Consider the following 72089-nt stretch of genomic DNA (forward strand, 5'->3'; position numbering starts at 1 on the left):
CCCATGGCCTCCATCATCTGCTCTTTGTCCCTCCATCCATCTGTTATTGTCGATGGTTCTAGATCGTCTATCAAAGTAGAATCCCAATCTCTCTCTCTCCCACTCTCTGTCCACCATTCTTTTTCCCACCTATCTCTACAACCTTCCCTTCAATATCCAATCTGGGGTTCATTCTGGTTCCAATGTATTGTTCAATTGTTTTTGGTTTCCAGCTTTTACCAGATGATTGCAGGGCTATCCCCACATCTATGAATGAGTGTGTTCTGTAGGTTGGAGTGGGGGATTACATACTTTGCACTCTTACCTTTCGCTAAATCTTCACAAAATATTTTCCACCACAATATCATATTGCTCGGAGGGTGGGTAATGCATGGGATGGTCTTCGTGGAAATGTAGTGTCAGCAGAAACTGTACATCAGTTCAAACTGGAAATGGATGGGTACCTAGAAGCAATGGTTATCGAGGACAGCATGGACAGTCATTGGTAGGATTGTGAAGTAACATAGGCATAGATAGGTGATTGTGAGTCATTCTTGTACCCACAATTGATGTCCCAGTGTCTTGCCCCTCCAACCTCAGAGTGAAAATTAAATGGACTGATAGATTGAATTTATATGTTGTTGGTAAAGTACAGGCATGATTGTATTGGCACATTTGGCCATTCTCATGCTTGAGGATTTGCAAGTAGGTGTGATCTTGAAATGTTTATTGTTCCATGTTGTCTTTACATGAGGTAATGTTCTGCAGCTGTTGCGCTAATTGATGGTTCATCCATATGGCAAAGTTGAAACCTTCACTAAACAAACACAGTTGTTTATGAGGAAGACGAAAGGCACGAGACACAACCCTAAGATATGAATCGATGTACGAATTTAATAATTTGTGATTTACCTCCATATTTACAATTTCCTTATCCAATGGAATGTCAGTATGTGTTAACCCAGTAAAGCTGTACTCCCCCACCTCCCCTAGTCTCGTAATAAACAGGAGATCAGATCTGGTCTCAGGTGACGTTTCACCTGCTTCCCAGCAGGTTTCCTCAGGCAAATAGACCCCGATTCCCAGCACTTGTCTACTCTTATTCTTGATTTCAATTTGTTTCCGTATACATGCAGGTGTGAGAGGTCAAATGAGGAGTGCTTTTGTGTTTCCGTGCATTGAGCATGGCTGTCTTCGTGTCTGGGTTGGACATGGTGATGTGTGAATTGCGTGATTGGTGGAGGTTTCATTGAGTATGGGACATGTGTGAGTGTAGTGTTGGGGATCAAGCGTTGTTTTTTTTCCTCACGTTACCTAGCTGCTGCCTTTGCTTACCTCCCCCACAACCCCCAACCTCCAGACAATTTAGCTCAGTCAAGGTGGCTTCCTCCAAGTCTGGACTTAACAACATGTGACAACTTGCTTTGGGGCATTGTGAAAGAAAATTTCTCATCTCCACCTAACACCAGTTGAAGACCACAAAACAGCTATCAGGGGCTGATTTTATGACCTCCAACCCTCAACATGGAAGAAGATGTCCAGAAGAACATGGAGAAAAATTGAAATTTGTGCGGAAAATGGAGGGAAGCATGCAGATAAATTCTAACTGCGTGCATAGGAACTTTGTGGCCACACTGTAGACTTGGAGAGTGTTACAAGGAAATGGACTTGGAGGGGCAGGGTGAAGCAGAAATGCAAGGACAAGAAAAAAAAAGCTAACCAGTTAATTTTTACATTGTAGCGGCTGCCGCTGAGTTTTCACAATCGCCTTGCACCTATCAAGGACGCGGAGCGATCACCATGCCGGGCTCGTCCAGGACGCCCAGGCTCGCCCTCAACTTGCCAGGCCGCAGCCAGGACGCTGGGCCACGCCCCCTGGCGCCGGGCCTGGGCAAACCCCCTGGCGGAATAGATATATATTGCTGACTGATAAACGGTTTTTCAGAGTGCCTGAGTGTTTGATTTCATTAAAGCAACTCAGATGAATTCTAGCTTTTTGTCGCGTCCATTCTTCCGATCGACGTGGGAGCCCCGGCTCCTTCATTGGTGACCTATCGACATGGACACGGCAGGCGCCCTTAAACTGCCTACCTTCTGGGAGGCTCACGCGGCGGTTTGGTTCGCACAGGCGGAGTCCCTGTTCGCCCTGTGAGGCATCACGGCCGACGACACCCGCTTCCACCATGTGGTAGCTGCGCTCGGGTCGGTTACCGCGGCCCGCGCCCTGAGCCTCCTCGAAAGCCCGCCAGCCGCTGACAAATACGGCGCGATTAAGAAGCTGCTCCTCGATGCTTTCGCCCTCCCATCGGCGGAACGCGCACGGCGCCTGCTCGATCTGCCTGAGCTCGGCGACACGCGCCCTTCCGAGCGCATGGACTACATGCTTTCACTGCTCGGCGAGCACTCTCCGGCATTCCTGTTCCGGGAGCTGTTCTTCCGTCAGCTGCCTAACCCGGTACGCCTCGCCCTGGCAAGCACGACGATCACAGATCCCCGGGCCCTTGCCAGAGAAGCCGACAAGATCTCCGCCGCAGGACAGCGCATCGTAGCGGCGACATGGGACCCACCGCCGTCCGACGCAACACCCAGGGCGCCCGAGCACCCGGCACGGTCGACGGCCGAACTGCCGACGCCATTGGCGGCCGCTCTACCGAGCCGACCACCTCCGGCACGACGACCGAGGCCTCCACCTGACCAAGCGTGGTGTTACTATCATGCCAGGTTCGGACAGAAGGCCCGGACATGCCGACCCCCGTGCACCTTCGGCAGGCCGGGAAACGGCCGGGCCGGCGTTCATTACCAGCCATGAGCGCCGGCCACACGGGCAACTTACTGTTCATCACGGATAAAGCGTCCGGACGGCGCTTCCTGTGCGACACCGGCGCCCAACTGAGCGTCATACCCGCCTCTGACCAGGACAGGCAATCCGCGGTTTGCGGCCCCTCCTTAGTTGCGGCCAACGGATCGACTATCCACACCTTCGGCCCGCGCAACGTCACCCTCTGCTTCGGCGGCCAACGCTTTGCTTGGACGTTTGTAACCGCCAACGTGCCCGTGGCTCTGCTAGGCGCCGACTTCCTCTGCGCACACGGACTGCTGGTGGACGTCCAACGGCGTCGTTTAATCAACGCTGAAACCTTCAGCTCCCTGGTATGCACATTGAGCAGCTCCGCGCCGACCGAGCTGGCATGCGCCGTCCCGGCGGCGAACGAGTTTGCTCGCCTGCTCACGGAGTTCCCGGCCCTCACGCGGCCGACGTTTTCGGCCGTCGCAGTACGGCATGGGATCGAGCACCACATACCAACCACGGGCCCGCCGGTCTACGCCAGGGCCCGCCGCCTCGACCCAGCCAAGCTCGCCGTAGCGAAGGCCGAATTCGACGCGTTGGAGCACCTCGGCATCGTGCGGCGCTCCGATAGCGCGTGGGCCTCGCCACTGCACATCGTGCCAAAGCCGGGGGGTGGATGGCGCCCGTGTGGCGACTACCGCCGTCTCAATGACGCTACCACCCCCGACAGGTACCCGATCCCGCATATCCAAGACTTCTCCGCCCGTCTGGCGGGACGGGTCATTTTTTCGAAAATTGACCTCATACGGGGATATCACCAGGTACCTGTCAGGGCGGCCGACGTCCCTAAAACGGCAGTCATCACGCCGTTCGGCTTATTCGAATTCTTGCGGATGCCGTTTGGTCTCAAGAACGCGGCTCAGGCGTTCCAGCGCTTGATGGACGGCGTGCTGCGTGACCTGCCGTTCCTTTTCGTTTACCTGGACGACATCCTCGTCGCCAGCACGTCCCGGGCCGAGCACCTCCTCCACCTCCGGACACTGTTCGAGCGCCTCAGCGAGCACGGCCTCATCATCAACCCGGCCAAATGCCACTTCGGCACGACGGCCGTTGATTTTTTGGGCCATCACATCACCAAGAACGGGGCCGTGCCGCTGCCAACCAAGGTCGAGGCCATCACCACGTTCCCGCGTCCCCGCACCATAAAGGCCCTGCAGGAATTCCTGGGAATGGTGAATTTTTATCACCGCTTCGTGCCCCGCGCTGCTCAGCTCATGCGGCCCCTCTACGAAGCCCTCCGGGGCATGCCGGCCAAGCACGACATCGCCTGGTCCGCAGCAATGGATGCGGCCTTCCAAGGCTCAAAGCAGGCCCTCGCCGACGCAACACTGCTCGCTCACCCGGTGCTCAACGCTCCCATCGCCCTCACCACGGATGCCTCCGACTACGCGGTGGGCGCCGTACATGAGCAATGGGTGAACGGGGTTTGGCAGCCACTCGCTTTTTTCAGCCGGCAGCTCCGGCCGAACGAGCTCAAATACAGCACGTTTGACCGGGAGCTCCTCGGTCTACACCTGGCCGTCCGCCATTTCCGCCACCTCCTGGAGGGCCGACCTTTCACGGCGTTCGTCGACCACAAGCCGTTGGTTTACGCCATGGCCAAGGTCACGGAGCCATGGTCGGCCCGCCAACAGCGCCACCTCTCCGCCGTGTCGGAGTTTACCACGGACATCCGGCACGTCGCCGGCAAAAACAACGCCGTGGCCGACTGTCTTTCCCGGGCCAGCGCGAACGCGGTCCACCTGGGCGTGGATTTTGCGCTTATGGCGGCGGACCAAACCACCGACACCATGGTGCAAGCCCTCCGGGCGGCGGACACGGGCCTCCGCCTGGCCGACATCCCCTGCGCGGACACTGTCCTGCTCTGCGACGTCTCCCAAGGCCAGCCTCGCCCCATCGTGCCCGTCGCCTGGCAACGCCGCATCTTCGCCTCCCTCCACGGCCTTTCCCACCCGGGCCGGAAAGCTTCCCAGAAGCTGGTGTCGGCGCGTTTCGTCTGGCACGGCCTTCGTCGGGACGTCCGCGATTGGACCAGTGCCTGCACGGCCTGCCAACGGGCCAAGGTCCACCGACACACCCAGGCCCCGCTGGCACCTTTCACCGTGCCCGAACGACGTTTCGACCACGTCAACGTGGATCTGGTGGGCCCCCTCCCCCCGTCACGGGGGTTCACACACCTGCTCACCATGGTGGACAGGACCACCAGGTGGCCGGAGGCCGTTCCCCTCGTCTCCACCACCACCGCCGACGTGGCGCAGGCTTTCATCGCCACCTGGGTCGCCCGCTTCGGCGCACCGGCGGACATCTCGTCAGACCGCGGTCCACAGTTCACCTCCGAGCTGTGGGGCGCGGTCGCCCGCAACCTGGGGATCAAGCTCCACCGTACTACGGCCTACCACCCCCAAGCAAACGGGTTGTGCGAGCGATTCCACCGCTCCATGAAGGCCGCGCTCATGGCCGGCCTTCAAGACGTCGGGTGGGCCGACCGGCTGCCGTGGGTCCTTTTGGGCCTTCGCACGGCCCCCAAGGAGGACCTCCAGGCATCCACCGCCGAGCTTGTCTATGGCCAGGTGCTACGCATCCCGGGCGAATTTGTGCCCGACGCTACCAGTCCCTGGTCCGCAGCTCACCAGCGCTCGGACCTCCAGGAGGCCGCCCGACGGTTTGCCCCCGTGCCAACATCCCACCACGGTGACCCCCAGTCCTACGTCCCCCCAGCACTCCGCACAGCGGAGTATGTTTTTGTGCGTCACGACGCACATCGGTGGCCACTCCAGCCGCCGTACGACGGGCCCTTCCGGGTGCTGCGACGGGACGACAAGTCGTTCGTCATCGACATCGGCGGCAGGTCGGACCAGATTGCTGTGGACCGCCTCAAGCCGGCGCACGTGGACGTCGACCACCCACCACGGGTGGCCCTTCCGCCGCGGCGAGGCCGTCCCCCGTCCACGGTGCCCCCCACTCGACCGCCCACCACCTCACCGGACCCCCTCCCACGACCCGCCAGGGGTCGCTTCGGCCGGGTCATCAGGACCCCCCTCAAATTGACCCTGCCGGTGCAAGTCGATTCTGGGGGGACGTGTGTAGCGGCTGCCGCTGAGTTTTCACAATCGCCTTGCACCTATCAAGGACGCGGAGCGATCACCATGCCGGGCTCGTCCAGGACGCCCAGGCTCGCCCTCAACTTGCCAGGCCGCAGCCAGGACGCTGGGCCACGCCCCCTGGCGCCGGGCCTGGGCAAACCCCCTGGCGGAATAGATATATATTGCTGACTGATAAACGGTTTTTCAGAGTGCCTGAGTGTTTGATTTCATTAAAGCAACTCAGATGAATTCTAGCTTTTTGTCGCGTCCATTCTTCCGATCGACGTGGGAGCCCCGGCTCCTTCAACATCATTATACATATCTGTACCAAGTTTTAATTAGATTCCTTTAGCCGTTATCAAGTTATAGATCTATTACAGACTTTGACCTCTTGACCCCAAAATTTAATCAGTTAATCTGTACATCATGATACATATGTGTACCGAGTTTGAATTCTGTTGGATCTTCACAAAGTATTGTGAAGGCACATCATCACGGCAGATTAGTAAGTAGTATAGTATAGTGCATGCTAAGTAGTATAGGGATAATGGATAAAATTCCTTCGTTTGTCGTCCGCTCTGTCGCCAATCCAGTGTCCATTATGGCAACGCACTCGTATAGACACTTATATAGGTCGCTTAGTGCACACATTAATTAATTCCCCTCCACCACAATGACTTTGGAAGAGAACAGGCAGGAAGCCAGATCGGGGCACCGCCGCATGGGGCCGCAGCCAGCCACACCACCAGCTGTCCTTTAGGTGAAATATCGTTATAATTCTCAAGTTATAAACCTATTACAGACTTTGACCTTTGACCTCTTGACTCCAAATTCTAATCCATTAACTTTTACATAATTATACATACAGTCATGGCCAAAAATATTGGCACCCTTGCACTTTCTTCAAATAACTCACAATTTTCTCTAAAAATAAGATGAAATTGATAAAAGTATTTGGTCTCCACAATTCCTTATTTCACTATTAATATTACAGAACCTTTGTTTTTTATTCAGAACTTAATATATCCTTTTAAATCAGAAAATAAAAAAAATGGCATTGACAAAATTATTGACACCCTGGACTTACTATTTGGTAGCACACCTCTCTCTTCCACCTACTTTGTATTTAATGAGGTATATTACAAGCAGGTTTATGGCACCGCCATGGGTTCCCCGGTATCGGCTGTGATTGCCAACATGGTGATGGAGGATTTGGAGGAACGCACCATTCCAGCCCTGTTAGTGCAACCACGTGTTTGGTTCCGGTACGTGGATGACACATTTGTCATCTGTCATTCTGATGAGGTGGGCATCATCCATGAGACCATAAATAAAACTTTTTCCTCCATTAATTTCACCATTGAAGAGGAGAAAAATGGAGCCCTTCCCTTCCTGGATACACTCGTAGCAAGGGATCCCAAAAGAGCCTTAAAGGTAACGGTGTACAGAAAACCTACACACACTGATCGCTACCTTGATTTCAAGTCTTGCCATCCAATGGAACACAAAAGATCGGTGGTGCACACCCTCTCAAAAAGAGCACGTGATTTACCATCTACCTTTGAAGACAAGATGAGTGAGGTGGACCATCTTCAAAATGTGTTAAGGGCAAATGGCTATCCTGACAGCTTGCTACCCAACAGGAAAACGATAAGGGCTTCCCCACACAACAGGCTGAGACCGCGAGAACAACCAAAGGGTTGGTGTGTTCTCCCTTTTGTACCGGGGGTTTCACAGAGGGTCGGCAGAATTTTTAAATCGGCAGGAGTGAGGGTGAGTTTAACACCGGTTTTCACCCTTCGCCAAGCCCTTATGAGGGTCAAGGACAAGCTTCCGAGAAAGGATAGGTCAGGGGTGGTACACGTGGTGCCCTGTGGTTGTGGAGCTGAGTATGTGGGTGAAACCGGGAGGACCTTAGGTCAACGTATTACTGAACACCAAAAAGCATTTGAATGTAATTATCCCAGCAGATCTGCTATTGCCAAACACGGCCTTAAGGAAGGCCACACACCTTTATGGGACAGGGTTGATATTTTGGGCTCCACACCCAACAGAAACAGAAGACGTGTTTTGGAGGCTTGGCACACAGAAGAAACTGTTACCTCGATCACACAAGAGGTCGTTGACTTACCGGTAGATTTTGACCCACTCTTGTGTAAACGAAGCAGGCATTCCGTACTTTGAACAACGAGTCCACATAATATATCACACAAGGTTTTTATTCGGACAAATTGCCCCCTCCCACCTCCAATCCCTCCAAACCACCCCTCTCCCACACCCACCCTCCACTTCCAACCCCCTCTGGTTCCCCCCCCCCCATTTTATCCCCCCTGAAACCAACCTCCTTCCCGCATTCACCTTTACCGCATAGGGCCACATGTGATGATCTTGATAATGTGACAATTTTATTTAGTCTTAAAATTTTTTGGCTTTAATATATTTACAGTTTTAATTTAATTTACAATTTAATTGTTTGCAAGTTTAACTTTTGATTAAAGGTAATGATTGTTCCGGATTTTCTCAACACTTGCGTTATAATCCAGCATTGCTTACAGGATTATTTTGACCTGTTAATATGCGGTTGATTTTTGAATTTAGTCGGTAACGTCTCCGTTCACGAGAGCGGTGTGATACGGTTTCATTGGCTGTCCAGCATTGCCCACCCCACTTTGCATATACCCCGCCCACTGTGCATGTAAGGGGATGTTGAGATGATTTTATCACTCTTGAGGAAGATTAACGGAGGCGTGTGGCTTCACATGTTGTTAATCGAAACGTTGAGTCATTGTTTGTTCAATTAAAGGTTGGAGATCTTACCATGGAGACATTTGGATATACTCCCAACCGCAAATCTTTGCATATATATATATATATATATATATATATATATATATATATATATATATATATATATATATATATTGTTGCGGATATGAGGACTGTATATTTTTTTGATTGTGTGAATTATTATTATTGGTTATTCTGCGCCTCCTGCCTCCGGAGCTGTGTAAAGATCAAAGGGCATCCCATAATTAGTCCATAAAGCATCCACACCACAGCCAATCATAGAATACCCCTGTTCAATAGTTATATCTTATTCTGTGTTTTAGGGTAAGGCTGTGTCTCCCATTAATAGAAGTACTCCATTGCACCAAGTGAAAGAGATAGATTCCCTTCAATCCCATTCCCAAAACCTCCATTCCCCCTTTTCGTCGATTAGAAACTACCTCCACTCCAATTACCGCCATTGACCACGAGGCAGGGTCGGAGAAGAAAGGCGTGTCTCCACCTCGTCATAGAGGGGAGGAGTGAGCCAGCCCCACTCGACCAACCATGAGACAGGGGTTTGGCTAGAGAGGGCGGAGGAAGAGCGATCGGGGAGGTTCGCAAAGGTTGAGGGGCGGGGCCTATATAACCCAAGGCAGGGCGTGTCCAAAGGAGAGGAGTTTTTACCGGCAGACGAAAGGGAGCCCACGCCGTTGAGACGAGAGGAGGTCCAAGGCAGATGAGCTTTTACAGAGGAGAGACGAGTACAACGGAAAGAGCTGGGTCGTCAGAGCAAGAGCGCGTAGAGAGGTCCATGACAAGAGCTGAGTTGGTCGTCAGGGGTGGTCAGCCATTGCGTTCAGTGGTTGCGTTGAATGGTTGCGTTGGAGAAAGAGTGGTTGGACAAACAAAAGAGAGAGGAGAGAACCCGTCACGCCAGACCCCCCACCAGCGCGTCGGCTCTGACCGTGATCCGACCCGAGATCCGACCCGTGATCCGACCCGTGATCCCGCGCACACGACAGGATCGGAGGCATCAGCGGCCGTCGAGGTCCAGCCCGACGTCCCGTGCGGGATCAAGCTCCAGCCAGCTCCGTGCCGTCCTCCCCCTCCAGCCACACACCTCCTTCCAGCCAATTCACTCTGCAATTCCCCGTGTGAGTCGTCTTTGTTTGTTCTGTCCTGGGTAGGTAATTAAGCTTGTATAAGGAATTCACTGTCACCTGCGTCTCGTGTCGTGTCCCTGTACATAATCGTGACTGCTCCTTCTTGATTATATGTGTAAATAATAAATCCCATTACTCTTCTGTCCGTCTTCTCGTCTTATTCCTTTTCCTCTTTGCATTCGGTCGTTTGAGTTTTCCAGATTGGGCAGCTGCGGTGCGATACGGCCAAAGTTTGGGGTGAATCGGGTGAGTTGGGGAAGAATCGGGGGAACTGTTAGGTCGCGGTCATACCAACCGCTCGGTCAAAAATAACATCTTAACCGCGACAGTAACAATTGGTGTCAGGAGTGTCGGATTCGGACCTGGGACTAAATTTGTTAGGCCCAAATTTTGGAACACCAATTGTGTTATTACCGTAACAATTGGTGTCGAGGAGTGAGATTCAAGGCCCGAACCAAATTAAAAAAAAAAAAACATCTAGGAAAAAATTTGGTCAAAATTATAAAGTACCGAAATTTGATTTTGTTTTAAAGAAAAACCCGAATTTTGAAATCGCGCCATGGCTGGTCAAGGCGATCGAATGCCGGTGGGTGAGCTAGAGGAGGGGTTAGGAGTAACCCAGGATCAGAGGGACGAAGTAGAGGAGAACATTGGCAATATGGTTGAGGGAGTATCAGACGCACAAAATGGCGCTCGCGCGCACGTGGTATCAGACGCACAAAGTGGCAGCTCGCACGAGCGCGGGGTAGCCGCGCCTGCTGCGCAAATAGCGGGAATTGATGTGCGGGACCTCATGGCGCAGATTAATGCAACCATACTAATGGCAAATATGGGGCTAGAAGCAAAAATGGATGCTCAGGGTGAGCGAATGGGACAAATGGGGAACCGGATGGATGCTCAGGGTGAGCGATTGGAGGGCCAAATGGGGGTAATGAGGGACGAGGCGAGGGCTCAGAGTGAGCAATTGGGGGGTAATGGGGGGCGAAATGGGGGGCAAAATTGGAGAAATGGGGGGCGAAATGGGGGAACGGCTAGAAGCTAAATTTGAGGGATTAGACAAGAAATTTGAGGGATTAGACAAGAAATTTGAGGGATTAGACAATGGGTTAGAGGGGGTGAAAAATGGGTTAATGGGGTTAGAAAATAGGATGGAAGACAAATTGCGGGAAATAGGGGAACAATCTGCCAGGGAAATCAAACGAATGGGGAACCAGATAGAGGAGGTGCAAATCGGGTTAGAAAGTAAACTGGAGGCTCAGAGGGATGAATTGGGACAGATGAGGGTGGCATCTACAAAAGAGATGGAGGAGATGAAAGAGGGGATACGACGAGGTGTAAGTGAGGAGGTTTCGGGGCTACGCGAGGAGGTAAAGCGAGGTGAGAAGCGTATGGAGAAAGAGGTGAGGAATAATACGGCGAGGTTACAGGGGGGAATAGAAGATCTGACTGAGGAGCTGGAACAGCTGACAGAGGGACAAACGGAGTTAGTGGAGCAGGTTCAAAGGAACACTGCGGTACTCGGAGGGTTAAAGGCGACACAAAAAGAAATTAAAAATGACTTGATAGCGACACAGAGGCAATGTCAGATGGTACGTGAGGGACTGACAATGAGGGTGGACGAGGTGACAGAGATAATGGAGACAAAGGACCGGCAGGTGAGGATGCACATAGAGACGGTCACGGTAGCCTTAGAGGACGAACTTGAGGAGACGCACCGGGAAATAAAAGAGGTGAAGCAAAAATTAGAGGAAGTGGAAGAAGAGGTGAGTGAAATTAAGAAGAGACGGACAGAAACTAAGAGAGAAATAAAGGAGGAGGTAATGGAATTGGTACAAGGTCGGTGCTCAACTCATGATGTGCTGCTCACTAACCAAATAAAGAGGTTGCAGGTGGCAAAAGAGGTGCGGAGACGAGGTGCCAAGGTGAGTGGCGATATAATCAGAAATGTACATGATGTGAGGAAAGCTTCAGTCGGCTTGGGGATTGGTTTGGATCCGGGTGTTCGTGAAAGGCCGTTGGTGAAGTGTGTGACAGGTCAGGTGTGCGAAAAAAGAGGTGTGCGAGAATGTCCGACCATGGGGTGTGTGAGGAAAAAGTGCGCGCCGACCGGTGAGTGTGCTGTCGAGAGTGAGTCGGTCGTAGCGCGTGTGCGAGGGGGTACATGGAAGCGCGGTGTGGTAAGTGTTACGGAGGAAGTAACGAAAGAGTGTGCGCAAGAGTGTGCGCGAGAAAGGTGTGTAACGGACGGGTGCATGAGGAAAGAGTGTGCTGTCGAGAGTAAGGGTGAGTGCGCTGTCAAGAATGGAGGTGAGAGTAGTGAGAGTGACACGGAGCGTGAGTTGGTTGTGACAGGTGAGCAAGGATGTACACCTGGAATGGAAGGATGCACACCTGGAATGGTAGAGCGTGTGTGGGAATGCACACTTGAGTTGGTCGTGAGGCACGTGGTTGGGTGTGCGAGTGAAAGCACACCTGTGATTGTCACAGAGGAGGTGACCGAGGAAGGGGCGCGAAGAGGTGTGTTGGTGAGGTGTGCGAACAACGAATGTGTGCCAAGGTGTTCGGTGGTCAGGTGTGTGACCAGGTCTGTGAGCGGAATGAGTGTACCGAGGTGTGTAAGGAAAGGTACGAGGAGCATGGGAACAGCTGGAGGTATGAGCAAGAAAGGGGTAGCGTATGCATGTAAGCATGCAGGTGAGGCATCGACGGTAACCGGGTTAGCGGTTAGAGCGACTTTTAGCCGAATCGGGCCCTCGGTGCGTGCCGGGCTTCGCGTGCCACGAGAACCAGCGGGGATCCGAGCCACGGCGGGTTCGAAAGGACCGCCGTACGCGATCCACGCTGGGCCTCGCTTGGAACGGCCGCATCCGTGCTCCACTAGGCGGAGTGGGCAGCCCGATAGGAAGGGTCGTCATGGCGACCACTTTTTATTGAGACGTTCCGGCAGGTCGAGATCGGGCAATTGGATGGCTCCGCGCCGAGGTGGTGCGTGGGATCTCGGCCCGGGTAAGCCCCCGTCCCTGCCCCGAATGCGGGACGTATCCAGCCGCTGGCACAAAACAAGCCGCATTCATTGCTCGGCTGTACGAAGCCGAGCTTTAGAAGGTAATTGGCGCACCGAGAGGATCTAATAAGTAGACGGGTGATGAGGATAGTGTTTTGGCCCCGAAATTAGAAAAAAAGTAAAATTTGATGATGGTACGGTGATTAGCAGTAAATGACAAATTTTTTATTTGTTGGATTTGGACGAGCGAAATTGATAGTAGGACCTCCCCGATGTGGTGGGATGGCAAATCCACCATCCCTCACAGCGGGGGGGGGGGGGGGCAAAGGAGCACTAGGTTTATGGGGTTTATGGCAGTGAAAACTAGCCCGGGTGGGTTAGGATATCGTGTGTAGGGATCTAGCGAAGATGACATTAGGTAACGTTAAGATTAGTTAGTGACTGATACCTGTAGTGGGGGACGCAGGTAGATTAGGTGGATTATAATGACGTGGTATGTGCTTAGGTTAAAGGGAAGACGGGGAGCACTAGGTTAGCAGAGCAACAGGTAGATGAGATGATGCCATGTGTTTGAGGATTGAACAGGTGTGATTGCACAGGTGTGCAACTGAACAGGTGGATGGAGCAGTGTATGAGTGAGTGAAGGTGATTGTGTATTGTGCTGACCAAATGGTCTAGGAAGAGGAGGAGGGTGCAGGTGGCACCAGGTATGATTGCACAGGTGTGCAACGACAGGTGAATGGAGGACAGGTGTATGGAATAAATGGTATGGAGTATTGGAATGGATGGTCGTGGAGTGAGTATGGTGGAAATTGTGGAGTGGAGTGGATGGTGCGAAGGTGTGAATGGGGGAAGAGTGGACCCCCATCACGGATACCCGGGGCGGGTAGTGTGAGTGTTAGGTAGAGGGTACAGGTAAATTGTGGTTGGATATTGGCATCTGTGGTGCGGGTGAAAGAATGGTCTTTGGATGGGTGCCTTAGTGTTGTGGAAATGGCTGGGCATGTAGCCTGTTAGTGTGTGTAGTTGGTTGGGCGCTCCAGCACTGCAAGGATGTCGGCCAGGTGAGGCCGCAGGTGGGCTCTGGGAGCCGGTAGTAGTTGTTGTGGATGGGGCCCGAGGATCCAGAGGACGGACCCGGGTAGCCCAGTGCCAGAGGGCACCGAGTGGGGTGACAGAGCCAGGAGGGGCCTTCCCCAGTTAGTTAGGTTAGGGTGAGGAGCTAGGTAAGCTCGGGTGGCAACTGCAGTGGTGGAGGTGTGCAGGTGGGTAGACCTGCTGGGAGAGCTACACGTCGCAGCCCAGAAATTGTGCGAGGGCACCGGGAGATGAATCGGGGGAGTGAGTCCCCAAATTGAGAAGCACCACAGTTTGGTCAATGGGAATTGGTTTTTAGAACCCATAGTGTAAGTTGGCCAATGGATTGGCAGGGAGAGACCCCAGGTAGTGTAAAGTGTGTTAAGGTCATTTAGAGGATAGTTAGGATTGGAGTCTCCTCGCACCACCATCTGCATCCACTCACCTGAGGTGACAGGTACTCCACACCATGCCATGTTTTGATTATTTTTTACTGTGCAAATGTTTGGATTGTGAGACGCATCATGACGTGGGTGTGACATTGTGCTTTGTTGTTCCATCTCTTCCTCCTTATGAGGATTGATGATGAATTGGGTGATGGCAAATTTTGGTTAGAGGGATTGTGGTGACTAATTTGGTATTGGAGAAATATGGGGAGACGAGACATTAGTGACGAATTTGTAAATGTGTAGATTTTGTACACATTGGGGTAAGGGCAAGGGTAGTGTAGGTGACAGGGGGGTGACATACGGTAGGGACGAGCTTTCTCACTTCGCTCTCCGTACGCATTTCGCCTTGCATTGCCTTATTGACGTGTACCCTTGTGACCTTACCCCTCGCTCATTTCTCTTGTCCCCCTTTTGTCTCCCACATGACCTGTGCGCCATTGGGCGCCGAGGGGAGCGTGCGTGAGTCGGCCATTGTGCGCCCGGAACTCTCAGAACCAGCTGTCTGCATCGATGCACCACATTATGGACCACATGTCTGTGGCCGAGCACCACTTATGGACCCCATGGGTTGGGGCATGGCCCCTCTGCTGGAACCGGCCATGAGGGCCCGAAATCTTGCTGGCGGACCTTGGCCACAGGGCACCGATGCCCCACAGGTGAACCACACGTAGTCGGCCCTGTGGGCAATAAATAAAGAAAAATAAAATGGACACATTGGGTGCAAGTTTTAATACAAATAGGCCGCCAGTAAGCAAAGCAAAGGAATGACAACAACTGGAAGAAATGATAATAGCCAGCAGAGGGAGCCGAAGAGCAAGAGATCACCTGCAGGGTTAGGGGTTGTTTGGTTATTTTTATTATTGAACATTGATGAACTGTGGTGACTGCACCGATTGGTGCTAGGGGGTGTATTGGTGCGTTTGTGGGTGCTTTCATGGTGCATTGATGCAGAGCAGACTGTCTCCCCCCCAGAAAGAACAATCACAGGTCCTGGGTTAGTCTTGTAAATAAAAATAGCGTCATTGTAAATAATGCTCCCCACCGTCAGTGTGTAGTTTGAAGACCATTCCGCAATTCGGTTAACTGTGGGCGTAAGTCTGTTAGGCAGGGTGCAATGGAGCAGAGGGACACATTTATTTATGTTTTAAAAAACTGTCGCACTCAGGGTCAGGTTAAAAGTAGAGGGAACTACACCTATGTGTCACACTAAATAAAAGTTGTAGGCCCGGGAAGTGCCTAAGAGGATGAGGGTGCAGTGTTGCGGATATGAGGACTGTATATTTTTTTGATTGTGTGAATTATTATTATTGGTTATTCTGCGCCTCCTGCCTCCGGAGCTGTGTAAAGATCAAAGGGCATCCCATAATTAGTCCAGAAAGCATCCACACCACAGCCAATCATAGAATACCCCTGTTCAATAGTTATATCTTATTCTGTGTTTTAGGGTAAGGCTGTGTCTCCCATTAATATAAGTACTCCATTGCACCAAGTGAAAGAGATAGATTCCCTTCATTCCCATTCCCAAAACCTCCATTCCCCCTTTTCGTCGATTAGAAACTACCTCCGCTCCAATTACCGCCATTGACCACGAGGCAGGGTCGGAGAAGAAAGGCGTGTCTCCACCTCGTCATAGAGGGGAGGAGTGAGCCAGCCCCACTCGACCAACCATGAGACAGGGTTTGGCTAGAGAGGGCGGAGGAAGAGCGATCGGGGAGGTTCGCAAAGGTTGAGGGGCGGGGCCTATATAACCCAAGGCAGGGCGTGTCCAAAGGAGAGGAGTTTTTACCGGCAGACGAAAGGGAGCCCAAGCCGTTGAGACGAGAGGAGGTCCAAGGCAGATGAGCTTTTACAGAGGAGAGACGAGTACAACGGAAAGAGCTGGGTCGTCAGAGCAAGAGCGCGTAGAGAGGTCCATGACAAGAGCTGAGTTGGTCGTCAGGGGTGGTCAGCCATTGCGTTCAGTGGTTGCGTTCAGTGGTTGCGTTGAGTGGTTGCGTTGGAGAAAGAGTGGTTGGACAAACAAAAGAGAGAGGAGAGAACCCGTCACGCCAGACCCCCCACCAGCGCGTCGGCTCTGACCGTGATCCGACCCGAGATCCGACCCGTGATCCGACCCGTGATCCCGCGCACACGACAGGATCAGAGGCATCAGCGGCCGTCGAGGTCCAGCCCGACGTCCCGTGCGGGATCAAGCTCCAGCCAGCTCCGTGCCATCCTCCCCCTCCAGCCACACACCTCCTTCCAGCCAATCCACTCTGCAATTCCCCGTGTGAGTCGTCTTTGTTTGTTCTGTCCTGGGTAGGTAATTAAGCTTGTATAAGGAATTCACTGTGTCACCTGCGTCTCGTGTCGTGTCCCTGTACATAATCGTGACTGCTCCTTCTTGATTATATGTGTAAATAATAAATCCCATTACTCTTCTGTCCGTCTTCTCGTCTTATTCCTTTTCCTCTTTGCATTCGGTCGTTTTAGAGTTTTCCAGATTGGGCAGCTGCGGTGCGATATGGCCAAAGTTTGGGGTGAATCGGGTGAGTTGGGGAAGAATCTGGGGAACTGTTAGGTCGCGGTCATACCAACCGCTCGGTCAAAAATAACATCTTAACCGCGACAGTAACAATATATATATATACACTGAAATGCAAAAGAAACTTACCACTTGTTTGAAATGTAATAAAATTGTAACAGTTCAAAATAAAACAAACCAACAATTATTGCTAATTGAAACATTGGCATTTTATTGATGACATGTCAAGTTTTTGACCAAGATACACCATCTCATCAGTTTGTTCTACAGTACAGAACAGCACAGGGTGCAATGTCAGTCCCCTTTCAATAGCGTGTGTTGCCACCATTGTTTTGGATACCGACAGTGCATCATCGGCGTATACTGCCTACCAGTCTTTGGATGGATTGCTGCTGGATTCTGTCCCACTCAGTCCTCAATGTCTGAAGCAGCTCTGCCCGTGTCCTGGCCCTGCCAACTACGCGTGCAAGCTCATCCCACAGGTGCTCTATGGGATTCAGGTCAGGGGAGAGCGCAGGCCACTGCATGGTGTTGATGTTCTCGCCTTGGAGAAATGCAGTGGTAAAGCGAGCAGCATGGGGACGAGCGTTGTCATGCTGAAAGGTTCTCAGTTCTGGGTGGTCTAGCAGGAATGGCAGCAGATGAGGTCGCAGGATGTTATCCACATACCGCTGGGCGTTAATATTCCCATCCACAAGCACCAGTGGCGTCCTGTACCGGCCTGATATGGCGGCCCACACCATCACACTTGGGCCACCCCACCTGTTGGCTTGACACACGCAACAATCAGCATATCGCTCGCCAGTTCTTCTCCAGACACGCTCACGCCCATCAGGACTGTCTACACAGAACCTTGACTCACCGCTGAAAGCGACCTCGTTCCACTGCGCCAAGGTCCACCGCTGATGCTGCTGGCACCATCTCTGTCGGTTGCGGCGATGGGCAGCCATCATCACGGGGCCTCTGTATGGTCTTCTGGCAGTCAGATCATAGTCATGCAGTTGTCTTCGTGCAGTATCATTGGAGATCCGTGGGTTTGCACGCCCCGGAGTTTCTGCCGCAGTGCGGGATGCTGGACGGAATCGATCCCGCAGGTCACTTCGGACCATCTGCCTGTCCTGCCTTGCAGTGGTGACTCTTGGCCTCCCTGGTCGAGGTCTGTCATCTGCAGAGTTGTGGAGGGTGTCTCTGTCCACCAGGGCCGATATCGTCTGGTGTGAACAGCCAAGGCGACGTGCCACCTCACGGTAGCTCAGTCCGCCTTGCAGCATACCCAGGGCACGCTGTCGTTGATCCCTTGACAATCGTGGCATGTTGATTGAAATGCCCATTTTGCACTGGCCTTTTTAAAGCCAATATCAAGACATCATGTGCAGCTAATTAAAATCATCCCGTACCCATTGGCTAATCACTGACAGTCAAAACGGCTGTTCAACAGCTGTGCTATGAAGTGACCATTGAAGGTTCAAGTGACCATCCGTGACCGTTTTGTCTGACAGTGAGGACACTATTGTCCACAAATAAGTTCACACATTTACTACACGCAGTGTTATTGTTGATATTTAAAGGTTTCAAAGGTGGTAAGTTTATTTTGCATTTCAGTATATATATATATATATATATATATATATATATATATATATATATATATATATATATATATATATATATATATATATATAGACACACATATATATATAGCACACACACACACACACACACACACACACAGACGCCCCCCCCCCCCCCCCCCACACACACACAGATAGACGGACAGATATATATATATATATATATATATATATATATATATATATATATATATATATATATATATATATATATATATATATATATATATATAGTTGCGGTTTTGCAATAAAGGTTAATTTCCCCTCTTAGTTAGTTACACTACAACATGTAGCCTCACTTACATTCAGTTATTTCTTATTAAATGTAAGCGTAGTCCTTTCCTGTGTTAGTTTTGCGTTGAGTAGGCCAGTGAAAATTAGGTGTCCTTATGGCGCTTTGGTTTGGTATTGGCGCTGAAATACCACGCGGCAGGCCTGAACAAGTCGACTGAGGCCGAAGGAAGGCGGGGCAGAAGGAGGAGGAGTTGACGGTAAGCACGAGCTGCCAATCAGGGCTCGAGGGGAGTGGCTTACCACTGCGGCAGAGGCGGGGTTTGGAACATTCGAGTGAGACTCTGTGGAGGGGCCATATAATCCTGCTCAGAGCCCCCCCGCCTCAGATGGGTCCGAAGTAGATGAGTGGAGGAGACCCCGATGAGTACAGACGAGTTGAGAAAGCGCGTCCGCATTGCCCCGTATTGAGTCGTATCGCCCATGAGCTGAATTATCTCGTTGTATATGAACTTTGCCCTGCTCCCCGCGCTCTGCGCAGTATTAATCGCACGCTGTAAAGAACGCCCCGTGCCGGGCCACAGACACGCGATTTCCTCCTGCCTGCCTTTGCCTGCATACGTGCCGCGAGGATTTCCTCCTGCCTGCTTTCGCCAGGATACGTGCCGTGACCGCCAGAGGGCCACGCCGGGTGAGCTGTTTCCGGAGCGACCGAAGCAGGCGCGTTTGGCACGCGAACATCCTTCCTCCGTCTCCCCGTGTGTGTAAGTGGGCCCATTGTCTGGAATAAGTATAAGATTGACCAAATTCTTCCCTGTGTCCCTTTCCTTCTACCAATCCTTGTAAATAGCGTAAATAAATCTGTTCTTTCTTCCGATTCGACCGTCCTGTCTTTTCCATGATTGGCTTCGCATGGTACGAATAAGAATCACTCTATTCGGGTTCTAATAGAAAGGTAACAGCACGAATCACGTGGTACGCAATCCGCTCGGGCGTACTCAATTAAGCGTGGCTCGTGCGAGACTCGATCCCTGAGTCCGCTGCGGCATGGGTACCAAAGGTACATGCGAATTTGTCCCGAAACCCTTTTCCACGTTTGCCCGGAAGTGGCGACTCGGTCTCGCGGTTTCGAAGACACAAGAAGAAAAAGGGGTTTAATCTCCCCTTTTTAACACGAACGGGATTCGAAGATCCGCAACTACATATATATATATATATATATATATATATATATATATATATATATATATATATATATATATATATATATATATATACAGTAATACCCCGGCCTACGTCATTAATTTGTTCCATAAGCCGACGTAACTCGGTTTTTGACGTAAACCAGGTGTAATGCCTTTTAGCTCTTTCACGAGCCTCGATGTTGTATACAAAAAAACAAAAAAACAAAAGCCTTAAAAATGTCTTAAAATGAAGACAAACACCGTAAAACTAGAGTAAATAACTCGCGAAAGTATATAACTATCGCTAAACCTTAAAGAACACTAAAAACACATTTTAATCACTTTTTAATGAGTAATGAACACAATTAATGAATGCATTTGTTAAAATAATAATAAATAAAATTAATAAGATTATGTTATTCACCTTAAACATGGCGTCTCTTCTGAACACAAACACACATTTTAGCAATCTTAGCCGGCGGCGCTTTTTCAGTGACGTATGCGAGAATACGTTCCCTATCATGAATGATGGTCGATACCGTCGACCGTGGCAGCCCTAAGGCATAGACCTTATCGCGAATCGGTAAATATCAACAGAGGGCGCTCCACCGCAAAGCATGATGGGATCGAAAAGGGGGCAAAGGTAAACACGAACCCAGAAGAGGAAGTGTCTGTCTACGATCGACGCTGTGTTTACGGAAAGGAAGATGGCTAATGTGAAAGAAATTCAGCGTTTTTTGGCATTAAAATCCAGCGATTTAAAGAAATATTTGAGGGAAAGGGGGGTTCCCATTGGAGAAGAGAAACAACCTGCTTATGCAAGAACAGTTCCTGATATGAATGTTGAAACCTCGATTGGCCATACAAATATCGCCGGGCTGGAACTTGTCTACAATGTTCGTCATCTTTACAATTTTTTTGTCAGACATGTTTCCTCCTGTAGGTTTGGAAATGTATGACATTGTTCCGCTAGGTGTAATACGAACACGGCACTTGAGAGTAGGTCTTGACTTATATTGGCTGTACACTTGCGAACAAAACTTGGGAGACGGTGCTTTGTCCGAATCCAAAGCGAAATGCGAGGTCCTCCTCGCAAAGATTAAGCCGAAGCTTCATGAGTGTCATGAGTCGTTGATCCTCTAAAGATTGAGATCGCTTAACTCCGAGTTTTGTAGTATTGTTTATTTGCCAGGTCTTGTCTTCCATTGATAATTTTCCCTTATAATAATGAAGGTTCTGTGCATGAGGGGATACTTCTGCTAATAACCACTTAAACAGGTCATAACTAGGTAAACCTGTATAAATTTTCACAAGTTCATCACAGTTTGCTATGTCCGAAACAGTAAGCTTCTTGTTACATACTGCAATGGCGGCTTTCAGTTTTGCGATGGTGTCCTTGGCTTGCAAATACTGGCTCATGAGCTGATCACAGTTCACAGTTAATTTGTCACAGTAAAAAAGTCCTAAAAGTAGTTTAAAGTGGGAATGATCATGTAGTGTGTCAATGTAAACAAGCAGTCTGTCAAAGTGACAGCGACCGCTGGCGGCGCTATTGCCCCTTTCCGATCCCATGACGCATTGCGGTTCCGATTCGCGATAAGGTCTATGCGCTATCACCGACACTTTTTCACCTTTTTCATACCTTTTAATCAGATTTAACTTATCTTCCATCGTAACCACATTACGCTTGGAAACACGAGCATTATCCTTCTTAGGACCCATGGCTAACACAGACACAGTAAAGGAATACTGTACGTCGCCTCTGTTTTGAATGAGAACGAGCAGCTGCGCATACGTACAGTATACTGTACGTACATTTATATATTTTTTAATGTGCTTTTTATTGTATTTTAAATAGTTTTTTAGCTTCTTTTATTGTTAATTTATGTACTATTTTATTTATTTTAAATATATTTTTAAGGAAAAAACTTTTTTTTTCACGTCCGTAGGAGTGACGTAAAGTCGCACATAGTGACGTTCGCTGAACTGAAATTTACTCTAGAAGAGTGGCGTAAAGTCGGATTTGATGTAGGTCGAAATGGCATAAAACGGGGTATGACTGTATATATATGTATGTGTATGTATGTGTATATATATATATATATATATATATATATATATATATGATTCACCACGCGGTAACCCGGGTTGCCCCGAGATTTTAAATCTATTTTAGGGGGAGTGTAACCCGGGTTAAGAATTAATTAATTATGTAACAACAACAACATGCATTTTAAGGCCATTTTCCCTGCTAGAGCCGGGGTTAGCCTTGTGGTCCCCATGACAATTATGTATGTAATTAATTATAATTATAATTAATAATTAATTATGTAAAATGATTAAAAATCACGGAGCAACCCGGGTTACCGCGTGGTGGATCATATATATATATATATATATATATATATATATATATATATATATATATTACTGGTGACTTCATACCATCAGATATATATATAGAGAGATAGAGAGGTATTTCGATATATATATATATATATATATATATATATCTATCTATAATTCCAGTAATCTCTGTCTGTCTGTCTGTACGTCTGTACGTTTGTCTGTGACCGCTGTTTCTCGACAACCACGGGTCCGATATACTTTTAACTTGCCAGGTATATTGCTGGGGACCCGAGGATGTGCCTTTTCAAGGTTTCATATTAATCGGACAATTACTTACCGAGCTATGTCCAAAAAACGATTCAACCAATCAGAGAGCAGCGAACGATCGCGTGTGCCGAACGTGGCGGGCACACTCTGCCTCGGATGGCACATTTGAGAGCGTATTCATTTATTTCACGTTTGCAAACTATGTTGGCGTTAAACGATGTTTTACAACTAATAAAAACGAATTTGCGATTCATTCGCTTTCCTGCGCGTTTGTGTACGCGATGGCGATTTCTTTACCAAACTCCGGAAGCCGTTCGCTTTGGACCGAACCATTGCATGTAAATAGAGGGGGGGGATTGTCACCACTCGCAAGCCGTTCGCTTTGGACCAAACCATTGCATGTAAATAGAGGGGGGGGATTGTCACCACTCGCAAGCCGTTCGCTTTGGACCAAACCATTTCATGTAAATAGAGGGGGGGGGATATAATTTTAGATATAGATATAGTACGGGCATGCCCTAGTATATATAATGGCACTTGCAGGAAATACACCTGTCACTCCCACCCTCCACGTCCTCCTCCCAAACATGATTAATAGTACACATCATCATTTTGCATTTACTCTGTGCATTGACATGCCCCAGATATGACGTTCCCAACAGAAGGTTAAGAAGCAAATACACCAGATATGATGTCTCCCCCTGGGAAATCGACCTGAATGTTGGTAATAACGGTATCAGCCTTCCAATTGCACATTCCATTAAATAAATCACCAAGCTTAACATGTTCACACGAGGTAATCCCACAAGGTTGAAAGTCCACTCACTGGCAGGCATGATTGGAGAAGTTGGATAGAATGTGCTGGTCCACAGCCCATTCACAAGCCCATATCATAGGGAGTATTTGCAGTACATGCCGTAAGACATAACTTTTTGGCTGAGTTGATAAGAAAGTTCTCCAAAGCTTTCATTGTGCAGAGGCACAGCGATTTCTCCTAATTACATTTCCAAGCATTTTTGGGATTCTTTTAAAAGGTTTGTGAGCCATTTAATGTTATAATCCTTATCTGGCACGCAAGATGTACGTTCCGCCACCCTGATGTATTTCGTTGCTCGGGCTTTCTTTGCAATGTGTGCTGAGCCTTCTGGGGCGGATTACATCATTTTGAAAGTCAAGTATTGTTAGCAAATACATGTGAAAAAGAGCTGCTCGGAAGTGAGAAGAATCCTGTGATGAGGAAGCTTCTTGGTCTCAGTTTGTGGAAATGAATATGTGGATTAAGAATGATAGTGTTGGCATGAATGACAGTGCAGGTGGAATGTAAGCAGGTCCTGGGAAAACTGTCTTTGCCATGTAAGATGAAGAGTGTTTAAAATAGAAGCACTGTGACTTATAATGGCATAATATACATTTGGAAAATAAAGTCAATAAGATTGATGTTAACATAAAACAATTTTTAAAAAACAATTAAAATTAATTTTAAGAGAAGGATGTAAAATTCTAGTCATGGTTATATAAAAATTGCAAAGTAAAAGAAAAAGTTACTAATAATATGGTTATAAATACAAAGTTAAAGACAAGGTAATCTATATGGAGACTCAGTAGAGCACAATGTTGACGATCTTTTTGTGGGTCAGGGATGCCAAAAAAATTCTGCGGGCAAATTCCTCGATGATTGGAAGAGTTAAAAGCTTGGTACATTGGCATCATGAATCCTAAAATAACTTGTAATGAACCGCAGACATACTTGCCCATAATTGAGTTGTGAAACGCTGACGTCACGCACATTTAAGGAAGTAGCTCATTTGTATAACGGAAGTGAAAATAGTCCGATTTTTAAAACACGATTACGGTATCTGGCTTATACAACAACAAACAACAGGCATTTTAAGGCCATTTTCCCTGCCAGAGCGGGGGTTAGCCTTGCGGTCCCCATGATAATCTTCTCCATTTTGCCCTATTTTCTGCATCTCTCCTTGTTTAACCCCCTTCCCTACATTTCTTCTTCCACCATCTTTAGCCAAGTCTTTCTCGGTCTTCCCCGTCCTCTACTTCCTTCTACATTCATTTCCATCACTCTTCTCAACCAGTCACTTTCATCCTTCCTCAACACATGACCAAACCATCTCAACCTGTTCCTCTTCACAGCATCAATCACAGGCTCTATTCCCATCATCTTTCGCAATTCATCATTTGTCTTCCTCTCTCAACGATACTCCGCACATCCACCGAACCATTCGCATTTCCACCCTTTCCAGCCTTCGTTGCTGCTCTACGTTCATTACCCAGGTTACCCAGTTCATTACTACGCCATATCTGGCTTATCATTCTCCCAATTTTTTTATTTATTATTTTTGCACTAATTGGTCAGGGAGATCATTCTCTAAAACATATCTCTTCAAAAAATTTCATATTTGTGTCCCTTTATGAAGATTGATCTTTAAAGCTGTGGCCAGAAATAACCTGGGAGCTGTGCACCATGGCAATGATGGGCCAAATGGCCTTATTTCCTTGTTTGAGATTTTACAGGATTATGCGAAGACCCATTTCACTCAGTGTAGTCTATTGGCGACGACTGTGAAATATTTGTGTAATACTTTCCATTCTGCAGATGTAATTCTGATTTTGATGTACCATACTCTGTTACATGCAGAGTGTCATTGCTGCTAGGTAGTTTCTAAGTAAGGGATATACTGGGTGGTTTGCCATTGCCTTCCCAGCAGTAGTTAGGGCAGTAGTTTACCATAAAAATTATCAAAACTTCCAAAGCTGAGTGGTAGCACAACCCCCTTCCTTCCTCTCCTTCCATCCAATCAAAAATCTTCAATCTGATCCTCATGAGATAAGCCCATGGAGTATAGAAGTTAAGTTACAGGTATGGTGGGCATCAAGGTTTCACTGTGAGGTGACATGTTTAAACATGCTACAGAGAGGGGTCGACTGAAAATACATAAGGGAAGTGAGAAAAGGTTGAGAGAGGAGATTATATTCATTGAAATTCACAAAAAGTGAGTTAATGGATGAACATGGGCAGCCTGTTGAGACAAGTGAGTGGTGGAGTGGATACATGAGAAGGAGGGATAGCAAAATATCTGTTTATGCAAATCTGTTTGTGGCCGTGTTTGACACTGCTGTTCAAAGATAAGCTCTCACAAACACTCAGTTGATACATTGTTCCCAGTTGTCCAGGATAATTTTGTTTGAATTGCCTGGAATTTTTCTACGATTTCAAGAAACTGAAATTTATATCAGCATTGTGGAGGGAGATTTATCAAAGCTTTCTAAAATCAGGTCCAAATTATTGATGAGAGTCCGAAATTAGGAGAACTAGGACATCGACAATCAGTTTGGTGTAATTGAGGAATTGATTGAAGTTCTGTAAGAATTTTTGCGACTGCATCTTCGCAGATGGTTATCAACTCATGAACTCAGCCCCTGGAGGAGCATTATCTACGTGTTCATCTTTCATCATAACATGCATCAGAATAATGAATGGTGGAATAAGTTATCCCCCAGGAGACATACCAATCACATGCAGTGGAATGGAATCCATGTTCTGCAGATGTCACTGTACCTACAGGAGATTTCCCTTTGTGAGAGAACACCTTGGAGGGCTCTGCCTGAACTGTTGTGATTTATGCCTAATCAAAATTGGTGTGAATTATGTTTATCTCGGATCAATTGTAAGAGGATAAATAACTTATTTACATTGACTCTGTTGAAAGACTAAGCTTAGCTAAAATATATATATATAAAACCGAAAATCAGTCTGGGACCGGGAAGCCACATTCGTCCGTCGGTCAGTCGTCCCCAAGGTCAGTGAAGCCGTCAAGCTGTGATTATGTGTCTATTAATACCGCACTGTTTGAACGCCAGTTGCTTCCTGTCTATTAATTATTTACGTAAATTAATTATTGATTGTTGGAATATACCTTTTTTTTTTTTTTTTTTTTTTGTATACTGAATCGAGGCTCGTGAAAGAGCTAACATTTATTTCACAAACAAATCAACCAGACAAACAAAATATACAAAAAGAGGGAGCGGAAGACAAGATGGGGAGAGAAAGGGAAGCACACGACCACAACATTTGAGAGCAGGGAGAAGTGTGGGAGGGAGAGGGCTTGGGGGCAGGAGGCGTGGGAAGGGGTGGGGGGGGGGGGGGAGAGGTATAAAACACAAGGGGACTGAAATTAGCGGGGGTAGAAAAGATCAAGGTTTTGGATGGGGGAGGATAAGAGATGGTGGTGAACAGCTGTTTTAAAGACCTGGAGGGTGGGGTGGGATTGAAGAGAGTGAGGGATCTGTTCCAGAGGCGGGAGAAAAGAGGAATGAAGGAGTGAAGGTGAGCAGAAAGTCTTGATTTTGGCAGTTTAACCATAAGAGGGTTGCAGGCAGATCTTGTGCGACCTGTAGGAATATTTGGGGGACATTTGGGGGACATTTGGGGGACTTTCGACCCTTTAGACTGCTGAGATCCCTTAGACATTTGAAGACCCTTTAAGTCCCCCAAGATCCCGAAATCCCGAAGACCCTTAAAGACTCAAAAGACTTTATGTCTATTAAATAACCCAAATCTTTCCCAAAAGAGGACCCAAAATAACCGGAAGACCCCAGTAAAGCCGTGAAGCTATGATTATGTGTCTATTAAATACGTACTGTTTGAAAGCCGGTTGCATCCTGTCTATTAATTATGTATTGTTGGAATATACCTTTCGACCCTTTAGACTGCTGAGATCCCTGAGACCGTTGAATACCCTTTAGACCACCAAGACCTCGAAAGACCCTTAAAGACTCAAAAGACCCACAGGACCCAAAATAACAATGACACAAAAGACCCAAAATACCTCAAAGACCCTTAAATACCCAGATGACCCAAAATACCTCGAATAACCCAAAGATCCAAAAGACCCCGAAGACCCAACATATCCCGAAGACCACAAAATACCCCGAAGACCCAAAATATCCTGAAAGACCCTTAAAGATCCAAAATACCACGATGATAGGTCGAAGCATGAAGACATGACTTTAAGGATCTTCTTTGACTTTTAAAATATAAAAAATTAGTTCTCTTTTCAAAAATAAATAAATATTTAAACCAAACAACCATGATTCAACAACTCAATTTTGAACAACAGGTTACCCAAAGAATTGTTTTGTTAATTTTGAATTGTGTTACTTACTACAGATGAAACACCTTGCATTGTTGGTGGCCACGTATATGGATGAAGGTGCTGCGCAAGCGATATTCCTCACAGGACAGCAACTGTTCATGCTTAAACAATGCACACCTTCCTTCAAAAACATATGACACCGTGAGTTTTAAAGTGGCCATACACTTGCTCAGATGTTGTATGAGAGAGAATGTCTCTTAAGCTTCAGTACAACTTTTGTTCTCGAAAAGAAAGCAGGAATATATTGGCAGACTTTACCAAGATTTTTCAACCCAGTCAACTCTTGCACATCCGAGCTCTACCTTTATGCCTTCAACCATTGTCACAAAGGCACAGACACATCGTGATGAAATAGAAGCTGAGTTGACTTTTCCACATAACATATTCGTTTATGTGACGGTATACTATAGCCTAGCCAACCTAGTCTGCATCCCACTAAAATACACAATTTGGTGTCTGTCTTTTTGACCACGATACATTCGGTCGTTACTTGTCCAATCTCAGCCAAACTTGACAGGAGGACTAAGGGTCACACAATGAAGGTTGTAGCGAATTAATTTCTCCCCTTCCCCAAGGGGGTTTTCCACCTTGGGCGGAATCTGTGTTAAGGTGTATATCTGTGTTTAGATAGCTAATCATGGTGTTTTTCCAAGGCCGCTTCTAATAACAAAAGTAATAGCAGCATTATTTATAATAGCAAAAACAATTAAGATACAAAACAATATTAACCCTAGTCCGCAGGCTATATTGTCCTAACGATAATGCAGGGCTTTGGGTCTAAAAGACCCCAGCAGCGCATTGGTGTGAATTGTTATTTATTTATTTATTTCTGGTTATTCTTTTGTATGCAAAGTAGAGGCTTCCTGCAGTAGTATTCCCACCATAATGGTGATTCAGCTATGCACTTATTTTGAAGAAGACACATACAAACAATACATACTTGAACTTTTCTTTCAAATGTTTGTTTGCTTTTACTTTTATATTTTTATACAAATGATTTATTTTGCATATAAAGGTTTGGTTAATTGAGTAGTCTTTGCTCAAGAAAGTGGATTCACTAATCGTTTTGTTTTGAAATCGTACTGAAGGCTTTTGCGAAATTTTACACAAATGCAGGTCTGGGTCTGGGAGATCGTCAAAGAACCAATGCAAATTCAATAAAAAGTAAAAATTGTGAAATGGTGTCAAATAAGCTCCCTCGACAAAAGCAATGAAGCAATAATCTGATGTCCAAACACGGGAAAAGCTTACGAGAAGTTGTGAACGATCCAAAAACGCAACTCATGTAAACGGCAAAGGAAAACGTAAGGCAGGAAGGAAAAATGAATGAAAAAAAAAACACATGACCGGAAATTTCGTCAGAGATGTCTCATACCCGAGTGAATACGTTTGGTAACTTTCCATAGTACAGCTCACATGCAAATTAGGTACTTTAAGAACAAAATAAAGGCAAAAAATAACTCGGCCCGAAGGCCTGCATTAAGGAAAATCTTAATTTGTCGGAACTTTTCTCGGAACTAAAAATTCCTTTTTGGATAAACACTGAATAAATGTTTATCACCAACTTGTAGAAGCATTCATGGAGGGTCATGCCAATTTATGTTTTTATAAACAAATTATAGCAAAAATATAAAACGTACCGGGTCCATTAGACCCACGCCTGCGGACTAGGGTTGAGACTAATAATATCCCACCTCCCTAAAGGCTTTTTCATCCTTGCATAAATGATGTTAATGTGCATAAATAACTTATCGTGCCATTTTCCCAAGGCTGCCTCCAATAACAAAAGTAATAACACTATTGATAATAGCATAATATTAATGTTATCACAAAACAATATTAATACTAATAATATCCCACCTCCCTAAAGGCTTTTTCCTCCTTGGGCAAATGACGTGTTAATGTGTATAAATAGGATATTTCATGCAACAGCTTAGCCAGTGTTTTGTGGGGCAAGCCTACCAGAAAAGATAAAATTATATTATAAACCACAAACATGTATGATTACCTTTTTAAACAGTTGCTACTGCTATTTAACACGAAACTGAAAGGAAGGAAACCTGACATTCTTGAGCCATTATGTTCTCATCATTATATGCTAATGAACCCAAGCCTAAATCTACTGTTATCTCTATACCCCAGAGAGGATAATACCATGACCCTTCCTTCTGCTCCCATCAGGAGTGCATGTAATAGTGACACAAAACACAAACACGGGGGGTTTCATATGACAAATTGGGTAAAAGTTGGACAATGTTTGCCCACTTTTACCTTGCACACTTCTTGCATTATCAACTCACCCATTGTTATTTTCTCCCACTATTTCTGGAAAATGACAAGACATGAGGTAAGCACAATTTCCGTGCTGAATCTTTGACTTATTTATTTGAGGCGACATTGTCGGCCTATTTAAGTTCATGAGTACTGTATTTCCCACTAGTTTGCCTGACAAGTTTAGGAAATCCATCTTTACTCTTGGTTGTTCTTGGTCATTGAACCATTTGGTCTAGTTTGTAGAATGAAATGGCATTCAGGTAAACGGTATGGGCCCTAATATTGTGATTTTTTTTTTTTTTTTTTTTTTGCTTTCATTCTCTGGCTGTATGTTTTTCCTTCAGCCAATCATCTTCCAAAAGGTATTTCTCTGACTACTTGCTCCCTCCAGGAGTTAAATTTGTTGTCAGGGAATCACTTGCACGATGCCACATCTACAATTGAACATTGCAAATTATAAAGCACAGGAGGAGGAATACAAATGTCTACATGTTTTTTTTTTTATTGGCAAATCCATATATATATACAGTATACATATATATATATATATATGTATATATATATATATATATATATATATATATATATATATATATATATATATATATATATATATATATATATATATACAGTCCATTCAGAAAGTATTCAGACCCCTTCAATTTTTTCACATTTTAGGTTGCAGCCTTATGCTGAAATCGTTTAAATTCATTTTTTCCCTCATCAATCTACACTCAATACCCCATCATGACAAAGAGAAAACAGGATTTTAGAAAGTTTTGCAAATTTATTAAAAAGAAAAAACTGAAATATCACATTGACATAAGTATTCATACCCTTTGCTATGACACTTGAAATTTAGCTCAGGTGCATCCCATTTCTCTTGATCATCTGAGATGCTTCTTCACCTTGATTGGAGTCCACCTGTGGTAAATTCAATTGATTGGACATGATTTGGAAAGGCACACACCTGTCTATATAAGGTCTCACAGCTGACGATGCATATCAGAGCAAAAACCAAGCCATGAGGTCGAAGGAACAGCCTGAAGAGCTCAGATAGGATTGTGTTGAGGCACAGATCTGGGGAAGCCTACAAATAAATTTCTGCTGCATTAAAGGTTCCCAAGAGCACACACAGTGGCCTCCATAATTTTAAATGGAAGAAGTTTGGAACAACCAGGACTCTTCCTAGAGCTGGCCGCCCGGCCAAACTGAGCAATCAGGGGAGAAGGGCCTTGGTAAGAGAGGTGACCAAGAACCCGGTGGTCACTCTGGCTGAGCTCCAGATCCTGTGTGGAGATGAGAGAAACTTCCAGAAGGACAACCATCACTGCAACACTCCACCGATCTGGGCTTTATGGCAGAGTGGCCAGACGGAAGCCAAGCAGTTCTGTCTTGGTTTCATCAGACCACAGAATCTTGTTTCTCACAGTCTGAGAATCCTTTAGGTGCTTTTTTGCAAACTCCAAGTGTGCTTTCATGTGTCTTTCACTGAGGAGAGGCTTCCGTGCACATGTATGACATCCGTTTTTTTCTGAGAAACTTGTGTTTGTTAACTGTTGCATCAGTTGTCTGAGATGCCAGAAATAGGGAGAGAGAGAAGCTGTGGAAGGAAGGTGTATATATGAAAATGCAATTTGAAAACGATGGTGTTGTGTGCCACTGTATTGCAATGAACATTGAAAACAGCACGAATCAAATGACGTTATCAAACATATCTAATGAGATTCACACCAAGGGAAGTGTGATTCTGCACCTGACAAAAGCATCTGTTGAAGTAAGGAAGACCTTTAATTAACGTGGTGCAATGCCAATGCTGTAGCCTTTTCTGAGTGGTTGTAAGTGGCAGGAGAAGTCAGTGAAATCCGTGACTTTTCATCTCTGCATTCAGTTGCAACAAGCCCTGCATGCTGACCCTTCCACCATACACAATGCTGCTCTGCTGGCTCGTTGACAGGACCACAACAGAGAATATGGCATTACTGAATTTCAAAAGCAGTTGAAAAGGGCTTGTGTGATTTATTTTTATTTTTATTTTATTTTTTATTTAAATTTGGAAAACGTTTTTGTTTTCACCCCACCCAGTCCCCTTTCATTGCCCACAGACAGACGAGATGACAAAGAAAAATTGACTCATGAACTTCGATGTGACGACTTGGCTTGCTGACACCATCCATCGAGTATGCGAGCAGCGGAATATTTCAAGAAAGGTCAATAGTGGCATCTGGTTTTATGCTGAAAATTTGGAACTTTGTTGATGGGTGGGAAAATGTTGGAATATTTTAATAGCTCTTTAAATAACTATCATCGACACTCCCACCTGACCAATTTCAGCCCACCTTTGGTGGGCAATTTGATGTGTTGATATTTCCACAAAGTGATACTTTCTTCTGGACCACAATTTTCACTTGAAAAAAATTGGGATATACTGTAACCATATTTGGCCTTGCTGGACCATACTGTAATGCGTTTGTGCAGTAAAATGCAACAAAAATATAATTTTCCATAAAGTGATATTTTCTGGGACACACTTCACCTGAAAATTATTTTTGGGACATACTGTAACCATATTTGGCCTTACTGGATGACACTGTAGAGTTGTTGTGCTAACAAAATGCAAAAAAGATAGAATTTACACATAGTGATCATTTTTTTATGCTTTTATGGTGTGTTTTTTTTTTATGGTGTTTTCCCATCTGTATGTATGTATGTCCCTTCCGTCGGCATTTTGCGGGTTTATTCCCTGTAATATTCGTTTTCTCTGCAACGGTTGGTTTAATTTTTGAGACCGAAAGCTTTTCACCATAGGAGCGCCTCCTCCTGTCGAATTAGAATTTTTAAATTTTAATTATGATGTCATAGGTCACGTGGTACTGGTGTCATCTTGGAAAAACCGGAAAAAAAATTGCACCTCTATTTCTCCGAAATTGCTCCATGAGAACTTTTTTAAAGGTGGCTCATTGTAAAATACTCCCCATGGAGAATAACGTATTGTTGCAGTTTTAGGAACCGCTAAGAAGCAATGGCAACCACCATACAGGTCCCTTACAATAGTTATTTAATAGCAGAAGATTATCATATTTACTTTCCCTAATACGGGTGAGTATGTCATTATGCGTTGGAGAATGGGTAGAGAGCCCACCTACTCGTAAGGGATAATTCACCGTACAGTGCATACAGGCTCGACAGCACATAATACGAGCAGGTGCTATAATTTACCTACCCCGCCATTTGCATGTCGCACAGTAGTCCGATAAATGAGAGCAGCCATATGTCCCACGGGGGACAAAGAAGCGTGATGGTAAAAGTCCGTACGAGCGGAATTGGAATGAGGAGACTCGTTATGAGATAAGTACAGTCCATACGAGCTTCATAGATGCACTGTACGCACGCTAATATAAACATCGCGCCAAAAACATCGTGCTTTTTCTTTATTCCCGAGTATCATTTCATTACATAACCCATAAATACCAGAATACAACCTTAAATTCATACACTTTTTAATTCCCCTTGGTTTTATTTTCCCGTTGAAGTACCATGCATTTTTTTTTTCATCCATTTTCAGGATACACGGCTTTGATTCCACACCTGGTTGGTTCATTCAAAACCAACGGCCTTTGTTGCAGGCGCTGGTTGAGCTTTGGCGACCTGTCTGGACACTCCGTTCTTCCTGGGGCCATTGGGAAGTGGCGGGATCCGCTGCGTGCTTGTGGGTGGACGGCGGGAGTCCCGGCGGTGATTGAAGAGAGAGCCGTTTGGTGAACTGGCCAAAATGACCGAATGATTGCATCCGATAATGAAGGGCTTGTGGGGGCAGGTATGCCAACCAATCAGGGCCCAGAGTCCGCTCATGGACCTTCGAGAAGGCTGGTGATGAGGAGCGACAGGCTACCAATCAGCGCCTGAGTAACTTTCGCGAACCTTTTTGAGGGCTAGTGGGGGCAGGACAACACGACTGCCTACCAATCAGCAGCCTGAAGAACTTTCTAGAGTGGCCCCACCCTCCCCAGGGCCTTACTAAAAGACCCAGGCACTTGGCTGTCTCCTTCTTGCTCTCGCTCTCTCTCTCTCACCCTGCCTGCCTACCTGCCTGCCTGATTGCTGCGTGGTGCTCGTGTTGGTGACTGCCTTTGCCTGCCCATACTCATGTTGGTGCCTGCCCTTGGCCTGTGTGTTACGTGTTTGTGGCTCGAGCTGGGAGCCTTGGGGTGGAGGAGCACTGACCAAATTATCGGCCAAAACACATACACTACACAGCTACACCCTCACATACCACCACTATTTCTCCCCTTCACTCCCCCTCCCTTCGCGTTGGGTTTCAAAACCACGACTGGGTCCGCCCGGTAAGCTGGAGGCTGTGATCCTCACACAGCCTTCACTCCCAACATTCGTTTCCCCCTCTGTGAATGTCTGATGTGGCACTCTGTTTTGTTTAATCAGTCATAATAGTCAGGGCCCTTAGGGATATTTTGGTTCAAATTCTTCCAAAAGCATCAAATTTGGCGCAGATGTTGCCCATGCCATACTCTTTCAATTTTTGACGGGCGACAAGGGCGGTATGATCCGGGGACCATACCGGTCCATCCCGCCATGTCACCTGACCTATGACGTCATAATTAGGATATGCATCCAATCACATGGCGTACTATAAGTGGTCAAAGTTCAAAATGAATCGATCGAAAAATGAAGGCAGGGATCCATTTTTAAGGTTTTCATAAAATCCAATATGGCCGCCAGGTCACATGACCTATGACGTCATATTTATGACATGTATACAATCATGTATACATGAACCCAGATCATGATCGCACAAAAATTAAACACAAGGATATGGCATACAGTTCATAAAACATCAAAATCCGTACCTTTGTAATTAGACTGATGAACTGCATATGCCTGAAAATTAGGAAATAGACATGTAAATATTTCCTCTAATTGTCAAAAATAAGGTCAGAGTTCGATTACCCAACCCAGAAACATAAAATGGTGAACCTCGTGTAAATCTTGACAAAAAACTCAAAAACCAACATGTTTGACTCAAAAATGACCTTTAAGATGACCTTGAGGGTTGACCTTGACCTCGAATCATCAAAATAACATCATAATTGGATTCCTCGACCTCTAAAACCCCTGAAAAGTGGTATCATACATGATTCCAACCCTTTTGGTTATTTAACTGATTTTCCTCCAATCCGGGTGGCGGCCATTTAGTATTTCGCCAATATGGGGCCCCCCGGGGGGGGGGGGTCCCGTCTTGACGCCCGTCAAAAATCGAAAGAGTATGGCATGGGCAACATCTGGGCCAAATTTGGTGCTTTTGGAAGAATTTGAACCAAACGGCCCCAAAATATCCCTAAGGGCCCTGACTATAAGGCATAGGTTAAGTTGAGATTCTGCCTCTCGTCCATTTTGCTTTTCTATTTTTAAGTTTCACTGTACGCTCTGTCAGCGACTGCTTGGAAATATTGATTCACCTTTTCCCATTGATCCCTTTGCCCCCATTGATCCCCTTGCGTGATCTCTGTGCTTGTAACTACCTGTAAATAAATTACTCGTTGAAGTTTCCCTTTCTAACTGTTCGTGAATGTCCTTTCTTTCATTGTTCCAGCGCTGTTCGCATCTAGTGAAGGCAGGAGATTGTTTCCCATGTAATCGGCTCACTAATTAGTCCGGCGGATATCAAGTGGTAGCTCGACGGCCAAATTACCATCCAAGGATAAGATTGGCATACCGCCGGAAGGGACGTTCCCCGATTGGACAAGTCATGTGATGCAGGTAAATGGTGTCAGACGGTGAGGACCCTGATATCGCGCGACAGACCAATTGGAGTTCGTAGTTGCGAGAAACCCGCCAAGGTACGAAGGTATTTGTGTGCGGCAGCCTCTGGTATGATAATTTTGGGAGGGAACGGAGCTTAACCCCCTCGTAGTCGACCTGAAACCCGTGGCCATAAGTGTTTATGATGATGTCATAGGTGCCTTCATTATGAAGTCATAAAATGACAAGTAGAACACTTGATCCGAGCAGTAATGAATTTCTTGCGCGTGATCTAGGGATAAATTGGTCGAGAAAAAAATAATTAATGACGTCTTTGGTCATGTGGTTCGGCAGCCATATTTTTACGGCCTAGCCCGTAGGGCAATGCCGCCTGGATCAGCATTTGTTTGTCCATCCTGTGTTTGTATGTACCTCACAAACGTCCACCAATGAGAGCTGTGGATCTGGTCACATGACAGGGGGACGGCAGATGCAAGCCCAGCTATGCCATTGTTCAACTATCGGTCCTGTTTATGGGACAATTTAGACCTGAAAGTTATTTTTGGGCCATACTATAACCATATTTCGCCTTTCTGGACCAAACTGTAAATATTTTGGAGTGTAAAAAGGTCAAGTGATCTTTTTAAAGTTTTTGTAATGTACATATAGTTTTCCATATATGCTCCATTATAGATTGTGGTTTTCACCAACTATTCTTCCCATTCTTTGACAACAAAATGAATTTCCTTAACACAAATTTCAGTCACGAAAATATGCACCTACAAAAATAATCAAACAACACATGGAATATCGTGAATTTTAATTATTTTAAGCACCTGCCAGGGCACACTCCACTCAAAGCCATGGGAAAAGAATATGCAAACTGAAATGTAAGGATTTCATGATTTTTAGAGAAACAAAAATATCACTGAGGAAAATAATATTATATTCACATAAAAACTGGTTATAGTTGGAAATATCCACATTTCAAATTGAAGCCACTACCACTTAGTATAGCAGCCTTGAAAGCAAGTCTCAGCTCTATTTCAACCACCTAATTGTAAGCGTCACTGGAAAAGGAAGGACATATTCTCTTAATTTTCCAGAAGCTAATTTATTGTACAAATGTCATGCATTGCTGAGTGTACTCTGCAATGAATGACCTTTGCACAAGCAATAAGATATATATATATATATATATACACAGTCAAGTGAAAAAGTAAGTACAACCCATGTAAAGTTTTGACTTTTTCAACATATTTCAACATACAGCTATTTGATCTTAATTTCAACAATATTGATATATAAAGGTGATATAATATAACAAATATCATGAAACATTTACATTTTGTAGTCCATTGTATAATTTAAATAAACATAAATGCAAATTTCGCATGTGGAAAAAGTAAGTACACCCTTGGCTCTAATAGGTGGTATTGCCCCCTTTGGCAGAAACAACCTCAAGTAGGCGTTTCTTATAACTGTCTACCAGTCTCTGACATCGACTGGGAGAAATTTTTGCCCACTCCTCCATGCAGAATTATTTCAGCTGTGCGATGTTTTTTTTTTTTTTTTTTTTTTTTTTTTTTTTTTTTTTTTTTTTTTTTTTTTTTTTTTTGTTTTGTTTTGTATACAATATCGAGGCTCGTGAAAGAGCGAACATTAATCACACAGAAAGACAAACCGACACATAAAACATATAACATAGGGAGCGGTAGACAAGATGGGGAGAGAGGGGGAAGGACACAAACACAACATTTGAGAGCAGGGACCGAGAGACATGGAGACATCGAGAGATCTGAGAGAGGGCGAGGGCTTTGGGGGGGGGCGTGGGAAGGGGGCAGTGGGAGAGGTATAAAACATATGGACACTGCCAGGACTTCCAGGAAAGAAGTTGGAATTTCAAACAAGGTGGATCTGGGGTGAATTAGCGGGGGTAGAAAAGATCAAGGTTTTGGATGGGGGAAGATAAGAGATGGTGGTGAACAGCTGTTTTAAAGACCTGGAGGGAGGAGTGGGATTGAAGGGAGTGAGGGAGTTTGTTCCAGAGGCGGGAGAAAAGAGGAATGAAAGAGTGAAGGTGAGCGGAGAGCCGAGATTTCGGCAGTTTAACCATCAGAGGGTTGCTGGCAGATCTTGTGCGACCTGTAGGAATATTTGGGGGACAGAGCACAGAGAGAGCTGGGGGTGCAAGGCCGGAGAGGAGTCGGTAGAAGACAGAAAGACCACCTACCTGCCTGCGGTGAGTGAGTGAAAGGCCCTCAGAGATAGCTTCATCGCGGGAGATTCCAATAATTCTGAAAGCTTTGGTTTCAACAGCGTGAAGCCGAGCTAGGTGTGAGGCAGGAGCACCGGCCCATAGGGGAGAACAGTATTCCATTGAGCTGCGGATGAAAGCCTTGTATGTGGTGAGGAGCTCAGGTGTGCCGAGGAAGGACTTCGCACGACGGAGGATGCCCAGTCGGCGACTGGCTTTGGAGGCCAGCTTGGAAAAGTTTGAGGGGTTTCTTGTATGCACAGCTCGTTTCAAATCCCCCCACAACATCTCGATGGGATTTAAATCTGGGCTTTGACTTGGCCATTCCAGAACCCTCCATTTCTTTCTTTTCAGCCATTCCTTGGTGGATTTACTGGTATGTTTAGGGTCATTGTCATGTTGCAAGGTTCACCTTCGGTTGAGCTTCAACTTTCTGACAGATGGCCTCACATTATCCTCAAGTACCCTCTGGTACAATTAAGAATTCATAGTGGATTATATGATGGTGAGCTGCCCAGGCCCTGATGCAGTAGAGCTGCCCCAAACCATAATATTTCAACCACCATGCTTTACAGTTCGTATCAGGTTCTTGTGGTCAAATGCTGTCTTTGGTTTTCGCCAAACATGTATTCTGGTACTGTGGCCAAATAGTTCTACCTTTGACTCATCTGTCCAGAGCACATTGTTCCAGAAGTGCTGGTCTTTGCCTATGTGTTCATTGGCAAAATTTAGTCTTGCCCTGATGTTCTTTCTGGACAGCAAAGGTTTCCTCCTGGCACACGTCCCATGCAGATCAAATTTGTGCAGCCTCTTTCTAATGGTATTTCTAATTTCTAATTTCTAATGCACTTTGACATCAACAGTGGCAAGAGCTACCTGTAGGTCCCGTGATGACATTCTGGGGTTCTTCCAGACTTCTTTCAGCATCTTGCGGTCTGCTCTCGGGCTGAACTTGCTGGGGCGGCCTGGCCTGACCAAGTTGGTGGTTGTTTGGAATCTTCTCCTCTTGTAGATGATCTTCCGGACAGTCGAATGATTGATTTCAAATTGTTTGGAGATCTTTTCAAATCCTTTCCCAGACTCGTAGGCATCTATAACCTTCTTTCTGAAGGCCTCAGAGAGCTCTTTTGATCTCGGCATGGTGACGCCGCACACTTCAACAACAAAGAGCAAACCAAACTAAATGTCTGAGGTTTAAATAAGACAGGTTCCTCCAAGATCCTCTCTAACGATGTTCTAATCATTTGCCCCTGAACTGGTGCACCTGATTCTAATTTTAGGTATTTGAAGTAGAGATAAATGTAGGGGTGTACTTACTTTTTCCACATGCAAAATTTGCATTTATGTTTATTTAAATTATACAATGGACTACAAAATGTAAATGTTTCATGATATTTGTTATATTATATCACCTTTATCTATGAATATTGTTGAAAAGGAAGATCAAATAGCTGTATGTTGAAATATGTTGAAAAAGTCAAAACTTTACATGGGGTGTACTTACTTTTTCACGTGACTGTATGTGGTGAGGAGCTCAGGTGTGCCAAGGAAGGACTTCGCACGACGGAGGATGCCCAGTCGGCGACTGGCTTTGGAGGCCAGCTTGGGAATGTCGTTTTCCCTAGAAAGATCATGGCAGATAGTGAGACCCAAATGCTTGAGCGACAGAACTTCTTGGAGAGGATTGTTGAGAAAGTAGATGGGAGGGTATTCCAGTCGGTCTTTTCAGAGAGACATAGTAGGAGTGTGAGTTTTGTCAGGATTGAAAAACATGTTCCACTTGTTTGACCAGTCTGTGATTTTGTCCAGGTCTTCAGAGAGTGAGGAGGCTGCAGGCTGCCAATTTGAGGGATGAGGAATGGAGCGGCAGAGAGTGGAGTCCTCAGCAAAGAGATAGAGAGGATTTTCCAGAGAGTCGGAGAGATCATTGATGAAGACCAGAAAAAGCACAGGGCCCAGAACACTACCTTGGGGAACTCCAGCCAGAACAGAAAGGGCGATGAGAGAAATCCATTCAGGGCCACACGTTGACTATGACCAGAGAGGAATTCCGCAAGCCAAGCGTGGAGATTTCCATGGATACCATAGGAGGAGAGTTTGGTGAGCAGAGCTGGGTGCCAGACCGTATCGAAGGCACGTGATATGTCGAAGTAGACAGCTCTGATTTCCTGTTTGTCATTGAGGACCTCCATCCATTGTTGAGGCAACAGAAGCAACATGTCCAGAGTGGAATGACCTGGTCTGAATCCAAATTGATGATCGGAGTTCAAGCCATTGGAGAAGAGGAAGGATTTGATATCCGAAGCAATGATGGATTCCATGACTTTGCTGATAATTGGGAGCAGGCTGATTGGTCTGTAGTTGGAAGGATCTGTTTTTGCACCTTTTTTGTGTAAAGCGGTAATGTTTGCTGATTTTGAAGATGCTGGCAGATGACTTTGAGCAAAAGAGAGGGTGAAAAGAAAAGAGAGAGGGTGAGATAGAGCCACAGAGCAGGATTTTAGGACCCGTGGGCTGATGCCGTCTGGTCGAGTTGCAGAATCAGTCGAGGTTTGACAAAAACTTCTCCACCTTGTCAGCAGAAAAGGAAACAGAGTCCAGGAGCAGTTGGGTTCGACTGGGTAAGGTGGGACCAGAGAGAGATGGGTTTGGGACACAAGATTTTGAGGCAAACACAGAGTTGAGGCATTCAGCTTTGTCACATGCGGTGTCAACTGTGAAGCCATTTGAGGTGAGGGAGGGGATGGAGGGGGAACGAACACCAGAAACGGATTTGACCAGACGCCACCAGGATTTGGAGGAAGGAGACAGGTTTGAGAGTTCATTCTTAAGTGTGGAGAGATAGTGCTTCCTGGCGCTCCTGAGGGTAGACACACACTTGTTCCGAAATTGGTGGAAGGAACTGAGATTATAGTAGGGGAGCCAAGGCCTGAATCTAGAAGTGGGGTTGTCATGGAAGAACATACTTTTGTCTTTGGTGTTTTTTGGTAGAATGGACCATGGTGCACATGTATCGGGTGGCCTGCTTTTGCAACTCTCTTGCGAAAGTGCTGATCCGGCTGAATTTATCATCTGTTGACATGGCAAAGTTCGGCCCGAAAATTAGGGGTAGGGGAAATGTAAATGGCTATTTCACCATGCTGCAATTGTTGTATTCTAATATTTTACGTATCATCATAAAGGTATTAGGCTGGGTTACAAATTGGTATCAGAAAATTTTCATTGGGGTCACTGAGTACAGTTTTAGGGGTCAAAAGGTCACGCTCGGAAGAGTCAGGTGAAAATCTAGGGATCGGGGGTATAAATGACCCCATTGTACCCAAACCAATAAAAATAAATAAATTCCACTCACAAAAATTTAAGAGTACTATATAACAAAGTTTTTAATAATCAAGCCATGTTTGATGGAAATACAAGTTTTGGGAATTAACTCCTTAGTGTCTGTGAGCAAAATCGAAAAATGGCAAAAATATGATTTTTTTAAATAGAAGTGATTCCACGCTACTTACATGATCAACTCATGTGTATAATATAATATATTATAAATTGTATTGATAAGGCATATAACCTGACCATTTAAACCAATTTAACCATTTGCTTGCCTATGTTAACCCCTTCTGGGTGTTTCACTTAAACCATGTTAGCCCTGTTCATTCGTTTACAAACTGGTACTTTCAACTCGAAACCAAACATACTATGGGTATGCATTCACTTTTCTTGTTAGATTAGGCCTTAAAATATTCACAAGGTTTGATAATGAATCTCTTATGTACATTTAATGAGGGTAAGTGGGGATAAATGTTCCATATCCATACAGTATCATTCCTCTAATGATAAATTACTGCATGTAGTAAAATAGGGTGTGTCAATACAAGGCTTGTGAACTTTCTGTTAGTATTTTAGTTAGGATGATGAGGCTGATTATGAATGAAGAATCATGAGTGAGACGTTTATGTTCATAGAACATCTTCATTTTTTTTCCTCCATTAGTGTGTACATCAGTGGATCCCCGCAGCAGTTACACGCCATGGTGCATGAAACTTTGGCTTTTCTGCAAGGGATGTGGCCCACAATTATATTTGCGACATTTGCATTTAGTTTTCAGCAAACCTGGTTTTGACGGTTTTGTCATCAAAGTAGCCAGCAGGTATCCTTTCTTGGTATTCCGGCCAAAGTCGGTGGGATCGGGCAACGTTGGACTTGCCATTGTAGCACGCTTCCAAATTAATATTTGGTACAGAGCCCTCAGGATGTGAAGCTGAAAATCATCGCTTGTGGGAGGCAATGATCGGATGTCAGATCTCTTTGTTTGAAAAAGATGACACCGTAGCTCATCCATAGAACCAGAGAAGTCCTTTTTCGCATACAGTGCATCGACATATTTATGCGCGGACTCTGCAATGGCTTCTGACATTTCAATACCCTCTTCAGGAATTCCATATTGTGCAACTGGCTCAAGGAGCTTTCCACAATCCAATGCCACTTTCAATGCACGTTTTTTTCCACAATGGAAAAAGTAGCTGACTATCACAGCCAGTGAGAGCATATGCTGACAGTAAGGATGAGCTGGTCATATCTGTGTATTGGCTTGCCAAAAACTTGGAAATAACATGACATGGGATGAAGATGTTCTCCTTTTGCATCCAGAGCTCGTCTAAACCATCGACCCTTGAAACGTGGTAGATAGCCAGCATAATGACATCCGTGTCAGTGGCTTGGATGACTGCTCTCTTGCACCCTTGTTCCTTTTCCGAGTATGCAATGTGAGCAAAGATACGCGTATCAGCCTCCTCATGTTCATCACATGCCAAGCTTTCAAGTTCTGATGTACCATTTTTGGTCAACTTCAAGGCAGGTCCATGGGTCATGCCTCCCAGTATCAGGGTGCATCCATTTGGTATTTTCTGGTGATTTGTTAGCCGTCTTGGACAGATACGCTTGGAGATGTTCCTTGTTTTCTTGATGGGAGCCAAAACCCTTCCATAGTGGGAGCCCTAATTTGTCATGAGGGATGAAAGTTTTCGTCTTCTGGACCATTTTCTCCCTATGCATTCTCTCTTCCAGTTTCAAGCTTCTCTGAGAGCTGACATCATAGCGATCGCCAACAACATGGACAATGTTGCAATCCTTTGGTCTAAGGCGCAAGATCTTTTCAAGATATTTTGCAGAAAGCTCCTCAAATGTAGTGCTCCCAAGTTCCTGATAGCGCTGAATAACGGCCATGAGGTCAATGAAAAAGCCCGTATTTGATTCAGTATGTATAATGGGCAGTTCCTCGATTTCCTTTCACTGGGGACCCATCGTAGCCTTAAGCATTGTGGCATAATCAGATTTGTTGCCCTTTCTCATGGAGAAGCCAGATGGATGTAGCTTGTCTGGAGTAAAAAGTGAACTGGTGTCTCATTAGTGCACATCGGATTTTTATGTGAAAAAAAAAAAAATTTTTTTTCACATAAAACGGCTTTTTTGCGCGCAAAAAAATTATTTTGCTATTTTCGGAGAAAAAAAGAATTTCGCCCTTTTTCGGGAAAAATAAAATAAAATGCCCTTTTTGGTCGAAAATGTCTGGCAACGCTAAAAAAAATTAGGGAATTTTTCGAAATTTTAAACTGCGATCGAAATTTTTAACTGCGATCGATCTCAAAAACAAAACGTTGCGTCCACTTGCGTGCGTTGCGTCCCCAGCGTGTACAGCAGTGAGGCGGTGTACTACAGTGAGAGAGTGTACACAAAGTGTGAACAAGTCTCCTATCAAGATGAGTGCTGCTCTTCGTGACAAGTGGCTGAAGGAATTCAACGCTGGCGGCGATGGGGCCACCTTCAAGTACGTGTCGAGTGACACGGCTTTCTGTCGAGCTTGTGAAAAGACTTTCCGGGCGAAGCAGAAGTCTGAGCTGGCCCAACATGTCCAAGGAGACCGCCACAAGAGCAATTTGGCCTTGAAGAAGAAGAGGACGGTCACGCAAGCCACCATGGAGGACTTTGGTGGCGGAAAGAGGCACAAGTGCGACATCGTGGCTCAGGAGCTGTGCCAGGCCATGCTGGCCGCTGGCATCCTATGGTCGAAATTGGAAAACCCTGCCCTCCGGTCGTTCCTGGAGAAGCACATCACTCTCCAGATCCCCGATGAAAGCTGGATTCGAAAGCACTACCTCGACAAGTGCTACGACGAGGCCTTGGCGGGGATCCGTGCCGACCTCGGACAGCAGCCCATCTGGCTGTCCGTCGACGAGACGACCGATTCGGCAGGTCGATATGTGGCCAACATCATCGCGGGACGCTTGTCCAAGGAGGGGTACTTTCGTCCCCACCTCGTCCAGTGCATGTTTCTGGAGAAGACCAACTCCGGGGAGATCGTGTGTGCAGTCAATGACACGCTGCGCTTTCTTTGGCCTGATTTCAAGCCGGAGTGCCTCAAGGTCCTCGTCAGCGACGCCGCGGCCTATATGATCAAGGCCGGCCATGCCCTGAAGGAACTCTTCCCAGACTTGCTGCATGTGACTTGCGTTGCCCACGCACTCCACCGTGTCTGTGAGACAGTCCGAGAAATGTTCAAGGACGTCAACGACCTGATTGCCACGACGAAGAAGGTGTTCATCAAAGCCCCGTCGCGTGTTGTCTTTTGGAAGGAGCAGCAGCCCAATCTTTCTCTCCCCCCGGAGCCCATTCTGACTCGGTGGGGGACGTGGATCGAAGAAAAAAAATGGTAAGCTTTTTCCTGCACCACATTAAGCACTCTGGGCTAGTAAACAGGTAAAAAATGACGTTCGAATGAAAAAAAACGACGTGTTTTACGCCGAGCACTTCGAGGCCGTCAAGGACATTGTGGACCAGCTGAACGATGACGACGTGATGGCAATCCGGAGTGCCAAGGACCTGTTCGGAAAGGCGGACATCAAGCTCAGTTTGTTCTTCTTAAATGCCCACGTGTCGTTCATCCCGAAGATCCTTAAGCAGCTGGAGGAGGCCGGCATGGAGCTGGTCAAGGCCTTCCAGCTCCTTGATCAGGCCAAGGAGGAGCTCGAAAAGATCCGAGGCTGCCGTAAGGAGATCCTGCTCACCAAGTTCAAGGCGGTGCTGCAGCGCAATCCCGACATTGGTGTGCTGAGGACAGTGGCTTTGATCCTGGATTGAGATCAGCACGGATCTGAGGTTGGTGTGCCGGCTGGAGTCAAGCTTGCTGACATCCCCCTCTTGAGGTACTGCCCCATCGTCAGCGTCGACGTGGAAAGGTCCTTCTCCGTATACAGAAACGTCCTCACCGACCACCGACACCGCCTCACCAAGGAGAACATTACCAAGATAATGATTTCAAACACCTACTTTAACCGTTCCTAAAAGGGTCTTGTCAATTTCTTCTTGTCCTCTACTTATCAAACAATGCGGTTGCAATAAAGGTACCTGAACGTCATTTTTTACCTGTTTACTAGCCCAGAGTGCTTAATGTGGTGCAGGAAAAAGCTTACCATTTTTTTTCTTTTTTTGACTGATTTCTGAAAAACTTGGTAATAATAAAAAAGGAATAAAACGGGGGAAAAAAATATTTCGGGATTTTTTCACATAAAAAAAAAATAATCCGCTTTTCAAAACATAAAAGGCCTATTTTCTTAACATAAAAATCCGTAGTCTACGTCATTAGGGACTCTCCTTTGAATGAGTTCGCATTGGGCTTAAACACTTACCTTTAGCCTATTGTCTCTTGATTTAGCTGCCACTCCCATCACACAAATTGAAGATAATGATGTTTATTTACATAAAAATGAACAAGTAGGATCAACAACTAACATCAAAGAGCTATAGTTACTGAACATCTTCTGTAAATTTTCAATAAAATTGTAACAGATGAAAAATGGAAAAACGACACGAAGGGTTAATGTGAAAGACACACAAGGGTTAATATAGGCAAGCAAAGGGTTAAATTGGTTTAAATGGTCAGGATATGTACTTTATCAATATAATTTATAATATACTCATGTTTTAATCATGCAAGTAGTGCAAACTCACTTTCATTATAACAACCTATATTTTCGCCATTTTTCGATTTTGCTCAAAGACATTAAGGGGTTAATTCTCAAAACCTGTATTCCCATCAAACATCGCTTGATTATTAAAAATCTGGTTGTATAGTACTCTTAAATTTGTGCGAGTGGCATTCATTTATGTTATTGGTTTAGGTACAGTGGGGTCATTTATTCCCCCGACCCCTAGATTTTCACCTGACCCTTCTGAGCGTGACCTTTTGACCCCTAAGACTGTACTCAGTGACCCCAATGAAAATTTTCTGATACAAATTTTTAGCCCAGCCTAATGCATTCATGATGATATCTAAAATGTTACAATACATCAATTGCAACATGGTGAAATAATAATAATAATAATAATTCATTTATTTTGTATAGTGCTTTTCAAGAAGCCCAAAGGCGCTTTGACAGAGTGCAAAACATAATGCATAACAATACATGAAAACAACAATTTCAAAAAGACAAGAATCAATAGGGAAATATTTAAAGCAAAAGGAGGGAGAAGGAGAAGAGATAGTCAGGGGAAATAGCCATTTACATTTCCCCTACCCCTAATATTAGGGCTGAAATTTGCCATGTCAACAGAAGATAAATTCAGCCTAATCGGCACTTTCGCAAGAGAGTTGCCCAAGCAGGCCACCCTAGACATGTGCACCATGGTCCATTCTACCAAAAAACACCAAAGACAAAAGTATGTTCTTCCATGACTACCTCAACCCTTTCTAAGCACATTTCTGCTCTCTGGCTCCCCTACTATTACCTTCAGTTGCTTTTGCCTTCCAAGAGGCAAAGGCAAGTTGTTTTAGGGCAACTGCCTCACCACAAGATTCAGTGTACCATGGACGGGAGGAAGGGTAAGACAACTGAAGACGAGATGGGATAAATCTGTGCATGAGAGAGAGCAGTTTGCTTTCGAATAATTCCCATGAAGAATTGATGTCAGAGGCAGTAGACATGGGAGACCAGTCCAGATGATTGATGGCTGCTTGTAGCCCGTGCCAGTCAGCTAAGTGAAATGCCAGACTCGTCGTCGCTGAGGAGGCTCTCTGAGAATGGCCAGAGAGATGTCCACTTTAACAAGCACATGAGCAGGAGAACTGATTGGAGCAGAAGAAGAGCAGAGGACATTTGCAGGGAAGTTTGTCATAAACAAGTCTAGAAGAGAAGATACTCCATTGACTGAGATCCAGGTCAGGAAATTGACGGATTGTGTCAGTCCCAATGAGTCACAGAAGTCCTTTGCTGAGCTGCCATGGCTGGTGAGAGAGGAACCCACACCCAGCCAGCTGGCATGATGACAGTTGAAGTCGCCACATATGAGGAAGAGAGAGTTGGGATGAGTTGATAGAAGTTGGTCCATGTTGTCAGACAGCGACATGTAAATGGAGTCATCACTGTTTGGAGAACGGTACAGAACACATATGAACAAAAGGTGGGAGCGGAGAGGAAGCCGTAGCCGGAGGTACTCCTGGGGGTGGGGTGGAGAGAGGGCAGTGCAAGGAGAGTGAGGAAGAGAGTTTTTGATAAAGATAGCAACCCCACCACCAGGACGAGGCTCGGGTCTGTCATACCGGAGGAGGGAGTAACCAGGAAGAGATATTAAAGAATCAGAGACATCTTGAAGGAGGAAAGTTTCTGTTAAGCAGATCAAGTCTGGATTGTCAGAAGCAACCTGATTGGAGAGATCAATCAGGTTTGAGCGAAGGCCCCGGATGGTTGAGGTCCATGTCGTTAATGAGGAGAGAGGGGGAGCATCGGGTGCAGGACAGGGGAGGGGAGGGGTAGGGTCAGATGAAGGATGAGAGGGGGAGTTAGCGAGAGCAGTTAATAGTGTGTCAGAGATTACAGAAGAGTTACAAGAAAGGGAAGGATGAGGACGAAAGGTGTGATGGTGATGGGATGAGACAGAGTGAGGGGTTCTTTGAGGGGTGGCAGAGGAAAGTAGAAAGGTTGGGGGAGGTGGAGGTATGAGATAGAAGGGAGATGAAGTCGGGAGGAGGCAGCTTTGAGAAGGGGGTGGGAGGGGGGATAATTGGAGAGGGATGGTAGGGGGGGGGCGAGATTTGAAGGGGAGGGGTTGGGGGGGAGTTTTGAAGGGGAGGGGTTAGGAGGAAGTTTAGGAGGGGAGGGGCAAGGGGGGAGTTTAGGAGGGGAGGGGCAAGGGAGAGTTTAGGAGGGGAGGGGCAATGGGGGAGTTTAGGAGGGGAGGGGCAAGGGGTGAGTTTAGAAAGTGGATGATTAATGAAAGACGAGCATTTATAACAAATTGGGTTTATTGTGATTTTCAAGTTAGCGATCCATTTAAGAACGATGGAGGAGGGGTGGAATGAATTTGAATTTAGACCATGTCGTGATTTAGAATTATAAGAGATTGAATAATTTTTTGAAGTAGAATGAGTTGGAGAGGAAATTGAAAAGAGCCTTTTAAATAGGAAGAAAAACAGCGTGTTGTAATATACCACTGAATAAAACACTGCAGGGGAAAGTTTAAACATATTTAAACAGAACCGTGAAGAACAATCTAATATTCGCAAAAACAAAAACGGGGATAGGGAGCCTAGAGGGACAACCACGAGTCACGTGAACAGGGCAAAAGATGTCAGCAAAAAGAACAGGGCAAAACAGATCTGGGGAATGGCGTGAAAATGGGGGTGGAACACGTGGTCGAAGAACGAACGAACGAAAAGAACAAAGAAGTAAATGTTTTGGGGTTTTTTTGTTGTTTTTTTTTTTAGTTAAGATTTTGAACAAGGAAGTATGGGGTGAAAAGACGGAAAAAACTGAGAGAACGAGAGTAGCAGGACCACAATCGACTGCTGAGAGAAAACAAAGCCTCCAGGTAGGAAGCTTAAAGAACAACAGCAAGGCCGCAATATATCGCGGCACGAAATACTCGACCACTCTATACAAGTATGAAAGATTAACACCGATAATCTTCCAAGGGATGCACTGCACTATAGGTACAAACACGTAAGATAAATACAGTTTCGACAAAAATACAATTGTGAACAATTACTTAACTTCGAGCGTGCGTGAAGGTCGGGACAGCTTCGTAAAACCGTGACTTCCCCCGCAAGATCTTGCGAGATCCATCCGAGGACTCTTCCTAGAGCTGGCCGCCCGGCCAAACTGAGCAATCGGGCGAGAAGGGCCTTGGTAAGAGAGGTGACCAAGAACCCGATGGTCATTCTGGCTGAGCTCCAGAGATTCTGTGTGGAGATGGGAGAAACTTCCAGAAGGACAACCATCACTGCAACACTCCACCGATCTGGGCTTTATGGCAGAGTGGCCAGACGGAAACCTCTCCTCAGTGAAAGACACATGAAAGCCCGCTTGGAGTTTGCAAAAAAGGACCTAAAGGATTCTCAGACTGTGAGAAACAAGAAACTGTGGTTTGATGAAACCTAGATTGACCAGTTTGTAATTTTATCCAGGTCTGCAGAGAGTGAAGAGGCTGCTGCCTGCCGATCTGAGGGTTGAGATATGTTATATCTCAACATTAATGAAGACCAGAAAAAGCATCAGGGTCCAGAACACTGCCTTGAGGAACTCCAGCCTGGAAAGGAAGAGATGAGAGAATTCCATCTATGTTGACTACGACAGGAGAGAAAGTCCACGAGCCATGCATGCAGATTTCCATTGATACAATAATAGGAGAGTTTGGCGAGCAGGGCGGGATGAAAAGATTAGGTTCATTGATCGGGTCTGACGTTCAGGCGGCAAGATATCCTGTTTACAGATGAGTTGAGGTTCAATCTTGACAGTCGTGATAGTCGTTGTCGCGTTTGTTGATTGGAAGGGGGATGCCACGTTGATACATGTACTGTGCAATGTTCATTGGTGATGGAAGATTTGACAGGTATTCTGTACTGTGATGAAGTTTTCTGTCCTCGCACCAAATACCGAGCTGTTAACTGACTTGACCACACCCCTCTTCAAGCCTCTAGACTGGTCTAGAGACATGTCTTACCCACGTGTTAATATTCTCAGGTCGATTTCATGTTTATCAAACACCAAATATTGATATCACCAAACCACGTAAGGGTTTGTTTTCATTTCTCATCTCACATTGGTGTAAATGATGCATAGGATCTTTCCCATTATTATCCCGTACACATATAATTGCCGAATTTTATATGAAAACCAACTATAGAAGAACTATCGAACCAAATAGATAGAAAAACAACTATTTTTGCGATCAAAAGGTCAGAGGTCAAACTTCTAAAATCATAAATATTCATCTGAAAAAATGCCCATTCTCATCATATTAACTTGAGAATTAAAAAAAACAATTGCATATTGCATCACTGAATTGAGAAAGCAACGATTTTTGAGGTCAAAGGTCAACTCAAGGCCAATCTTCTAAAATTATCAATTTTCATTTCAAAAATTATCACTTTTCATCCTATTTACTTGAAAAAATTAAACAGTAATTACATAGTGCATCATTGGGTAAAGCAACTATTTTGAGGTCAAAAGGTCAAAGGTCAATTCAAGGTCAAACTTCTAAAATCATAAATATTCATCTGAAAAAATGCCCATTCTCATCATATTAACTTGAAAATTAAACAGCAACACATAGTGCATCACAGAATTGGGAAACCAACTATTGTTGAGGTGAAAAGGTCAAAGGGCAACTCAAGGTCAATCTTCTAATATCAATTTTCATCTGAAAAAATAATCAGTTTCAATCAGATTGACCTGAGCTTTGATTAAGTTCGTCAATTTTCATGTTGATGAAATGGACACTTTGATGTATCCATGACATCCTTTTGGGGGAGGGTGGATTTTGCAAGTATCGTGCACTGCATGATGTCTTTCTTTTTTTAATTACATTATGCCATGCTCATGGTGGAGCTTGTACATACATCACATCCAGGACAAACACATTCAGATATATGCTGTAATAGTACTGTTATGTCGGTGGTAGGGCATATATAGATTTATGTAGATCTGTATAGGTATCATGCTTCGGTTGTCGTGGGTAGCTAGAACCATCTCGATATAAACAAGCATTCTGGGTATTGTGCTGCAATACATGTCCCCTACCGGCAGTCGGTCGTCCGGAAAACTGTTGGGGAAATTACCAAGGGTTATTTATCCACAGGTTCTGAATCGTTCCCAATCGCTAATTACCTCAGGACAGGCTCACCTGTGATTCGCACTCGGGACTTCGATTTATACACCTTGCAGACAGGTCAGCATAAGCACGAGAAAATAAGTTGTTGATAAAGAACCTTTCAAGTCGCTAAGTATCAGTAATTTATTATATTTTCCGGTTCACGATCAATGATTGATGTGTATATATATATGTTGCTCGGCTTGGCTCTGCCCCTCCGGAAAGCACGCGCTGTGTCGCACTGTTGACGTTCACGAGACGAGGCTGAGGGTGCGCGGTGCGGCTTGAGGAGAACTCAAGAATAAACAAGAGATATCCATTTAAAAAAATATTTTCGTTTAATTAACGATATCTGCCAAACCACGTGCCCTATCGCAAATTCCAAAAGGACATTTTTAGTAGATTGACATGCTGAACAGATCTGTGAAGTTTCCCCTCGATTGGATCAAAAATGACTGAGGAGCTCGGTTTTAAATGTTCATGCTTAAAAACGTCATAACTCTGAAACCATGTGACGCATGACGTCATGCTCGATGACTTTTTTGTTCGTCATGGGTTTGCGATTCTGCCTGCAAAGTTTGGCCTCGATCTGTGCAGCCGTTGCAGAGAAAAAGGCATTTTCGTGTTTTCACGAAAAACAATATGGCGGCCGAACCACATGACCTGTGACGTCATAATTACCATTAAAGTATTCTACAGACCGAGTCCCTCCTATGGTAAAAATTTGATCTCAATCGGTCCAATTATTGCAGAGAAAATCATTTTTAAAGGAAATTAAAACTTAAAATGGCACTGAGTTAAGGATCATCAGAATTATCAGAATTCCCAAAGTCAAAGTGCCATAACTTTCTCAAAAATGATCGAATCGTCGTGAAGTTCGAACTCGATCTGTAACTTATCATGAGGAAACCATGTGCCAAGTTTGAAATCATTAGCGTTAAGCGTTTAGAAAAACATTCCGGAAAACTGTTCTTTGCGTGACGGACTGACAGACTGACAGACTGATGGACGGAGGGACGGCGTGCAAACATATAGTCCCCTCCGGTGTACACCGGTAGGGGACTAACAAGCATTCTGAGTATTGCGCTGCAATACATGTCCCCTACCAGCAGTAATTACATTTTTCCCTACCAGCAGTTTCCCATGTCCCCTACCAGCAGTTTTCCGGATGACAGCAGTTTGTCGTCCGGAAAACTGTTGGGGAAATTACCAAGGGTTATTTACCCACAGGTTCTGAATCGTTCCCAATCGCTAATTACCTCAGGATGGGCTCACCTGTGATTCGCACTCGGTACTTCGATTTACACACCTTGCAGATAGGTCCGCAGAAGCACGACAAAATAAGTTGTTGATAAAAAACCTTTCGAGTCGCTTAATATCAGTAATTTATTATATTTTCCGGTTCACGATCAATGATCGATGTGTATATATATGTTGCTCGGCTTGGCTCCGCCCCTCCCGAAAGCGCGCGCTGTGTCGCGCTTTTGACGTTCGCAAGACGAGACTGAGGGCACGCGGTGCGGCTTGAGGAGAACTCTAGAATAAACAAGAGATATCCATTTTAAAAATATTTTCGTTTAATTAACGATACCTGCCAAACCACGTGCCCTATCGCAAATTCCAAAAAGGCGTTTTAGTAGACTGACATGCTGAACAGATCTTTGAAGTTTCCCCTCGATTGGATCAAAAATGACGGAGGAGCTCGGTTTTAAAGGTTCATGCTTTAAAACGTCATAACTCTGAAACCATGTGATGCATGACGTCATGCTCGTTGACTTTTTTGTTCGTCATGGGTATGCGATTCTGCTTGCAATGTTTGGCCTCGATCTGTTCAGCCGTTGCAGAGAAAAAGGTGTTTTTGGGTTTTCACGAAAAACAATATGGAGGCCGAACCACGTGACCAGTGACGTCATAATTGCCATTAAAATATTCTACAGACCGATTCCCCTCTGCGGTGAAAATTTGATCTCAATCGGTCCAATTATTGCAGAGAAAATCTTTTTTAAAGGAAATTAAAACTTAAAATGGCACTGAGTTAAGGATCATCAGAATGATCAGAATTCCCAAAGTTCAAAGTGCCATAACTTTGTCAAAAATGATCGAAACGTCGAGAATTTCGAAATTGATCTGTAACTTAGCATGAGGAAACCATGTGCCAAGTTTGAAATCATTAGCATTAAGCGTTTAGAAAAACAGTCTGGAAAACTGTTTTTTGCGTGACGGACTGTCAGACTGACAGAGGCACGGCGTGCAAACCTTTAGTCCCCTCCGGTGTACACCGGTAGGGGACTAATAAGTCGAGGACCTGTCTAGACTGGATGTCGGATAAGTTGGATATTTGTCCCCGCCATGAGGGGGAGGGGGTTGTTAACTGGCGTAGGGATTATGCTAATTCCATTGTACGTCGTCCCCTCTGTGAACATACCTGTGTCTCTTATGGCAAGACACATAGACACATAGATTAGGAATCCAATTCCCATTAGCACATACATTAATTAATCCCCCTCCACCACAATAACCATAAAACCCACCGGAAGCCAGTTCAGAGCACCGCCGATGCAGCTACAGCCAGCCACATGACCAGCTGGCATTACAACACTCATTGCTCAGGCAGGCTGAGGCCACGCCCACCTTGAGAAGGATTGTCCGAGGAAGGGCCAGTGACGTCAGAGGAGAAGCCACACCACGAACCGGAGAGCCAATATTTGACCCTTCTCGTGCTGGTTCCCGTAGCGAGTGGTCGCATTTTGGCTGTCAGATCGATCTCCCCTTTGTGCTCTCGTTTGGACTGCCATCTTGCGCTGGGACTTTTTGCTTGCCCTAGAGCTCTTCTCTTCCTCGTGCGGCGATCTTCCCTCCTCCTCTTGCTGCCTTCCTGACACTGTCCTCTGCCCTCGGCTCGTGTCCCTCGTTCCGGACCTCGCGAGGGAACGATACCAGGACAGTGGGCTCCGGGCAGTGATTGGAGACCCCACCGGGAGACGTGCCGAGTTTTTGCAGATGGATAGCGGCAGTTTTGCCAGGCTGGGACGCGTGGACGGGCGCTGCTTGCCGCTGGAACACCCCAAGGCCGGGGTGGGTGAGAACCCGGGGAGGCGTAGCGGCGCATGGAACTGAGTGGACTGCGGTCTTCTCCCCGTGGGGGGGGGGGGGGGGGGCTGGACGATTTCGGTCAAGGTTCAAGCCACTCGCAGTTAAATGCACAATAATCCCACACTATTTATTTCATTCCAGTTTCTTTCAGCCCTTCCTCTGTGCGTTCAAGTCTAGTGTCGGGGACGTCCCAATTTAGAATAGTTATTTGAGCGTCGCATTTTATTTCATTGTTATTGGCATCCGTGGCAATAAAGCCTTGTTCTTTTGTACATAAATTCCGTTTCGTGTGAGTTTAATTTCCTGCAGGTTGAAGACTGCCCGGCGAGATCGTGTCAGGTAAATCTCGCCGTTTCTTCCTCTTTCCCTCTTTACCTCGCACACGTATATAGGAAATCCGCCATTGACCCGGACGCCTCGTTAAGCTCGTTTCCATCTGCGATTCCCCGGTCTTAACCGAAGGGAAATCGCACGACAGTACTTTTGCACGAATTACAAGCACATCAGTAACAATGGACAAATCAACGCAATACTAATTAATAATAAAAAAACTGCCAAAATCAAGTCTCTCTATTCACCTTCACTCTTTCATTCCTCTTTTCTCCCGCCTCTGGAACAAACTCCCTCACTCTCTTTCATCCCACTCCTCCCTCCAGGTCTTTAAAACAGCTGTACACTACCATCTCTTATCTTCCCCCCATCCAAAACCTTGATCTTTTCTTCCCCTGTTAATTCACCCCAGATACACTTATTTGAAATTCCGACTTCTTTCCTGGAATTCCTAGCAGTGTCCATGTGTTTTATACCTCTCCCATCCCCTTCCCAAGCTCTCCCCTTCCCAAGCTCTCTCCCTCCCAGAGTTCTCCCGATGGGTCTGCTCTCAAATGTTGTACTTGTGTGCTTCCCTCTCTCTCCCCATCTTGTGTCCCGCTCCGTTTATCTTATGTTTTATGTGTCATTTTGTCTTTTTGTGATTAATGTTAGCTCTTACACGAGCCTCGATCTTGTATACAAAAATAAAAATAAAAAACACCATAAACGGGTATATTGCTTGAGCAATGGAATTTAATGTAGTGCTGTAGTTTGCATGTTACAAAAGCTCGAAGAGTTAAACTAGTAGTATTGTCACTTTGTATCAATATCAGCAGGGTCCCTTGTGCGAGGAAGGTCAAACAGTAGGAACTGAACTAATAAGAGAGCTCCTTGTCGAACTAGACTAATAAGAGAGCTCCTGCTCCAATGCTGTACCCCAGTATTCTCCCAAAATATCATCAGGGATCAGACTCTGTGGCATAATGGATAGAGCATCCGCTCTCACTCTGGGAGGTTGGTGGTTTGAACCTGACACCAGCTGAGTCATACCAAAACTTTCAATTACGTTTTACCTTTTAAATTGAAAACATATTTTATGGTGCGTGCTGCTTCCTTGGTTGACACTCAGCATTTAAAAAGGATAGCGAATGGGCAAACAAACATAGATTGGCAACCATTGCACAGGATTGATGGGCCTAATGACCTCCTGTGTTGAAGTTTAAATGTTCCTATTGTCTCGTCTGAAAATATGTCACCTGCAGCTCATGGATTACTGATTATGTGAACATTTTGGACAAGATGAGTGCAGAAGGTGCTGAGATACATACCTACTTACTTATTTTATGGTGATTATTTTCACTAGGAAAATTTTCCAACAGATTTTTCCTTCAAACAAAAACTACAATTTTTCTGACAAATTAAATAGAACAAGCGTTACGCCGAGGTCCCCCGTCGGTGAAGTGATGTGAGTTGACAAAGTGGAAGACGCAAGGCGGCCATCTTGGATTTTGACGTGGCGACCCAATTTTCAATAGCGTTCTTCCTTATGCCTAGATACACCCACACACCAGATTAGAAGTTGGTAGTTCGCTTATTTTTCAAGATATTCCGCTCACAAGGTTCAGACATTTACTTTTCAAGATATCGTGCTCACAAGGTTTAGATATGGTGACACCCATCTTGGATTTCCTTCACTTACTTTTATATAAAGATATTGCAGTGCACGTACGCACGCACGCACGCACGGACGCACGCACGGACGGAGGGGAAAACCATAGTCCCCCTTTCGCTCCGCGGTGCGACGGGGGACAACAAGATGAAACAATAAATTTAACCTTAAACCCAAAACTTTCCTTTATTGTATTCTTATAATCTCCACCATGTAGTAGGCTAACCAATCAAGTGGTATACTTTATCAATGCCTTTCCTCTTATTGGTTTATTTATCCAATTGATGTAATTATTTCACGAGGGCCTTTCACTCACTCACCGCAGGCAGGTTGGTGGTCTTTCCGGCTTCTACCGACTCCTCTCCAGCCTTGCCCCCCCCCCCCCCAGCTCTCTCTGGGCTCTGTCCCCCAAATATTCCTGCAGGTCGCAGAAGATCTGCCTGCAACCATCTTATGGTTAAACTGCCAAAATCAAGACTCTCTGCTCACCTTCATTCCTCTTTTCTCCCGCCTCTGGCGAAAAAAAACAAACAAAAAAAAACAATTCAATTTGATGATTACTAGCCCTCCTTCTGCCCCCCCCCCCCCCGCCCCATGCGCTGTGTGTGTGTGTGTGTGTGTGTGTTGGCGTGTGTGTGTGCGTGTGTGCGTGCTGTCTGTGTGTCCATGCCATAACTTTTTTTTTTAACCATTTGAGCCTTTGTCATTTGAGTACAAACGTTTATTTTGAATATATGGAGAAAATATTTAATAATTGGGTCAAATGTGAAAGTGCAAAGCTGTAGTAACTATAAATAGCCCTTATTAGTCCATCCACCGCACGTCACGTGCGAGACCACGGTTTTTTTTTTCTGCCTCAGAGATTATTTCCGGGAATGTGGTTGCTTCAGGGAAAAGATAATTACATGGGGGGACATCCTTGTAAACAGTTTCTTTCTCGGCAGGAAAAATGATCAAAAGTGTCCAGGGCTTCTTCGGTAACCGATGAGTGATAATGGTAATGGTACATAATGACAGCTTCCCAAGCGAGATATAGCCGGTGTTTTAAATCTCTTTCGTGTGTATTACTTGCAAAATCGAAGATTAGCAAGTATATTCGTCTGTTATTCTGTCTGTCTGTTTGTATGTCAATCGCTTACAGGTCACATTTTTACTCTGATCTTCATGAATTTTAATCACCTGGTAAAGGTAGTAACAAGCCTGAAGCCTTTTGTCAAGTGAACAGACATATTAGACCTTTACAGTCTGTTTAGTACATGTAGACCTTTAGAGCCCTTACACCATTTAGACCCCTTAGATCCTTTAAAACCCTTTTAAGATCCTTTAGACTCCTCAGAATCCTGTATATCTTTACACCCTTTAGACCACATAGACCCCATGACCCTTAGACCTTTGAGACCTGTAGTCTCACTAGACCCTCTTTGGGCACTTTAGACCCTTTGAGACTCCTTAGACCCTATAGACCGTTAGAATCTTTAAACACGCTTTAGAACCCTAAGACCCTCTAAGACCAATGAGACCCAATATAATCCTTAATCCCTTTAAGACCCTTATGACCCCTAAGACACTGAAGACCCTTTATAACTCTAAAACCCTTTGGACTCCTAAGACCCTTCAGCCCCTTTAAGGCCCCTATGTCACTGAAGACTCCTATGACGCTGAAGACTCTGTAGACCCTATAGACCCCATTAGACCTTCTGTCTGAAGGCCTTCTGCAGTAGCACTTGAGGGTCACCAGCCATAATCAAAAGGTCTCCCATTGGTAAACCTACTCAGCTAGGAGGGTGAAAAATATAATAAATAAATAAAATGAACTAAAAATAACTGAAATTAGATTTAATACAGATTTATAATTAGATTTTATAATTAGATTTAATAATTAATTAAAAAATAACTGAAATTAGAAAATGTATTAACCAAATTTGCACAACATTCAATCATGCAAAACAATTGTTAGATCAAATTTTCAAAATTACCATATTGCTGTTTCCAAAATTACCATAAATTGTTTATTTGTATTTCGCAAGTATTGTGATATACACGACATCTTTCTTATTTATTTATTTACCATTGAGCTTCAGTAGGTCTGTCCAGGCCTTAACATTTTTATCATCTGAGCTTTTGCCATCAAATGTTCAACAAACCTTTATTATGAGAATATGGAGAACACTAATTAATAAAACATATATATATATATATATATATTTAACCAAAGAAGCACACTAACCCTGTGACATGACATTGACGTCATGTGCATCAATTATACCAACACATCACCTCCAAACTCGGAGGCATCCGTGTGGTATCTGTTGTTTGCGTCTGGTTTCGTTTGAGTACAAAGTGGACGTGGACAAACTTTGCTTTTTGGGAGGCTTTCTAGTTTTGTTTAGTTATTTATTTTATTTACTTGTAGATCAATCACGCGATATTAAATCTGCTTATAAATTACGTTTTTTTAGGTTATTTGTGCATCATAATTAATATCTAATATCTGTCTCCATTAATCATCAAATTATTGTTCTCCATCATTGTCATGGTAAATGATGCCCCAAATGTTTGGAGCAGAAACAGCAGATAGGATTCAATTGGAATTCGATGGGAGCCTACTGTGGAAGCATTGGAGATAGAGGGGTACAGGGATATTAACAGGATTGGTATCTAGTTTGAGTTTGGATGGGTGATTATGAACATTTGTGCTGAGTGTGATGTCTGTGAGATGGTCGGTGTTGTGTATTCTGACTCTAAAACCAACATTGCACACCCCCATCTCCCTCCCCAGGATTTTCCCCCTTTTTTATTTATCTTTAACACCTTGGTGATATCCTTAAATCTGCCACACTTTTATAATCCCCACAAGGAAATTTTAATCTGGTGTTGGTGAGTGATGGGACGCTCGCTTGATGGCTTCGTGCGTGTAATTTCTTTGTTATTCGCAGGTTCATCTCAATATTTTCTTTACTAAGTATTAGTTCAAGAGCAGGCGATGTACAAAACTGCAGCAATGTTAACAAATGCGCACGTTCTTTGACGTATGGTTTCCCACTCGTTTTTGACAGTGTAAAAACGATACTTTGAGAAGAATAATTTCAGGCTCGAGTGATCAAGAACAGGTCAAATAAACCTCAAGGGCTCGAGTTTTTTTCCCCCTGAAACTCTATGGAAGAATACTGAATATTTCGCTTTTCAATCACCTGGGACTGATGTCTAAAGTGGAAAAAGTGGATTTGGTTGGACACGCACTGTCACCTGCTATTTGGTGCCGGACAGGCAATATTTCGGTGTTAATAAGGTGAATATCTATCTTTATTCAGGTCTCATCCTCTGGAGAGTCTGCGATTTGGTACGGTAACTAAGCGGAACACACACTGACAAAGGGTGCAAATGAATTTTTGAAAATGAACCACAGCCAGGGTAACGAGCTGTGTACGCAATATGATGAACATGTGCCTCATCCGGCAATCAATCTGCGAGCACGGATGTTTTCATCTAGTTTGTGGTTTCCCCCCTGTAGGGATGTCTTGCATTTTCACAGACACTGCTGTCCAAACAAGGAACATGCTGCGCATGGTGACAGAACACATTCACATTGATGGATCTTCCGGATCAATCGTAATTGTCTGCCATCTGCTTGAAGGATTTCAATCTCTAAATCATGAAATAATGTTGGCCTATTTCATCATTTTTTTTTCTTCTCCCATTTAAAATATTTTTTTATGATGATTTTGCTCCCATGTTCATAATTGCATCAATGATGATTATTAATTAACTATTACCTTGAATGTTTTTCCTATGGCCTACATACCCTTGTGCATCCTTTGATATCCATCCTACCTTTCCTCTATATTTCCTGATCGTTATTTCGCCCATTGTAAAAAAAAAAAAAAAACTTTCTCAACAATGTTGAGAGATTCCTTTTTCTATGTACTATGGGTGAGATAACGAATGAGAGGGGAATGCCAAATGTCATGGGAAAGAATGTGAAGCAATGTTTTGAGTGTAGGCTCCTCTTCCAAACATGGAAAAGGGAGAAGTGAGGGAGTGGTGGAAGGAGTGAGAATGAATGAAGACATATCCCTCATATAGTCCACATTTATCTTAAGTAACTGTTTAAGCGCTGATTTTTTTTCCATGATACAATACAAAAATATGGTATTTTTCCAGACAAATTGAATAAAACGGAAGATGTCTGTTATTAGCCCGTCCCCCACGCAGCTGGAGAATTGGTTTTGCAATCACTTCTGTCTGTTTGTGTCCAGGCCATAACTTTTTTTAAAAATATTTTTGCTGTTGTCATCAAATTTTTAACAAAGCTTTATTATGAGAATATGCAGAGGAGAAATTCATAATTTGGTCAAAATGTCAAGGTTGCATAAAATCGTCAATTTTCATCCGATTGACTTGAAATTTGAGGAGCGTTTGCATATTGGGTCACAGAAGCCTATTGCTTTTGAGGTCAAATGGTCAAGGTCACCTAGAATCGTCAGGTTTTTCTTAAAATTTTCCCCTTTTTTATGTCCGGCATATGGAAGAAAAATAAGTCCAAATACAAAGCGGGCGCGGATGGGTTTTGCATTTTCAGATGCTTTCTAGTTATGTATTTTATTTGTTGTGGAATTGAGACAGAACAATGTCAAACAATGTCGTCGTGGCAATCCGTAAAAGTATTGTGGTGTCCTTCCTTGTTTATTGTGAAGAAGTTCTCCACCTTTTATATCATAAACTATATAATGGGTGAAAGCTAAAATCATAAACTATAATTTTTCATACACAAAATCAACATTATTCCACTCAGTTTTATAATTGATTGGTAAACGCAGGTAATTTTATATGGTTTCGTATGACGAGACAAACTGTCCATCAACATCACCACCTCCGTCAACATCATATGAAGTATGACTGGACAAACTTATTTTTGAAAACTCCATATTACTTCCTGAAAACTCAGAATCACTTGCTGCATAATCGCTTGAATCATTGCTGTTTTCGTAATCATGCATGCCCTCTTGATGTCATAATTTTTAAAAATGCAAATAAAACCACACCCCAAGACGCTTCCAAATAGCTAAAAACACATTTAATTTTTTCCGATAAACATCGACCTTGCAAACTAGCTGAACGCAAAACATTCAAAACCAATAATTGAAGGTCATGCTGAACATACCCACATGCAGTCAAATAGGAACAAAGCATACCGCTTGTTGAACAATGATGCTGGCTGGCTACGGTCATGACCAATAGCATGCAAACAGTTAAGGCCTTTATCATCTGGTTTTTAGAAGGACTTTATAATTTGGTCCTTAACCCTTTGAGTGCGGGTTTGTTTTTTTTTGATAAAAATACCCCGGATACGGGATTAATTTGGCATTACGGGAATGCAACCACGTACTGACGATCTATTTATAGGTATAGTCGATGACGTGTAGTAACGTCATCCGTACACAAATCTTTTTCGCGGGTTGCAGCACTGGACGTCATCCATACTCAAAGAGTTAAAAGAGCAGTTTTCCATTATGGTACAAACCGTTTTGTTGTGAAACTTTGACTTCTCTTACTTGTGGTGAACATTGAGATCTCTATAAAATAACAAAAACGATAACCCTTGAGACCCTTGTGCAACCCAAGTTTTTTAAACTTCAGCTTTGGACACAACATATTTCTGTTTGAAGGCTTTGTCAGAAAAACAAAATTATTTTTAAAACACAGGACTTTGCCAGAATTTTTGAATACCTTGATTGATTGATTGAAATTGTTCATTCAATTACACATATCATGTGACATCTTGCCAACTTATGTGAGAATAACATCATTCAATAAGGTGAATTATCATGGAGGAGGAGGGAAGGGAGAATATTTGTAAGGTTTCGCATCGATAGGGTAAGCGGTTTCTGAGATATGATTATTTAATATTTTCCTTCAATCCAATATGTCTGCCAATCCATGAGACCAATGACGTTTTCGTGATCAGCTTTTAATCACCATGCCTAGTCGATGACACACATAAAGTTTCGAGTCAATCCCTTTGATGGTTTGGGAGAAGATGTTTCTATTAGGTTTTAGGTTTCAATTCAGTTTTTCTTTTTCAGTTACACTCTTTCTGGATCATCATTGTGATATTAATCTTTATAGTGTTGTTTCACAGTAGTTAGATTCTGAGGACCCTTGTGAGCTTTGTCACCAAAAAAATAAATATCAGAGAGACTTTCTTTAGTTTCTTTTCGGCTTCATAAAATATAATATTTGTCATGGTCTTCCAATCATTCTTGAATCTTCCGATCATTCTTGAATCTTCTGATCATTCTTGAAGCTTCCGATCATTCTGGAATCTTCTGATCATTCTTGAATCTTCCGATCATTCTTGAATCCAATTATAATTTATATCTTGGTTTTTTGTTTTCAATTATCGCTCCATTTGTTTTTTTGATTTGCAGGTATTTTAAGTTCTCTCTGTCCTGTTTATATTCATTCAGTGAGAGGAGAAATGAAGAAAATCATCAGTTGTTTTTTTTGTAATTGTACTGTCCATCTACAGTATGTTTGATTGTTAACTGTACTCATGGTACTACACCAGCAGAGTGTCGCATTAAAGAGTAAATGCTCATCTATCTGTTGGCATTCCATGGTGGATGTACAAGATCAGAAGTATCTTTTAAAGCAGTCAGCCATTGTGTGCCAATATGTATAAACCCTGAAGTGCCTTCAGAAAGTATTCAGGCCTTTTGGCTTTTTTACGGTGTAGCCCATTGGGCAGAGCCATCTAGAACAGTATGTACGTACGTATGTATGTATGTATGTATGTACAGTCACATGAAAAAGTAAGTACACCCCATGTAAGTACACCCCAAAAAGTAAGTACACAAAGTTTTGACTTTTTCAACATATTTCAACATAAAGCTATTTGATCTTCATTTCAACAATATTGATAGATAAAGGTGATATAATATAACAAATATCATGAAACATTTACATTTTGTAGTCCATTGTATAATTTAAATAAACATAAATGCAAATTTCGCATGTGGAAAAAGTAAGTACACCAGTACATTTATCACTACTTCAAATACCTAAAATTAGAATCAGGTGCACCAGCTCAGGTGCAAATGATTAGAATATCGTTAGAGAGGATCTTGGAGGAACCTGTCTTATTTAAACATCAGACATTTAGTTTGGTTTGCTCTTTGTTGTTGAAGTGTGCGACGTCACCATGCCTAGATCAAGAGAGCTCTCTGAGGCCTTCAGAAAGAAGGTTATAGATGCCTACGAGTCTGGGAAGGGATTTAAGAATATCTCCAAACAATTTGAAATCAATCATTCGACTGTCCGGAAGATCATCTACAAGTGGAGAAGATTCCAAACAACTGCCAACTTGTTCAGGCCAGGCCGCCCCAGCAAGTTCAGCCCGATAGCAGACTGCAAGATGCTGAAAGAAGTCTCTAAGAACCCCAGAATGTCATCACGGGACCTACAGGTAGCTCTTCCCACTGTTGATGTCAAAATGCACGAGTCTACGATTGGAAAGAGGCTGCACAAATTTGATCTATGTGGGAGGTGTGCCAGGAGGAAACCTTTGCTGTCCAGAAAGCACATCAGGGCAAGACTAAAGTTTGCCAATGAACACCGAGGCAAAGACCAGCACTTCTGGAACAATGTGCTCTGGACAGATTAGTCAAAGGTAGAGCTATTTGGCCACAGTACCAGAAGACATGTTTGGTGAAAACCAAAGACAGCATTTGTCCACAACAACCTAATACCACCTGTAAAGCATGGTGGTGGAAATATTATGGTTTGGGGCAGCTTTTCTGCATCAGGGCCTGGGCAGCTCACCATCATAGAATCCACTATGAATTCTTCATTGTACCAGAGGGTGCTTGAGGATTATGTGAGGCCATCTGTCGGAAAGTTGAAGCTCAACCGAAGGTGGACCTTGCAACATGACAATGACCCTAAACATACCAGTAAATCCACCAAGGAATGGCTGAAAAGAAAGAAATGGTGGGTTCTGGAATGGCCAAGTCAAAGCCCGGATCTAAATCCCATCGAGATGCTGTGGGGGGATTTGAAACGAGCTGTGCATGCAAGAAACCCCTCAAACATCGCACAGCTGAATTAATTCTGCATGGATTAGTGGCAAAAATTTCTCCCAGTCGATGTCAGAGACTGGTAGACAGTTATATGAAACGCCTACTTGAGGTTGTTTCCGCCAAAGGGGGCAATACCACCTATTAGAGCCAAGGGTGTACTTACTTTTTCCACATGCAAAATTTGCATTTATGTTTATTTAAATTATACAATGGACTACAAAATGTAAATGTTTCATGATATTTGTTATATTATATCACCTTTATCTATCAATATTGTTGAAATGAAGATCAAATAGCTGTTTGTTGAAATATGTTGAAAAAGTCAAAACTTGACATGGGGTGTACTTACTTTTTCACGTTACTGTATGTATGTATGTATGTGTGTATGTATGTATGTATGTCCCCTCAAACGTATACCAATCAGAGCTGAGAATCTGGTCACATGACAGGGTGATGTGATTACGTCTGATATCATTTCAGCGGTGCTGTGGCTGACTCTCCCACACCGCCATTTTCATTTATATGCCGTTCATGTCGAACCTGTCACATACCACAATCGCCATGCTCTACCTTTCCGTTTTTAATTCAGTGTGAAACACAAACAAGCCGATTGTTAAAATGACCATCAAATATCGAAAGCATCGGCGTTACGGCTCTTCCAACAATACAGTACGTATAGGTCTTAGGCGTAATGACTCACCGCCCGCTTCGGACAAATTAAACCCAGGTTTATTAATACAGTGGTATCATTTCAGTAGTATCATTTTCGTAATAATAATAATATTATAGTAAATATAACCATAACACTTTAATCCCAATGTCGTGAATGGAAAGTTGATGGATTGAAGCGGTGTAACCGCGGAAGTAAGGAATTGACCTCGGTTTTTTTTTAAAAGAATATAATTTTCGTAATAATAACGTAACGTTATTATTATTATTATTACAGTAAATCTAATCGTAACACTAATCCCTTTGTAGTGACTGCAAACGTACTGGAGGTTAAATATATATCTTATATATATATTAAAGTAGCGGCAATTTTGTGTCCCGCCCTCATGCTACGTCATTACATATATGATGTCATTATGGCGTAAACACCCGCTCACTTCAAGAGCAGCAGGAAAGGTCATTCCTCTTTGGGGTATATAGATTACAGTCTCTCTATGGTCGGGTCTCAAGAACATTGTGTGTGTGTTCATTTACCAAGTTTCTTGTAGAGATCGCCAAGTGGTTTAAGCATTCGAGCAAGCACTCCATTCAAAACCCTTAAGGAACGACTGGCTTGGCAAGCACTAGCTAGCTGCTTGGTAAATGAGCACACCTCCAACCCTTGTGGGGTATATAGATTACAGTAGATCTTCCCTGAGTTCTGTAAGTAAAACTTACCTCATGGATATCGGGATTCCTCCAAATTTCTTTCTTTAATGATATAAACAGCATTGGCGACTGTTTAAAAAGCGAATCATGTGTGTTTGTGTTTTATTATATTTTACAAGCCCGGCTACGCCGCTGTTAGACTTTTGGTCTTGTTCATATTATGTTGTGTTACAGCGTGAATTTAAAATGGATTAAATTTAATTTTCTTGACACTGATCAACATATAATACCCCATAATGTCAAAATGGAATGTTGTTTTTAGAAATTTTTACAAACTAATTGAAAAAGAAAAGCTGAAAAATGTCTTGAATCAATAAGTATTTAACCCTTTGCTATGACACTCCAAATTGAGGTCAGATGCATCTAATTTCCTTTGATAATCCTTGAGATGTCTCTACAACCTGATTGGAGTCCACCTGTGGCCAATTCAATTGACTGGACATGATTTAGAAAGAAACACACCTTTCTATGTAAGGTCCCACAGTTGACAATGCATGTCAGAGCAGAAGGACAACAGTCTTTGCAGCACTTCACAAATCTAGGCTTTATGTGAGGGTGGCCAGACGGAAGCCACTCTAGAGATAAAGGCCCATAAAAGCATGCCTGGAGTTTGCAAAAAGGCATGTGAAAGACTCTATGAGCATGAGGCAAAATGTTCTGTGGTCTCATGAGATGAAAATTGAACTATTTGGCCTGAATTCAAAGCGCTTCGTCTGGCGAAAACTGAGCACAGTTCATCACCCATCTAACACCATCCCTACTGTGAAGCATGGTGGTGGCAGCATCATACTATGGGGACACTTTTCAGCAGCAGGGACAGGGAGACTTGTAAGGATAGAAGGAACAATGAATGGAGCCACATACAGGCAAATACTTAAGGAGAACCTGCTTCAGAGTGAAAACGACCTTTTTCTGCAGTGAAGGTTTATGTTCCAACACGCCAATGACCCCAAGCATACAGCCAAAGCAACACTGGAATGGCTTCAGAACAGGAACGTGAATGTCATTGCGTGACCCAGCCAAAGCCCAGAGTTGAATCCCATTGAGAATCTGTGGAAAGATTTGAACATTGCTGTTCACCGAAGCTCCCCATCCAACTTGACAGAGCTTGAATAAATCTGCAAGGAAGAATGGGAGAAACTCCCCAAATCCAGATGTGCAATGCTGATACAAACATACTCAAGAAGACTGGAAGCTGTAATCGCTGCCAAAGGTGGTTCAATGAAGTATTGACTCAGGGGGCTGAATACTTATGTAATTTAGATATTTCTGTATTTCATTTTTAATTATTTTGTTAAAAATTCTGAAAACACCTTTTCACTTTGTCATTATGGGGTATTTTGTGTAGATCAGTGACAAAACATAAAACTCAATCCATTTTAAATGCAGGCTGTAACACAACAAAATATGAAAAAGTCAAGTGTTCTGAATACTTTCTGAAGGCACTTTAATATCACTGACCACCTTGGGGGTAAAATATCATATGTTCACACAGTTTGAGAGCTTTTTAAATAATCAAAAAGCTTTATAGATATTACCATGACTGCTGTGGTGAAGTTGATCCATAGGCAATTAATTCACACAGAGTTAAATGAAGACCGGATTTCTTGGAAGGAGCAGAGGTACCCTCCGGTGACCAATTTGCACTCATGCTGGTGTGTATATCAGCCCCATGACCCACCACCGTGCCACTGTAGCAAATCCTGCAATTGCTCACATAATGAAGACCACGTCTCACCTTCTTGACCACAATATACCTATTAAACTGTTCTCGCCAATCAACAGCACCTGTTGTAAGTTGACAAATTGCCCTTGATAAAACGATTTATTTTGATCAACAACAAAGATGACAGAACAGCTTCACAGAGCACGCGGACATTTTCTCAACAAGGTCACAATTTGTAGCGATGCATTACCTAAAAGCTCGTTAATCACACATGCTCATATCTGCACTTCACACAACTTGTAGGTATTGGCTTTGATCAATGCTCCCTGACATTTTTTTTATCAAGTCTGGCTTAATTTGCTATGTCTTAATTATCCACTTTGGCCAATGAATTTTGGTTTTTGTTCATCCTGTTTGGAAGAACATCCCTGCTGCATTCCTCTGATGAGTAAGAGGCAGGATAATTGATACTTTGGTGTTTTAGTTGGTAGGAGATAATCAGTTCTCTCCAACACGATGACACAGAGGTCGTGCACTTACTTTTGAGCTGTCGAGTCTGGGTTTGATTCGCAATCTGACCATAAACTACTGGATTGGCACTTTCCATGCTGAATGTTGCATCACACGGTGCATCATCCCCCAAGCAGCTATTAAGTTGGGTGCACTGTCTGCTTGGAGGCCTAGAATATCCCACTATGTCTTTTGTAAAGAGTTGGTGAGTTATTGCCAGCACCATAGTTGAATGACAAATATTTCCAACCACGTCACCTTCAGTTGAAGGTTTGGGCTGGCCAACCAGTTTTTGAAACACTTGGGACAAATAATTTCCTTGACAATACCCCCAAAATAAGGTGAAAACAATTGGATCCCTTAAATAATATCGTAGTTGTGAAAATGACTTTTTTTTGTTCTAAGATTAACTAGATAATTGTTTGAAAAAAAAAGATGAAAACTTTTTTCTTATGTTTTAACAATGAGTTATCTGAACTTAATATTACAGGCAAAGGAAGAATTAAGAAATTGATCTTCCTTTTGAACATTTCATCCACAATTCTCAACACAGCATCAAAATATATCACAGAACAGCATGGCTTTATCAGTGAATATAAAACCTATCTGCAATTTGGGATTATCTCTGAAGGCTGCTTACTTTCATTCATTTCAAAGAATAACCTGAGGAACATAGTTTTCAGAAATGCTGCTGATAAATCACTCTTGCTTGTCTTAAATGCTGCTGATACATCGATGCAAAAGTTGAAGAAATAAATACACATGCCGCTGATACGCAGGCAAAGTGATGCCGTATTTGTTCCTTTCTAGCAAGTCAGTTTTCAGCTGAAGGATTTGTAGAAAAGTATCTCGACATTTTCTGATTATTGAGAGTTTCTATAAAATTTTGCAGGAAATTTTGGCAGGACGTTTCCCATTTTTTGAATTTTCTAAAGTATTGGGATGGACCATTGCACATGCAGGTGTTTGACTGGATGCCGGGAGATGGGTTTGGTGGGGGCTGGGGGGGGGGGGGGGAAGATTGAAGAGAAGCACTGGACCCATTTCATATACTCTCAAAGGAGGGTGACCCCCTTAAGGGTACCACCATAAAGCATCCCAACGTTGGTGTAAGGATGTAATGCCACCTCAACATAGGATTATTTTGCCTCGAGTTAAGATCATTTTGCCATAATTGTAGCTACAAGCCGCAATGTTTGGCAATGAGTGCCTATGTTAATCAGAATTTCTTTTCAAAGTATGACTCTTCTAAGTAACAAGCCAAGTCAAGCAGTGATCCAGAATTAGTCGGTTAAGCCTTCCTATCTGAAATACTCATATTTTCTGCATGGCACTGCTGATTTTAAGTGAAGATATAATTTGTATTGTGACACATTCACTGGAAATTGAATTTTGAAGTGAAGCCTGATGTGACGACCATTGTTGTTCCGAATTCATATGAAGATTCTATATTTCCTGACATTTTATTATTAATAACTATACTGGCAATGCTTGCAGTTTCAACATGTGAAGCAAAATGAGTTTTCAACAGTGGCGAATCTGCACACCAATTAGAAACAGTCACGTGTATGATAGTGTCTTCACATGGACCAGGAAAATCTTCCAAACACCAAAGATGTTTATGACAGATTTGCTGAGTTGCAAAGCCAACAATTAGACCTTGATTTGTGACGTCATGCACCCTTTGAAATGGGCTGTATCGATGTATTTTGTACAACTGATAAGTGCCCCCTCCCAAGAATTGCCCCTCAATCAGTTACTCTCAGTTTCTACTGGTCCTGACAGTGCCCCGATGGGTGGAGCTAGTCTGTCTGTTGGCTTAGGATAGCTTTTTGTCATCTTGTACAATTGTTTTTCAGCTGCTAAAACTGCCTTTGCTCGTACATCTCTGATGCTGCTCATTCATTCCAAACTGCCAGACCTTAAATCGGCTTTAAACTGCAGGGCAACTTTTGTATATATATTTTTCCAGATCTTACAAAACAGCTGTGGCTTGTAATTGAGAATTATTGGCTCCAGCTTCCATTAAAGGTGAAACATATGATTGGATTTAAGTTTATAAAGTGAACTTGTGACGTGTAGCTGTTACAAGGATTTTTTTTTTAGTTCTAACATTAAAAAACGAAGGGATATAAATATTTAAAAGGTTAAATAATTGTAACAAAATTAGCAAGAAAATTCCATTGTAGAAAACGACTTTCTATTGATGTCAGCTGCTTTTGCAACAGAGGAGTTGATCGACCAGCAAACCTTTTAAGGGAGATGGTGATCAATATTGGTGTCTCATATTATTTTGTTCGTCAATATTTTAAAAACAAATGAAAGGTATGAATATAAAATTGGAATCATTGATGTCTTTGTTGGTGAGAAAACAATGGTATTTTTTTCCTTAATTACTCATGCCGTTTGGTGCTTCCAAAAAGCAAGAGTGTGAAATGTTTTGTAAATTGGCTATGGAATTTAATTTGCATGCAAGAGCAAAATGGCATTGGAAATTTCCAAGCTGAAAAAATATTTTATGACAACGCCTAAAAACATGTTTCTAAAGATTTCCTATACCGACTTTCTGAACTAATTACTGGAAAAAAAAACTGGTCTGCCCGGATGAGTTTAGGCCTACCTTCGGATTTTAGGTCTGCCCGGATGATTATTTATTTCCCCCCAACTCTTTCTTTCCCATAGCCTCGATGTGTCCGCGATTATCTCTGTTCCATTATATCCATGACCCGAGCTTTAATTCCTTCCTTATACCTTCTGTTTAATACAAATAAAAAACTAGAGCAATGCGACTGCATCAGCAATATGCCTCTGCATAGTCCCACAACGGGTAGATGCCCTTGTTCACTGTCCTAAAAATAAACAAGTTTGATTTTTTCCCTTCAGCTGTTTTCAAGTATCACATTTTCACCAGCCATGACAGATTTCATATCGATTGTGAAGTGATTTCAGAGAAGGGATTTTTTTAAATATCGGCTTTCAAGCTAATAGGGCTGCCACACCACGTGACATATGACCTTAAAAAATGTCCACTCTGCATATGTACGGGTAGGATATCACGTTTGGGAAGTTTCTGGTTGATCGGATAAGGTTCTTTTTTCTATCCAAGATGGCTGCCAAACCACGTGACCTACACCATCATCATTTTTAAGCTATATGCAACAATGGTATTAGATGATATTTGTAAAAATTCGCATCAATAGGGTAAGCGTATTCAGAGATATAATTATTTAATATCTTCCTTCAAACAAATATGGCTTCCACATGTGACCAATTATGTTTTTGTGATCATCTTTCAATCGTCATGCCTAGTCAATGACACATGTAAAGTTTTGAGTCACTCCATTTGGTGGTTTGGGAGAAGATGTTTTTTAAGGTTTTAAGTTAAATCCAATATGACTGCCAAACCATGTGACCTATGATGTCACAAATTTTATTTTTTAAATAAAAATGGGTCAGAGATCATGTGCATGCAATTTCAGATTTTTAAGATAAGGAATTCGATTATAACATTTTTGGCTGGTATACCACTTCACTTATGTCATCATCATTATTTTGTTCCCCATTGGGAGTACTTAACAATGTGCCAAGTTTTAAATTTTTCCATTCAGCAGTTTCTGAGAAATAATTTCTTAATTATTTGCGTTTAATCCAGGATGGCTGACATACCTACCTGACCTACGACGTCACAATTATCAAAAAAAAATTCTGCATGGGTGTCACTGCTACCCTGAAAGTTTCGTCTCAATCGGACATGTGGTTGCTCAGAAAAATGAGGTTTAGCTCATCCGGCCGGACGGACGTACGGATATCCTGAAAACATAATGCCTCCGGCCACCTTCGGGGGTGGAGGCAAAATAAAAAAAACAACAAAAAACCCTTTCTTCTTTGTATTATTATTATTAGTCCCCTACCGGTGTACACCGGAGGGGACTATAGGTTTGCACGCCGTCCCTCCGTCCGTCAGTCTGTCAGTCTGTCAGTCCATCAGTCCGTCAGTCCGTCAGTCCGTCAGTCCGTCAGTCCGTCACGCAAAGAACAGTTTTCCGGACTTTTTTTCTAAACGCTTAATGCTAATGATTTCAAACTTGGCACATCGTTTCCTTATGATAAGTTACAGGTCAGGTTCGAACTTCACGACGTTTCGATCATTTTTGACAAAGTTATGGCACTTTGAACTTTGGTAATTTCCCCAACAGTTTTCCGGACGACAGACTGCCGGTAGGGGAC

The sequence above is a fragment of the Myxine glutinosa genome, chromosome 4, assembly GCF_964187855.1.
Source record: "Myxine glutinosa chromosome 4, kmMyxGlut1.1, whole genome shotgun sequence".
NCBI lineage: Eukaryota > Metazoa > Chordata > Myxini > Myxiniformes > Myxinidae > Myxine > Myxine glutinosa.